Source organism: Sciurus carolinensis, chromosome 4 (genome assembly GCF_902686445.1).
Source record: "Sciurus carolinensis chromosome 4, mSciCar1.2, whole genome shotgun sequence".
NCBI classification, from domain to species: Eukaryota; Metazoa; Chordata; class Mammalia; order Rodentia; family Sciuridae; genus Sciurus; species Sciurus carolinensis.
Genome location: NC_062216.1, coordinates 11,850,393 through 11,922,481, shown reverse-complemented (window position 1 = coordinate 11,922,481; position 72,089 = coordinate 11,850,393). Strand labels below are relative to the sequence as shown.

At 46.5% G+C, this 72,089-nt stretch overlaps 2 long non-coding RNA genes across 3 annotated transcripts; one reads left to right on the top strand and one right to left on the bottom strand.

Moving 5' to 3' along the window:
* Positions 1-16,986: 16,986 nt before the first annotated feature.
* On the bottom strand, positions 16,987-36,622 carry LOC124981940 (uncharacterized). The gene is made up of 3 exons (XR_007108137.1): positions 36,527-36,622; positions 17,343-17,552; positions 16,987-17,234 (listed from the first exon to the last, which is right to left on the bottom strand). It is a non-coding gene; the product is annotated as an uncharacterized LOC124981940 (long non-coding RNA).
* A 2,526-nt stretch (positions 36,623-39,148) lies between these two features.
* LOC124983916 (uncharacterized) lies at positions 39,149-42,800 on the top strand. 2 transcript variants are annotated; one of them, XR_007108509.1, is made up of 3 exons: positions 39,149-39,269; positions 42,284-42,378; positions 42,709-42,800. It is a non-coding gene; the product is annotated as an uncharacterized LOC124983916 (long non-coding RNA). The 2 variants fall into 2 exon arrangements; XR_007108510.1 differs by having other exon boundaries at positions 42,530-42,792.
* Positions 42,801-72,089: the final 29,289 nt, after the last annotated feature.

Below are 72,089 nucleotides of genomic sequence, written 5' to 3'. Positions count from 1 at the left end.
CACCACCCGGGAGTGCTGCTGTCCCTCCCTGAACGCTCCTGGTCCTCAGTGAGGAGTCGTCAGAGCAGCCTAGCAACAGGTGAGGACGTGGCTCTCTGTGCGGTTGCACACAGCTCCTGCATCCTCTGGGCAGCCTCTTCCTACCCAGGCTGCTGGAACCCTGGGTCTTGGGGAACAAAGACTTTCATGCCGGGTTTTATTGGAGATACCTCCCGTGCTTACTCTCTGAGACAGGTCAATGCTATTAACCCCAGTTTACAGAGAGGGAAACAGCCCCAGAGAGGTCAAATGCTTCTCTCTAGGTCACCCAGCATGTGCAGGCAGAGGTAATTAGCTTCAGCTTGTCTTTTGAGCCAAATACAAGGAAGATTTGTGATGCAGGACTCTAGGGAGGCCACTCTAAGGTCCTGGCACTTCGGCTTCAGGAAGGCGAGACGGACACAGGGAGCATCCAGAGTCTGAACACCTACCAGCTCCTTCCTTCTGCTGCAGAGTTTTTAATGCAAAGCTACAGGAGCTCAGTGGAGCTTCGGGGTGGGGATTTTCCAACTGCTCAAATGCAGCCAGGTTGTGGTTTATCAAGAGTTTCCATAGCCTTGGGACCCTCTGGAGCCATCAGCCCCAAGTCCGAGCAGAAAGACTGGATTATATTCTGCCCTTCCCCCAGGATGCACACAATGCCTGCCCCTAGCAGCTGGCTGAATCACTTGGGGTGCCCTGCACTGCTCGCCACAGGGCCCCTGCCTATGCACGCTGGTGCCCACCAGCGGAAAGGAAATGGCAGAAGAGGCCAGGCCGAGACCCGCAAGCTGGGTAAACACAAACACCAAAAGCTACAAACACTCAGCAGGTGGGGCCCCGCCACCATGGCACAAATCTGTACCTGGCTCTCCCGGAGAGGCTGACAACTGGCACTGGGGCCAGCGTGTCCTGGGGACGGAGCACCCTGGGAAGGAGCCCAGACCTTGGTGTGCACCACTGAGCTTGTGAAGCTCGGCTGCCAAAGGCCTGAGCGTTTGCCAAATCAACTTGCCCTTGCCAGTTTCGGAGGTTCCCAAGAACACAGAGATGCCAGATTCACAGGCTTCTTCACGGGGAACGGAAAGGGGCCCAGGAAGGTCACCCACAGGGAGCGTCGCGACACCACCTTCCTCATCCCTCTGAGTGTCTTCCTCATCTCCCGAGCACGGGCCCTGCTCCAGCAAGCCTTGACTCAGCCCTGCGCGGCACCAAAGAGCGGCAGGTAAACTGAGGGTGGGAGATACACAGGTGTATCTGTGTCCCCTTCTGCCTTGGGGTTCTCAATGTCCCAACTCTGAACTCCCCTCTGGATCAGCCTGCTAGGGCCGCCTGCGCAGAGTTCCCTGCACTAGGGGGACTTTGGCAATGGGCATTTACTCTCTCCACTAGAGGGCGGAGTCCAAGTGCAAGGTGCAGGAAGAGCAGGTTTTCCCGGCCTGTCTTGGCCCGCAGATAGCACCTTCTTGCTCACTCCTCAAGGGTCTTCCCTCCGTGTGTGTGAACTTCCTCTTCTCAGAAGGACACCTGTCAGCTTGGGTCAGGGCCCACCCTAACAGCCCCCTGTCCACTTACTCACCTCCTCAAGTACCCCACTCCAACCTCATTGTACTGTGAGGAACCGGAAGTAGGGATGCAACATACAAACGTGGGGGGCACACAATTCAGCCCACCTCGGAGCCTTCTTAGGAATCTCCAAGAGAGAGCGTTTGCTTCCTGCCTCCCTTTCCCAGCCTCCCTTGCAGCTGGGCTGGGCTCTGTCAATGGATGCGCAGGCTCTGTACTTGGATCTAGAGCTCATGAGGCAGGCACCAGAGCAGAGGGGCTCCCTGTCCCTTTAGTGCTAGTGGCAGCCAAGTCAGGAGCAGCCTCAACAAGAGGGGCAAGGCTCGGAGCAGCGGCCTTGACCTTGGGATGGCACACAGTAGCACCTGCGGCTCTGGGGCAGTGATAGGGGTTCCCCGCATGGTTTGGGGCTTGTTCCTCCTGGCTGAGCCTCACACTTGGGTTCTGTAGCCCCCCGCCAGGCTTCTGTGAGCTTCCTGACATTCTTTTAGTAATTCTTTTAAAAAACATTACTGATGCGTTATAATAAACATGAGTGGGATTCATTGCGACATATTCGTGCACACACGTAACTTAATTTGGTCATTTTCATTCCCCAGTAAATTCCCCTTCTGCTCGCAGTAGCTAGAATCGGTCGCTGTTGCTTGCAATTGAGAATCCTGACGCTCACAGCAGGGAAATTTTTCACTTACAGTCAGAGCTCCATCTGATTCTAAGTAAAAAAGAGGAGAGAATAAAATCAACTTTTATTGTAATTCAGGAATAAAAAAGACTTTAGCATAACATTAAGTTAAATTGCATTTAATTTTTTTATTGTTTTTGTTTTTTTAAACAGTTGAAGTGAGCATAGAGGAAACCGGACATTGTTCTTAACTTGAATTGTGCAATAAAACATCCAAGGCCCAGCACCAAGTTGACATTAGGGGCAGCCGGGAATCCAGAGGGTCCCGTTGTGTCTCCCGGCCCTTGTATTCAGGCAGATTTCCAGCAAGACATGAAGTGTAGTAAAAGTTCAGCAAAGTTTACCAGAGGAGAAAAGAAACGCCCTCAAGGAAGAGGGTGGGTCACCTCAAAGAGGAGAGCGACCTGCAGTTCTGAAGCTTGGCCTACAGACCAACCCTCCCCGGGAGCCAGGACGGCGGCGCTTGCCCATGAGTTCAGGGTGAAGCCCCTTGGTCCTGGTTCCAGGAACTTCTACAGCATGACTCACACCACTCCCAACCCATCTCCAGGGTGACGGGCACAGGGAGCGACTGGAGCTGGTATTCACAGAACACCCGCCACCGTGGACGCCAGGCAAGTGCCCCACCACCGCGATTACACTTATGGGCTCAGGACGGTTGTCCGAGGTTCTCGCTTTCGGCATCCTTCTGGTGGCCCCAGCATGGCCATGAAACTAGTACCCCTAGGAACCCTAGAAGACGAGGCTGGTTTACTCCCACTGGGAGCCCCAGACACCTCAGATGGGCGCCCGCACTGCCCAGCGCACCGAAGCGGGGTCCGCCCGCGCTCCGCAGACCAGCCCGCCCGCCCGGCTGCCTGCCACCTTCTGGCCACCACCAGGCCAGCGCCCGTCCCCTGCTGAGGCTGGCACTGGGGTGGGAGCCCCGACGCAGGTGCTCCCGAGGCCGCGCGGTGGACACGCCCTGGCCCTGTGCGGGCGCTTCGGTCGGTCACTCCCTTGGTGACTCCATCCTGTCCCCTGCGACCACCCAGCCCTTCCCTGACCCGCACCCTCTCCTCGCGGCTGCGGCGCCTCCTTTCCCCGCCGCGCTGCCTGCCCTCCGACCGCCTGCGGGACTGTCACTCTCCAGGTCCCGTCGAGGGCTCTCGGAGCGCCGCCACCTCCCCTCCACCCTCCGGTCACTTCCCGGGCGCTCAGGCTCCGCCTCCCGCCGAGACCTACCTCCCGCTGCCTGCGCTGCCAGCTGTCGCCTGTCCCTCCTGGTTCTACCCGCTTCCCCACGGGACGCTGCCACCCGCTACTAAAACCGAACCGCGAACCTTCCCCTCACCTGCTCCTCCTCCGCTTTACCACCCACCTTCCAAAAAACGCACCCATCCTTGTCACCCTCCGTTCCCTCCATGTGGCTCCTCCCCACTGTCACCCTGCCGTGGTTTATCCCCAAAGTGTGGTCCCCAGGGGTGGAGTTGAGGCGGTGAGGTCATTAGGGTGCTGCCCTCAAAGGGATGAACACCGGTCCCCCAGAGTGAGTTTTCCCAACTGCGAGTTGTTCTAAGAAGAGCAAGAGTGACTCCTCCCCTCTCTCTGGCTTCCTGTCTCACCCGGTCACCTCTTCCACACTCTTGCCACTATGATCTGTCCACTAGGATGTCCTCCCAGAGCCAAGTAGAAGCCAGTACCACGTCTGTGAACCTCCAGAACTATGAGCTAAATAAACCTCTTTTCTTTACAAGGGGCCTAGCCTCAAGTATTTTGTTATGGCAACAAAAACCTGACTGAGACAACTCCCGAAACTGCTTTCTCAAAGGTGAACACCTCTGTCACAACTCTTCTGTTCTTGGTGAGCCTGACTCAGATCAGTATTGGATCCAAGTTTCAGCAAGATAAAATCCTAAAGTTTCCTTTCAATTTAAGTTTTCTCAACTCTCTGATCACGTTCTGTTCTGTGGACAAAGAGGGAGGGTAGAGGGATTGATTCATGGATGAGTCTCTGATCCAATCACTTCCCCAAAGTCCCACCTCTGAACACTGTTGCACTAGGGACCAAGTTTTGAACTCAGAGCCCTGGGGGATGTCTCGGATCCAACCATCGCGGATGCCAACCCCTCTACCTGCCTTTTTAGTGTCTGCACATTTGACCTAATATGGAGGGCAGAGCAGGTGCTAGAATTAATTGGCGTTTGTGGAGCTGAATGTGAGAAATAAAATGTTTAGTTGCTGCATTCTGAGAGAGGAAAGGCCCTTGTTGTATGATTAGAGATTATGAAAAGGGGCAAAAAATAAATTAAATGAACCTATCTTTTCATTTAAAAAACTCAAAAACTAGGAAGCATGTCATAAAACCTGCAGGGCATTTGAGCACATCAGAACCCTTTGAGATCGATGTCTCGGGGAAACTCCTGTCTCAACATGGGACGTGAGGGGCACCCACACCTGGCTCCTCTCTGGGGGTCTGGGGCCCCCCTTCCTTAGCAAACAAACGTTTCAGAATGATGTTAAATGGCACACGGGGGTGGGTACTGAGATTGTGTGAGGCACATACGGGAACTCTCTAGTATCTTGACAACTTTCCTTTAAATCTGAAATTAATGTAAGAAATCTTGCTTAAAAGGAAGGGGAGGGAGGGCAAATCAGGGCCCGCCCCTGTGAGGTCAGGGCACCATGCAGGATCAGCTGGGCCAGGATGTGCCGGGAATGGCCACCAGCCCAGCAGCAGAAGCCAGGAAAGAAGGCAGAGCTGAGCCAAAGGCCCTGTGGCCTGGAACCCGCCCAAGGGGCCACTGCCTTAAAGGTAATGTGAGTAGTAAATAGACATATGTCTTTTAGGGACACAATTAAATGTCATATAAATGAGGAAACAACAATTATTTCTCTTTTGCTGCCTGTTTGGGGGCAAGTTAAATATGGATGGCAGAGAGAAGGTGCTTATTCTAGTAGAAATGGAAATGACTAGGTGAAGAATCAAATGGCCTTGTGTTAATTTGCCTCCAGGATATTGTCATTAATGCCAAAATTTCTTTGCCAAGATTGTGGACGATTTGCCTGGAGTGGGGCGCCATCTAGTGGACATTCCCGGGTCCTCTAGTACCAGCCACAGAGCCCAGCTCCAAGCTGAACGCAAGATGGCCTGCTCAGTCTCCGAGCTCCTCTAGGAGGGGCCTGTGGGGCAAAGCCAACTGTCTTGGGAAAGACTGTTCTGTATTTCGAAGATACAGGTGCATCTCACACACCATTAGGATTTGCTCTCTTTAAACCTTGGAGCTATGAGCTCCAAGTCTTGGATTTTGTTTTTGTCTATTTTTTCATAAGTGCCCCTTGTTCCTGGTGTGTGCACACAGATTGCAGCGTGACCAGGAGGACATCACAGCCAGAGGATCCAGTGCAAACTGGAGCCCCCTGAGACACCCACCCAGGATGGCCGCCATCACATGCCCAGCAGGAGCTGAGATGCGGGGGTGGGCTCTATTTCCTGGGTCCAGGCCTAACATGTACCTAGTTTGTTCTTTTCCAGAAGCTCATCTGTCCCCAGCAGGGGCTGGGTCACTGCAGGGACTGTTCTTGCAGAAGAGGGCCTCCCCAGAGGGAGGTTCCTGCAGGATCCTGTTAGGAGCCGAACGGGTGCTCAGGCCACGTGAGAAGAGGTGATGGGGCCAGCTGGTGGCGGGGGGTTGTACCTCAGGACCTGCATCGGGGGAGCTGCAGACACCCTTGACCTCTGAAGCACTGGGGAAGGAGGACTCAAGGAACAGGTGATACTTCCGTTTTAGAAACATACCCGTCATCTTCCTGAAATCCAGGTCTTAAGCTGTAACTAAGTGAACAAAGTAAGGTCTTTTTGTTTGTTTGGGTTTTTATAGAATCTTACAGGAGTCCATGTAAGGACAACAATTAATAATAAGGGGACAGGGAGCTGGTGATGGAATTTTCTGAGAGATGGTAAGAAAAAATATGGATCTTCCCTCTTCAAGAAACTGCAAAATGTTTCCTCGCTGTGTTACTTTTCCTCCACAGACTTCCACTTCCAAATTGTTCATAAAACTGGAATCATTGGTTATTCTCTATTTTTCCATGAACTAACAATGTTACTGCCATGAAGAATCTGTGCTCTGCCTAGGACCTGGAACACAGCAGGTCCTTGATAAATGTCACTCAATTATATTGAATTGAATTGATAAAATCCTAATTAAAATTTAAAAAATAGTTGATGCTTTAGGTTTTATCATGGATTAACATTCTTCCTAAGGGATACTATTGTCTCAGAGGTCTTTTGAAATACTGGAATTAATCTCTGCACACTCTGTTTAACCTGAGGTTACCAGTCTTCAAGAGCCATGGATGAGAAATGCAGAATCTGCTCTCTGGGGGGGGGGGGGGACTCTCCCCTTTTTGAGAATTTTAATTCTTTAATAAAAGTCACTGAGTGTTTGGTTAACAAAATTAAAAACTCACATAAAACTTCTGGATCTCACATCATAAACCAAAATGAATTCTGGAAGAATTGAAGAGTTAAATGAGAAAGAGAAAGCTAGAAAGAAAGAGAGAGGGGGAGGGAAGGAAGGAAGGAAGAGAGAGAGAGAGAGAGAGAAGGAGGGAAGGAGGGAAGGAAAAACCTACACATGTATATTTATTCATAATTTCTTTATTCATAATTGCAAAACTTTGAAACAACCAAATGTCCTTCAGTAGGTGAATGAATAAACACATCGAGAAAATGGAATATTATACAGCACTAAAAAGGAATGAGCTATCAAGCTTGAAAAGACATAGAGGAACCTTAAATTATTACCTACTACTGAGTAAAAGAAGCCAATCTGTACAGACCATATACTCTATGATTCCAGAAATACCACAGTCTGGAAAAGACAAGATGGTGGAGACAGTCATGAGATCAGTGGCTGTCAGGGTTGGGGAAGGGGAGATAAACAGGGGGGCACAGAGGATGTAGGGCAGCAGAACTAGTCTGTATGGTATTGTGACGGTGGACACGTGGCCTATGGATACTGGACGTACACACAAAGGGTGACCCTTAATGTCCCCTGGGAGCCTGTGTTAATGGTGCTTTAACTGACTGCTCACTGATCATAAAAAATGCACCATTCTGCTGGGAGATTTTGAGAGTGGGGAGATAGTGCGTGTGCAGGGGCAGGGAAGTGTAGAAAAAGTTCTGTACCTTCCACTTAACTTTTCTATGAATGCTAAGCACACACACATGCACACAGAGATGTGTATCCTGTTTCTGAGTGGACAGGGACTTTCTAAGCATAACAACGAATTTTTTAAATCCCAGGGAAAATTTCACCATTTGACTTTTCAAAACCTAAAAGGCAAGTAACAAATTAAAGGATCAAAACACTATCATGAATAAAATAGATCACCAGGCAAAGGGGGTGCCCAGGGAGCAGACTGGCCCCACATGGCCTCCACCTCCCAGGGTGCCTCCAGTACCGTGGAGGCTGTCCCAGCTCCCTCACTGGGCAGACTCGGTTATCTGTTGGAAATGTAAAGCATGCAAGCAGGGTAAGTGCTCTCATTAATGGAAGAGTCGAGTGACCTCCAGTGAATCTCCAGAGATGATTACACAGCATAATGCTGAAGAAAGGTTTTTAATAACCTGGGACAAGAGAGGCTCTCAGGAAAACTACCTCCACGGAGACCATGACTCCCCAACCCAGATTCCAAGCCAGAAGAAACTTTCCTTCCCATGAGACTAAAATGACATTAATGCTAAGAAAACTCTGATTGCTGTCTTTTGTCTTCCACTCCTCACCTTGTTAGCCATTCCTTCTTTAGTTTAAGGAGAAGTGTGTGTTCTTTATTTTGTTTTGTTTTGTTTGTGGGTTTGTTTTTTGTTTGTTTGTTTGGTACCAGGGATTGAACTCAGGGTCACTTAACCACTGAGCCACATCCCTAGCCCTTTTTTATATATTACTTAGAGACAGGGTCTTGCTGAGTTGTTTAGGCCCTTACTAAATTCCTGAGGCTGGCTTTGGACTCGCAAACCTCCAGCCTCAGCCTCCCCAGCTGCTGGGATAATAGGTGTGTGTCATCGTGCCTGGCAAAGTGTTTGTTTCCAAGGAACCAACTCACCCTATGACGATGGAGAAGTGGGTTTGTTGTCATTGATGTAAAGTGGAAAAGAATAAGAAAGCCAGACCCAGGTCCTGGGGGCTATGGGGTCAGCAGTAATTGATGTCATTTCCCCTTGTTCTTGAACCAGACAAGCTGAACCTAGAGTCCTTTCAAAGAGAAAGATTTTATAGATAGAGAAATAGGTGGATGTCAAGACAGATAGACAGGGAGGCAAGGAGGGAGGTGGACAGATAATAGGGAGGGAGGTAGAAAAAGATGTATAGAATATTGTTGAATGTACCTACATACTTACATTTGTGTTGTTATAAATATTACAAGAGATTAGAGGAAAAGTGCTTCCATCAGCATTTCAACAAAGTAAAAGATCATGATTAGGTTAATAAACAGGCCCTTAATTTTTACCATAAGTGAAATTTCAAAAATGTGTATTTCAAAGGCATCCCGATACCTGACTTCAAGTTGTACTCCAGAGCTACAATAACAAAACCTGCATGGTGCTGAGAACCTGCAATCCCAGGGCTCAGGAGGCTGAGGCAAGAGGATCGTGAGTTCAGAGCCAGCCTCAGCAACTTAGTGAGGCCCTACGCCACTTAGTGAGACCCTGTCTCAAAATAAAAAATAAAAAAGGGCTAGAAATGTGACCCAGTGGATAAGTGCCTTTGGGTTCAGTCCCGGGTACCAAAAAAAAAAAGACACAAAAACAAAACAACTGCATGGTGCTGGCATGAACAGACACACAGGCCGATGGTACAGAGTAGAAGACACAGACACACCCACCCATCTAGGGGCATCTGATCTGTGACCAGGGAGCCAAAGACATACGTTTTTAACAAGTGGTGCTGGGAAAACTGGTTATCCGTAAGTAGAAGAATGAACTGAAACCCTCATCTCTCACCCTGCACAAAAATCAACTTAAAATGGACCAAAGACCTTGGAATTAGACCAGAAACTGTGCAATTCCTAGAATCCATAGGGTCAACACTTCGGCATAGACACAGGCAACGACTTTCTCAGTAGGACCCTAAGGCTCAGTAAATAATGTCAAGAGTTAAGAGTTAATAAATGGGATGGTATCCAACTAAAAAGCTTCTGCCCAGCAAAGAAAACAATCAGGAATGTGAAGAGAGAACCTGCAGAATGGGAGACAATCTTTGCCAGCTGACAGGATTAGTATCTAGTATATATAAAGAACTCAAAAAACTTAACACCAAAACCCCAAATAACCCAGTTAATAAATGGACAAATGAAATAAACAGACGCTTCTCAAAAGAAGACATAGATAGATGGTCAACAAATATGTGAAAAATATGTTTGACATCATTAGCAATTAGGAAAATGCAAATCAAAGCTACACTGAGGTTTCATCTCACACCAAAGAGAATGGCAGTCATCAAGAATACAAATAGTAATAAATGCTGGAGAGGATGTGGAGAAAAAGGATCATTTTTACACTGTTGGTGGGATCATAAATTAGTACAACCACTATGGAAATTAATATGGGGGCTTCTCAAAAGACTAGGTATGGAACCACCATCTGACCCAGCTACACCACTCTTCTGTGTTTATGCTAAAGAATTGACGTCATCTTGCTACAGTGATGCGTGCATCCCCATGTTTATAGCAACGCAATTCACAACAGCCACACTGTAGAACCAGCCTAGGTGTCCGTCAGTGGATGGATGGATGGAAGAAAATAGGTATATATACACAATGGAGTTTCATTTAACCATAAAGAAAAATGAAATTATGCTTGTTTGCAGGGAAGTGGATGGAAATAGAGATTATTATGTTAAGTGAAATAAGCCAAACTCCAAAGGTCAAGCATCCTGTGTTTTCTCTCATATATGGAAGCTAGGGAGGAAAAAGGTAAAGAAGGGGGCAGTGGTCTCATGAAAACCGAAGGGAGATCACTGGAGAAAAGGGACAGGGGCTGGGAGAAGGGGAGGGAGGGGACGTGCCGGGGAGTGATATTGGTCAAATTGTATATTATACTGTGTGCACGTGCCAATGCCTAACGACAGGTTCCATCGTTACGTATACATGATCATGCACAGTGCTGCAATCGAAATATGGAAAGAGAAGAATACGCGTTTCAAGACATTCATGAACGTCATCTGAGAACTGTCCCCAACCTGGCATACTTACAGAGACTGAGGTTTGGGGTAAATTCCTCATTCTCTCCCTAGACAGAGAATCAGTGTTTCCTGCCTGTTCTGGGGTTTAGAAACTACTTAAATAAGGGTATATTTTCACTCTGCCAAAGGGCCAGAAGAAGTATCCCATCTGGAATGATATAGAACAGGAATAAAGGGTGTCTTGTATCTTCTCATTTTTGCAATCAAAACAATGTTTTAAATGGTTTTGTCTAGAAAAAAAGAGCCTATCTAATCTAGCTAATCTAAATCCCAAAACACCTCATGAAGGTCATGTTCTATATTCCTATTTTAAAATTTAGGATATCAAATTTGTATACATATTGTGATATTAGTTTTCTGAATAAATCAGAATTCACCACGATGAGCCGGTGAATGTAGATATTAAATACAACAATTCACAATATCACCAAGGGAGGAAACTAGCAGGTACAGTGGGTCTTCTGATAGAATAACACCACCATTATGAAATTGAGACCAGGAAAAAAAAAATCAGGCAAATAATGCAGTTCCTTCAACACATAAGTAGCAAGGGAGGGATAAGAAATGAAAGGGAAGCTGGGAGCGGTGGATCACACCTATAATCCCAGCTACTCAGGAGGCTGAGGAAAGAGGATCACAAGTTCAAGGCCAGTCTGTGCAATCTATCAAGACCCTGTCTCAAAATAAAAGGACTGAGGTCGTAGCTCAGTGGTAGAGTGCTTGGTGAGCACACGCTAGAACCCGAGTTCAAGTCCTAGTACAAAAGAAAGATGAAAGGAAGAAAGAAAGAGAGAAAAAGGAAGGAAGAAAGAGAAAGAAAGAAAGAGAAAAAGGAAGAAAGAGAAAGAAAGAGAAAAAGGAAGATGGAAGGGGAGTCAGGGAGACTTTTCATTGAGAGACTCAAAGGGCACGTCAATCAAGGACTTCCACTTTCGATAGAAACGTAGTGACTGGAATGGCCTTCCTGAAATCAACACCAATGAACCAGACAAAATGTCTGAAACAGCTCTTCTCCAGTATGGGACAAGGACAGAGGAGGATGAAATCCTTGAGAAAAAGGGAACAAATAAACTGAATCCCAGAGCTGCCCTGGCCACCTGTCAGGGGAACATTTCTGACCATGGTCCAGGGGATGGAGCCTGAATGGAGTGTGGGAGTCTCACTGAACTGAGGGGCTGAGATCTGAGTTAGGGAGAGTGGAGGGGAGTCTCCAAGCCAAGGGAGCTGCCATGGGTGTGCAGGACAGGAGACATTTGCACTGTGTGTCCTTGGCTGAACTCTACGTGTGCAGAGGGAGATTCCATAACACTTAGCCAGGGCAGTTGCTGTGGGGCCACGAGCAGAATACCAGGATGTGTGCATTTAGGCGACTTTGGAGGTTCAGCTGTGTCTGAGCGGTGAGACCTTGCCGGGCAGTCTGTAATGGAGATCACAGAAAGATCACACATCAAGAGAAAGGCCCGCACCCCAGCTCCCAAACTAAGACCATCCAATGTCTCTCAACAGAGAAGAAGATAAATACAGTCGCATATTGATAAAGTGGACTACTACTCAGGAAAACATAGATACTACTGGCCTTCAATACTATAAACGAATCTCAAACACATTATACAGACTGAAAGCATCAAAAGAAGGTCAGAATGGACAAGCCCTGATGCACGGCACCTGACACGGTGCTGGGAGATACGGTTAAATCCGATTTCAGGCACATCAGCAGCTGAACCTTTGAACTGGGCTGCAGATACCCGCTCCCTGCCCCGTTCAAGCTGACCTATGGACTGGCCCAGACCAGTCTCCTGAACACCGTTAACTGCTGCTGACCAGGGTAGTGGGCCCCTTCCACCAGACTACCACAGACGGAGACTGCACCCACTCCTTTCTTAAGACCAGCTTCACTTTTGCGAGCACCAAGTGCAATTCCTAACAACCCCCACCCCACCCCAGTGATGTAAAGCTGTAAATACAGCCACCATTTTGTAAATCCTGGGAGCACATTTTCAAGACTGCTTGAATCTCTGTTTTCCTGAATTTCAGTCCGAATTATCCCCAAATAAATGTAATTTTCTTTGTTGTAGACTAGGTTGATTCTATTCTTGGTTGAGAAAAGAACCCGATATTTATCTAGGATTGTATATGTAACCAAGAGTATAGACTAAGCACTGGAGCTAGTAGTCATCGGCCTAAAGTTGGAAGACTTGTGTTCTTCTTTTTCTTTCTTTTTTTTTTTTTTAAATTAGAGTACAAAGAATTTCTGACTTACAATGTTCAACTTAAGATTTTCCAACTTTACCATGGTGTAAAACCAACACACATTCAGTAGAAAACATACTTTGTTGAACTTGGATTTGGGGGCCTAGCATTATTGGGTCCAAACCTCTTCTGTGATGCAGCAAACCACGGCTTCCACCCGAGATCACGAGGTGAAGCAAGCAACACTAGAGTACACAGTGGTGCCAAGCTAGGAGAGATGACCGTTGTATTACTACTCTCGCCCAGTTCCGGTGCATTTTGGGCTTACGGTATTTTCAAGTTGTGCTAGGCCTATCCGACACGGAGGAGCATCCACGAGGTCACGATACTCGAGTCTGCCAAGTCTTTGACACAGAAGACTGAGCACTCCGCTGAAGATGAATTCCTGCTGCTGGTCTGCATGCTAGAAACAGAGGTGACTGATGAGAATGGCAGAGAGGACGCTATTCCGCCCTTTGTGATTCAGGGTCCAGAAGGAGAAGCAGGTTGGGTGGGTGGGCTGGCACCACCCGACACAATCCCGCTGGACCTTGCTCCCTACCCGCTGGCTCTGCCTTTTGAGATAAAGTGAGTTCTGCCCTGTGTTTGGGAGGACCTCAGCAGACAGGAGGAGTGTTGAGAAAGGGAGCTTAGGGTCCTTTCTGAATCCCCAGTTCCTGTGTCATGCTGCCACCTAGATGCTGGAGCCTTTGAACAACGTAAAGGACCCTTAGGAACAGGCCTCACTAGGTGATAGAGGCGCCGGATCTCCGAGGATGTCTGCAGGTTGGCACCACTTAACTGAAGGAGGCGAGATCCCTGGGCAGGTCCGCAGGGGTCGGCTCCCTGGGAGCGTGCACTGCAGGAACTGCACAGGACAACGCAAGGACAGATGTCAGCTTAGAAGGTCCACCTCCTGGCAGATGACTTGCCCAGGTAGATGGCCATTCTGCAGTTGGAGGCAGGTCTCTCTCTCAGATCTGGAGACCCTGCTTGCCAATCTGCTACTCACTGCAGGGGAATACAATTATTTTACTTATAAAATTATAGGACTCCTATCAATATAAATAATACAGGAGGCAGGCTCAGTGGCACACGCCTGTAATCCCAGTGGCTCTGGAGGCCAGGGCAGGAGGATTGCAAGTTCAAAGCCAGCCTTGGCAATTTATTGAAGCCCTAAGCTACTCAGCGAGACCGTACCTCTAAATAAAATATTTTAAAAGGGCTGGGGATGCGGCTCGGCGGTTAAGTGCCCCTGGGTTCAATCCCCAGTGCCAACAAAATTATAAATAAGTAAATTGATAATGTAGGAAGGCAAACTGGATGACTGTTTCATTTTACCTGGCCCAACATAAAAAGATAATTATTAATTAATCAGAACAGCAGGGGGAAAAAAAGATAATGTGGCAGGAAGGTCCGAAACACATGGCACGCTCCCATGTGGTTAAGAAAAGCGTTAGTATTCAGAGAGTGAGCAGGAGAACAGAAATCCGGGTCGATGACAGAGGTGCGGCGGTCATTCTGGGACGTTGGTCAAGTAGCTCCAGGTGACCAGGACCTCGAAGAGCAAAGTCAGATCCAGCCTCTTCTTAGCCCTCCTACCCCGGAGAAAGGAACTAACGCGAGCTCGCCAGGGAATCAGCACCATTGCCAAAGGCCTTGTCTTCATAGAAGAACTTAAGTGCTTCAGGAATTTGAAGCAATAGGTAGAGAAACTGGAAAAACTATAGATGAACCAAGACGGGACCCTAGTCTAGTGTAGACAGGGTCAACACGGGGAGAAGCATGTCCTGCAAAATGGAGCCTGGCCAGCACGCGGGCTTGCTCCTCATGGAGCGGCTGGACATTGTGGGTACAGCTTTCAGCATCATTTCTGAGCCAGGCCCAGACCTGAGCGGAAACCACCCAACCATGTCACAGCCAGACACGGCAGACCCCGGGAGAGACACAGCCTGGGACATGAGCTAGAGAAGGACCCCGCTCCTCTCTTGGGTAAATATGCAAATGATGGGCTCAGAATAAGCCTCAAGAGAAGGAAAATGCAATTCTAGAAGGAGATACAAACATAAAGGGACACTGGATACGTCCGGAAGAGGAAGCGCCCCCATGAGCAGCCACTGCCCTGGAGAAGGCAGAATCACAGGACTCCACAAGAGGAAGGGACTAGAGGGGAACCCTGGGAATTTTAATTGGAGGAAAAGAGAGAGAGAGAGAGAGAGAGAGAGAAGGGGAGAGGAGAGAAGACGGGAGAGAAGGCCACAAAGAAAGAGAGGAAGAGACAAGAAGGAAGAAGACAAGAGGGAGAAGAGAAGGGAGAAGAGCGAGAAATGGAGACTCGACAGCCAGAGGGACCCGAGTGCCCCCGTAGGTGCCAGAAGCCACGGCCGCTTAGGGCACAATCCCGTGGGGTGTCGGGAGATGGGGTGAAGCCTTGGTTTGCTGATTCTTTATTCTGAACCACGCATCACACTGCTTGTAGGATCGATCCATCCCCCGAGTGCCAGGCGCCTCCCGGTTTCAGGCCGGGCATTCCGGTCAAGCAAAGCAGGACAGTAGAAGCTGCGTGACGTCGGGCGCCCTGGGATGTGACGTCTGCTGGGCCTGCAGCGGGGCTTTGGCCTCAGCTCCCCTTTCCCATGCCTCCTCCCCCATTTCCCTCAAGGCCTGTGTCCTGCTTGGCTGTGTTCCCAACGCTTTTGTCATTGCTTATCGTTCCCCTGGGTGCCAAAGCTCACTGCCTGTTTCCTGCCCTCACCAGTCTTTGGTAAGAGATGCCGTGAATGTACGTATGCTCCAGAATCGTGGCACAACACCCGCCGATGACACGGTGGCGCCGCCTTCTGGAACCTCCGTCCGCGGGCACCACCCCCCGAATTGGACAGCCCAGGTTTGGGTCTGAGCAGAATCAAGCCTGATCTTGCCATGCATCTGAGCCATGGTGGGATGGCCTCCCTCCCACCCAACCCATAGCCCGTTCCCAAGGATGCGGTGCACCCTCCAGACTAGCTCAACTCCACGCCATTGTCTCTTTTGGGGGGATCAGGGAAGGACTGGGGATTGAACCCAGGGGTGCTTAACCACTGAGTCACATCCCCAGCCCTTTTTATGTTTGAGTTAGAGACAGGGTCTCGCTAAGTTGCTTACAGCCTTGCTAAACTGCCGAGGCTGGCTTTGAATTCTCAATCCTCCTGCTTCAACCTCCCAAGCCACCAGGATTACAGGCCTGTGCCACCGCGCCCGGCTTCACCCCACTGTCTTGCCACACTGTTCCAGCTTTGTGCTAGATCTCCCTCAGATGGTGACAATGTGACCAGGGTCCTATGTAAATAAATACTTTTCTTTAAAACAACCTGAGAAATCTAGATTACTTCTGATTCAGTAGTCGCTTTTGAGGATTAAAAAAGAACATCATAACAGATTTGTGGTTATCTTTTCTGGTGGTAGCTCTCCTCATTCCAGTTCGCTCAGCACATTGGCAAGAGAGTATCAGCCGGCAGAGAACTGCTGCCTATTGTAGGGTGCAGAAAAATGAAATGGAGAGAGAAGGTGGAACGACCTTATTACGGGTGTCAGAGATGTTGAGAATCCCACAAGAACAAACTCTTCTCACAAATGCAGGAAAGAAGGTGAAGGTGCAAAACCACATGGCTAAAACTATTCTGGTCCCTCTTTGGAATAAATACAGGAATACATTTTCAGGTGAATAATGATGTACTTTGTTGAGATACTATAAATAGCTCAACTTTATACCCCCAATTTTTAGGCACATGTGCAAATTACAAGTTAAAAACTTATCATAGTTCCTTACCGAAAGAAATTATGTCCAGCAGCTCAGACAATCAGAGCAATTCAGGCTTGATCTACAATCTGTGGCTTCAAACAGTGATTACCTGGTGACCATGTTGAGAAACAATGGTGCTTCTCAAGTGTGTACATAAGGACCAATGTGTTTTAAAAATCCAAATTCTTGATTTTTAATCCCAGGAATTCAGATTTGCTGGTTGAATTAGGGTCCCAAGGTCAACATTTTGTATAAATATACTAAGTGATTCGAAAACATTAGAATTAGAATAAAATTCTTAAAAAATTTTAATGGGCTTGGAGAGATCAGTTGGGCACACAAAGATGTCACCGTTCCCTCTGCATCATTGAAGAATGAAATTTCTGGCATTCAAATGCAAGTCCGTGTTTGGAAAGCTAGTAGCCCCCACCCCCACCCTGAGAGTCACAGAGTCACAGGTAACAACTCTCAGTAATCAGCATATGGGATAATACCAAACAATTCAACACCTGGGCACCCTTGAGCAGGTTACCCTGAGTGCAAGAAACAGGGTTCCGGAGTCCACATGCCCTCTAGGGAACAGGTACAGGGGACTTGCTGCTTGCCTGATATCCATCTTCCAGCTGACCACCTGAGTTCCAGTGTGTCCTCAACAGCTGAGCCGCTGACTCACTTGCTGTTCAGTTCTGTGCCCTCTCCACAGAAGACGAAGATGAAGCCGGCAGCCACCCTGAAAGGAGTTCCCTGAGAATGGGCCATCAGAGCACTGAGCTCCTGGCTTTAAGTACTTCCCTAAGACCTTAAGAGGCAAACTCGATCCTCTCCAGAGCAAACTGACCTGTTCAGAGAGCGCGGCTCCTGCCCTTCAGCCCAATTCCATCACATCTTCTCCAAACACACCTCTGCCAGCGTCCTGCATTCTTCTCCCTCAGCTGTTTAAAGCAGGGACTCCCATCGTTGGATGCCATCAGAATTGTTACAGAAGTTTTACAGTCTGGAAGCCTGATTCCCAGCATATGCAGAAAATAACTCGGTATGAATCAAAGACCTACAAGTAAGAGCAAAAATTTTAAATGTTAGAAGAAAATAGAGGAAACTCAAGAGAAAAACATATATATATTGAAATTCAATTCATTAAGAACTTCTGTGCATCAGAAGATACAATCGAGAAAATGAAAAGATAATCTACAGAATGGAAGAAAATATTTTATCACATATCTGATCAAGGTCTGAATATATAAAGAACTCTTACCACAGGGAAGGAGAAAGAAAAAAACAGACGAGTCACCAATTAAAAAATGTCAAAGGACTTGAATAGACATTTCCCCAAAGAAGATACACAAATGACCAACAAGCAGATGAAAGGAAACACAACAAAGATGGTCATTAAGGAAGTGCAAATTAAGATCACAATGAGATACAAATTCACCCCACTAGGACGCCGAAATACTAAAAGGAAAATAACAAATGTTGGCAAGGATGTGGAGAAATTGGAACATTGCTCATGGGACTGTAAAATGCTGCAGCCTCTGTAGGAAACAGCTTGGCAGAGCCTCAGAAAGTTAGGGTTGAGGATGCAGCTCAGTGGCAGAGCACTTGCCTAGCATGTGCAGGCCCTGGGTCCCCAGCACTGAAAACACAAAGCTAAATAGAGAGCTACCACATGGCCCAGAAAGCCCACGGCTAGGTATGTGCCGAAAATAATTGAACAGGTATCAAAAAAAAAAAAAAAATACTTGCAGAAGAATGTACAAAACAACATTCCATATACCCGCCAAAAAGAGGAAATAATCATCCACATGTCCATCGGCTGGTGAATGGATAAACAAAATGTGGTCTAGCCAGACAACGGGGCGTTATTCGGCCGCAGGAGAGGATGAAGCACGGGCGCCCGGGCTACAGCATGGATGAGCTTGAAGCGTGATGGCGTGGGTTCAAAGTGACACAAAGACTCTGAACGCTTCCACTTACATGCGTACCCAGAACAGGAGAACCCAGAGACGTTAAGCGGATTGTCCGTGTAAATGGTCCCGAGCCCCTGGGATCACAGGCATGCACCACCACACCCCACTTCAGTAGAGTTTAAAGCTGTCCAGAGATTTCAAAGTGAAGGCCAGATTAAGAGCCACCAGCTTAGACTGGCCCTTCCCAGAGTTCCAGTGGGATTTGGAATCGGTAGCATCTGTCTGGTGTATAGAAGTGTCCAAGCAGTGTCCTTTATCCAGTGCACTGTGGGCCTTTTGTCCCGGCTCCCTTCGTTCTCCGGCGTTTGCCAAGCCCCTTAAAATATCTGGTGTCTGAATGCAGCGTTTGCCTGCATTCCGGGCCAGCCGTTCTGTCGCGCTCCACCAGCATGGGCACACCAAGGGAGAGGGGGGTCCCGAGGCCTCTCCCTGCATTCCGCCCTGAAGGACTCTCACCATGGCCAGGCGTTGCTGCTGCTTCTCGCACTCTCTCCACCATTTGCCGTTTACGCGGCTGCATAGTCTGTCCCTTCGGGAACTTCGGCCTTAGGAGTCCTGAGAAGCTGAAAAGGCCAGACATTTCCTTGCTGCTAGGACACAGGCCTGTCACTCAACCTGGCCAATAAGAGGAGCCCACTGAACAGTTTGAAAAGAGCTGGTGATGCAGAGAAGCAAGGACAGCCGGAGGCTGCCCTGGGGGTATTTACTGGGACCTCGGTGGTGGCATCCAGGGCCCATGGGGTCTACAGTCCAGGCTCTGGGGTCTTGTGCCCCGCAGCCAGACCAGCATCAGCATCCAACCAGGTCAGTGCATGGTTTGGGGCTGGTTTCCGGCTAAGTGGCCTCTGATATTTTAATATGTTCATTTTTTAAAAATTTACTTACTGATTTATTTGCAGTACTAAGGATTGGACCCAGAGACACTACCACAGAGCTACATCCCCAGTCTTTTTTTTTTTTTTTTTTTTTTTAAGAGACAGGGTCTCACTAAATATCCAAGGCTGGCCTCAAACCTGCAATCCTCCTTCCTCAGACTCCAAAGTTGCTGGGATGACAGGTGAGTACCACCACACCTGGCTAATATGTTCGTTTAATTCTTAATTTAATCAGCATTGAATCATTTTCCTTTGCAAGCAGACATTTCTCTGCAAAATAGCTCTCTGTTGACTCTCCCCTTTCCCCAACAGTATAGACCTAACTGTGGCCTACACTAACTGGGCTTGGCCTTGTTGGCAAGGGCACAGAAAAGGCCCTCATTCCCTCTTTCATGCTAGTTCCTGCCGGCTCCATGTCTCATTAGGCCTGGCCTGCTCCTCTCTCTCAGCAGACCACACACCATTAGAGCTGAGGGCTCCCTCCCTCGCTGGGGTGTCTCCTGGGGAGCAGCTGGGGATAGGAATGCTAGTCTGACCACCAGAGCGTTGGGACCTTTGGTAGAAACAGCATTTCCGGTCATAGGTCCCAGTCAGCCCATCCCTCTGCTCTGGAACCATTCATCCTTTTGACACTGTTTGGTCCACTCTGTGCCAGACAGTATTCTAGGCCTGACAAAACAGTGCGTGAGACATGCTGCTTAAACTTCAGCGGTGGGGTGGAGGCAAATAACCGAATGAGTTTCAAAGGGTGATGCGAACCTTGGAGACAAGGTAGGTGACAGACCCGGGAGAGCACCAGGGTGGGGCCAGCGTGGCCTGCTGCATAGGCACAGCGGCGGGATGAGGGCGTCTGAACCGAGGCCTGAGTCACGTGGAAGCTGGACACACGGACGTCCTGGAGAGAGAAGAGCATCTCAGATAGCAGCAAACCAGAGGGTCGCGGCTCCTTGCCTCTCTTCCCGTTGAGACAGGTCTGTGCCCCTCCCCTGAATCCAGCTAGCTCCATAACTGCCTTGACCAACGGGATATGGCAGGTTAATGCTTGGAGACCAGCAGTTCCCACTGCCCATCACGGGGGACCCTCGCTCTGGGATCCCTGAGCTGCCAGATGAAAATCTGACTTCCCTGCTGGAGAGACCACACAGAGAGACCCTGAGAGTACCTGGAGAGGACAAGAGGCTCAGCGGGAACCAGCCTTCCAGAACCTTCCAGAGCCTGCCAGACATCCCTGCTGAGCCACATCATGTGAGTGAAGCCCTTTTAGACCTTCCATATCAGCCACCACTAACGCGGGTGTGTGACCCACATCAATGCCACATGGAATTGAAGAACGGCCCGATCAAGCTCTGCCCTGATGCCAGACCCTTAATAATCATGACACATAATGAAATGGTGGTTACGTGGCTTAATGTGGGGTGATCTGTTATGCAGCAGTGGATAACCTGAACACAGTCCAAGAGAATGACTGGTGCAAAGGTCCTGAGCCCTGGCATCTTCAAGGGACCAAAGTCAGATCAGGTGGTTGGGCTTTGAGGAGATGGAGAAGAGGAAGAGATGGTGGGAGGGCTGAGCCGGGCAGATGCGGTGCTACCCGGTGGGCCCCACAGAAGGACCTGGTAGATGAGTACTGGGGTCACAATTTTGATAGTCCCCACTGCTGTGGGGCAACCCATTCTGGAGGCTGTTGCAACTGGTGATTGTCCCTGGTTGGGAACTTGGCCCAGTGTGAAGACTCACCTTGCTGCGTGCTCATGGACGTCCCGCTCAGGCGATGGGTCCTCCGCTTTGTTTCTGTAAATCAGCCTTCGGTCTGCCTCCAGTTCTCCCCACAGGGCCTCCGTCCCATTCCACAGTGCCCCATGATAATGGGGACAGGAAGAGGGGGACTCCACCCCTCTGCTGCTGCCTGTGTGTAGCTCCACTGGGAACAAGAGTCGGGAAGAAGGTCCTCCGGTGAAACCTCGGGCGGGGGAGGGATGTATTTGGGAGCAATAAGTGTGTCACGGATTCTTGGATCAGCTCCCTGCCCGCAGCGTCCTCTCTAGGACCAGCCTGCCCATAGACAGCACCAGTCCCGTTCTGCCCCCATGCAAGAGGCCCAGTTGCCAGTGCAGTTCTGGCGGAGGGGAGGGCGCGTCCTCCTCATTCTGGGGTTCAGCATTAGGCATATCTTCTTTTTCTTTTTGGTGGTGCTGGGGATTGAACCCAGGGCTTCATACACGCAAGGCAAGCCGTCCACCACTGCCCACTGTGCCCCTGCCCGCCCCGTTCAGTATTGAGAAGCCCCCTCACCCTCAGGCTTGATTCTTCAGCACCAGCATCGTCAATGAGAAAGGTGGTATTTGGCCTCTGTGGCCCGATTCCTGTCTCTCCATTGGATTCAGACTCAGAAAGGGGCACTGTTTATCTACGTAACTGCCTTACGTAGTTCTTTTGGTGACCACCTAGCTACCAGCTGGATTTTCACGTTTCCTGTCCCTAGACTTTTCCACTGTCGTGTGACACCCGCCTCTCCCCCTGCCTCTCACCTCTGGCTGGATTTCCCGACACTGCTGCCTGCTCACCATGGCTAACTCTGAAACCGGGCATCAAACTTCTTCCTCCATGAACATCAGCTGGGCCACCCCCTCGGGCCTGCCCACATATACTCCAGCAGGTGGGTCATGTTTACATGGCTGAGTCCCTCCCACTGGCCAAAGCCACAGCCTACTGTGCCTTACAGCCCAGAAAGAGGGAACAACATCGTACTGTGGGTTCTACCAGGTCTACTGTGTGTCCCTTGGCTAGTTTCTCAATCTCTGTGCCCTAGTTGCTTCAGGTATAAAATGGAGATAGCGACCATGGCATGACCTCATATTTCCGTGATAATTGAAATTAGACCTTCAACACTCAGCTCCATGCTCCTGTGTAATAAGAGCTCAATAGATAACAGCTGATACTAGCCAAGCCCTCGCCTGCACTTCCAGAGTTGATTTGAAAAGCAAGAGAAGAGAGATGGCAGAAGATGGAGGAGATCAAGAGTCACTCAGGAACACAGAACCACCCTGGGACTAGAGAACAGCTCCCAGAGAGCAGGGCCGTGACTTTGCATCTCATGCAACTCTGACATGTAGCTGGGTGCCAGCACTTTGCAGGCGCTCCATAACATGGTTGTTAACTAATTCCACCAGCACACGTCCAAGGATGTGGGCATGACCGGGAGACACAGCAGGAGAGTAGACCTCACGCCTTGCCCTTCTCTTTTCCCTCTCTCGGCCCAGGAGGGCAGACCCAGGACGTTGATTCTCACCTTCAGATCACTGTGGCCCTGCCTTTCCAGAAGCCCGTCCCCCAGGATGTCAGCTGGTGCTGGGCAGCCCCCAGGGGTGCTGCGGGCAGTGCTGCTTTCCTGGAGGGCTGGGCAGGCGCCGTAATGAGGAATCAGACATGCCAGGCCTTCTCCTGTGGGGAGCTGTGTTATTTCCAACGCGCTGTGTGGCAGCGAGAGATAAGGGCAGAAATCTGAATTGCTATTGTACTGCACTCCACAAACAAGAGCGGCTTTCTGTAGAGTCCTTTGTAAGACCCGGTGGCGACGATTATCACGAACTCCGAGTGGGAGAATAATGCAGTTCTTCCTTTCTCACCGGCTGCTGTTGTACTTGAACCTTCCTTCCCTCCAGCAATGCCCACCACCTGGGCAGGCAAAGTGCATGAACAGGGAACAGAGGCCAGCGCCTCGGCTCCGGGCTCTCAGCCCTTCTGCTGGCCTGGGCTCTGTACAAGTCGTTCCCCTGCCTGGGCCTCGGCTTCTTTCTCTTGGAGCCCAGAATTCACAATGTATCCAACACCCGCTTTGTCCCAGTGATACTGTGAGCATCCCTGTGAGCACAGGCAGGGAGCCTCTGCCCTGGGCCAAGCAGCAAGGATGAAGCCATGCCCTTCAGAACACAGCCCCGTGTCCTCCTCTGAATTGTTACCACCCGAGTGCCGTCACCCTCCGCCTCTACCTCCATACTGCCTGAGGACCTGGGACAGTGGCTGCACGCTCCTTGTACATTGGTGGCTCATGAAGTTAAGATCTCCTAACCGAGACCCTTGCACACCAACACGGGACCAGCTTCCCAATCCCCAGCCATTGGCTAATGCCTGCCACAGCTCTGGATCTGAGCATGTTTCTCCTTCACCTTCTTAGCCATTCCCCTGCCCCTTACTCCCACCTGCCAAAGTTACACCTGTCCTCATCACTCGGCAGGAAGAGAGCTCCTAGTCAGGCGGTGAGGAAATCTTTCCCTTCAAATACTGCCAATGGGGGAAGGGGCTGGAGTCACCCACTGCAGGTCACATTTGGGACTTGGGTGCCGCGTCAGGGCTGTCCAGGCACAGAATCCGGGCTTCTGCTTCCCCTGGGGTTATCTTGAGCGTCACAGGAAGCTATGGCCACAATTAGAGGGTCTGTTCTTCTCTGACTGGTCAAGGGCAGAAACCAGTCCCACTGGTGGAAATCTGCAGCGGCTCTAGACCCAAATCTGAGGTAGAGCCCTCTCTTCCCTGGGCCCCCACAGGCGCCCTGACGGGCCTGCCTCAGGCCATGTCAGCTAGGGCGACTCGAAATCCTCACCCATCTTTGCACACCTGCTTCTTCTACAGATAACTAAGCTCTTCCAATGTATTTCTTCAATCTATCTTGCTTCATTATAAACTTCAAAAAGATACCAAAAGTTAGAAGGAAGAAAAAAGCACACAGAACATCACCTCCCAGACACAACACCCTATGGACTCTCGCCTTCCCATCCTTTTGCTGAGTGTGTCTTCCATGCCATTAAGATCATGCCACTTCTAAAGTCTGCATGTGTCCCCAGAAAGCATGTGTGGGCAGGAAGTTCTCAATACAACCATGTCAAGAGGAGGGACTTTAACAGCGGATTAGGCCAGGGCTGTCCTCACAGGCAGGCCCGTGCCCTTAGCAAAAGGGCTTGAGACTGCAAGTTCAGTCTCTTATACACTCTCCAGGGCTCTCTTGCCCTTTTACCTTCTGCCATGGGGCAATGGCAAGAAGACCCCCACCACAGGCTGCCCTCCATCTTGGACCTCCCAGCCTCCAGATCTCTGAGCCAAATAAGTTTCTCTTAATTATAACTTACCCTGTCTGTGGCATTCTGTTATAGCAGCATCAAACAGACTGGCACATGCCATATAAAAATTTATGTCTTAAATTTTAAAAATCATTTTTTCTAATTATAGAAATAATATACATTCACTGTGAAGTTCTAAAAACTATAATCAAAGTATGTTACTTTATAAATATGCCATAATGAAAACCATTATTCTCTATAATTGAAATACACTAATATATATTATATAGATATGTTTATGTATGTATGCATATATATATAAACTTTATAGATATACTTTAAAATTTAAAGAAATAAAACTCATTGGAACTCTTTAGACTTTCTCACTGTTAATATCCTGGTTTATGTACTTAAAATCTATTCAATAATCATCATATTCTTCTTTTTAAGTGGTTGAAATAGGAACAATCTCAAGTTCTAAATGAACAATAATATAAATATGGGTTTAACAGTGGAGGAAAATATATGTGTGAGTCCCTCAACATATGAACAGTGACTGTCCCTTGATAGTGGGATTATGAAGTAGTTTTAATTTTTGCAAAAGTTTCCAAATCTTCCTTAATAAGTATTTATTTAATAATAATAAGGAAAACCCACAAAATCATTTGAGGGACAGATGTTCAAATTCACAAATGTGTTTCAGAGCAGGGTCTTCTCTTAGTTTTCCTCGTCCCTAAAGCCTGTCTTTTCTCTGCCTCTCACACTTTTCTGGAAGCCAGTCTCTGAGGGAGTCTGGCAGGTCTGTGGCTTGCAGGGAGGAGAGGTTAGAACAGGTGGGGAAAGTCCTGTATCCAAGGGCCCAATGTCCCTCCTGCACTCACCAGGACAGAGCCAGGACACGGGGAAGACAGGGGAAGACAGGCAGAGAGAGCAATGAGGCCACCGCATGAGACAACACAGGAAGGGGGAGGAGGGAGACAGAGTGCGTGACACCTGAGAGGAACAGCCAGGCAGGGGATGTGGCTCAGTGAGAGAGCGCCTGCCGAGCACGGGCAGTCCCAGGACCACTACAAACAAATGAAACAAAATCAGATAAAATTACTTGACATAAAAATAGCTCCTATAATGTGGGTTCTTTGTTTATAACTAGACACTATTTTTAGAGAAGTGTTAGGCTGACAGCCAGATGGAGCGGCGGGCACAGAGTTGCCAAACCCCCAGCCCCCCACAGCCACCCCCGCTCTCCACTCTCCCCGCCCTGGTGGACATGGGTTACCACCAACGACCCCACACTGCACATCTTTATCACCCCAAGTCCAGAGCCGACACGAGGGTCCACCCTTGGTGGTGTGTACCTACACTAAATTTGAACCAAAGTATAATGTAGAATGACAAGTCTCCATCTTTACCAAGCCAGAGTCTATTCACTGTCCTAAAAATCCTCTCATTCCACCTGTTCATTAGATGCAGGAAATCATTACTTGAATTGCAAGATTATGAAAGTGTCTATGTCTTGATCTAAGGGCATAGAAAAAAGAAGCCCCTTTTTTCTAAATATCATAGCCCAGAGTTCCAGGCATTTAAAATGAAACCATTTGTAGCTAGAATACGTTGGTATTGGTTATTATTTCGAATGGTGCTAATAATAACACCACCAGAAAGGTCCATCTGTTATAATCAGTGAACTTACGTTGGTACATCATTATCACCCAAAGCCCGTCATTGACGTTAACCACGGAGAGCAGGCAGGAAATAAGAAGCCCCTGTGCTGGCACTGGGAGGAAGAGCTGGGGAGAGCTCTGGGTTGTTGGCTTTCGTCCCCTGCTGCAGAATTCACCTGAAAGCATGCAATCTGTATAGATTTCTAAGTCTGAGTCTAAACACGTACATGCATGCACGTGCGAGCGGGCGCACACACACACACACACACACACACACACTTTCGACCTGCCTCTGAGAGCTGTCCTCACTGCAAGGAAACTGTCCCAACAGGAGGGACTTGAGGACTGAAATGGCAACATGCTGTCACTACCTTCAACAGCACATTAGGGAGAAGTTCCACCTCCTTCCTCCGCTGGTTCAGGACTTGAGTGTCTGATCCGCGGTGAGCACCAGGAGGCGTTCTTCCTTATTTCTGAAGGCAGGAGGCTGAGCATAGGTGGGTCATTTATTTTCCAGGTGATGGCCTTGGCCTTGTCCTTAATAGAAACCTCCAAATCCGGGCATTCCATTGATTGGCAGGGCTGGTTTCTGCTGATTGGCATGTTTTTATCTTGTTCTTTGTCTATACAACACAGGTACCACTATCTGAACTTAACACCATTCAGAACATATGCTATGTTTTTACAAAATAAAAAAAAATTCCAGTCTGAAGGCTACTATTAGGAACCTGCATGTCTGGCCCCATGAATATCTCAAGTGACCCTGAGTCCAGGTTCCAGGACACAGATGTAGCATCTTGCTCCCCTGTCCTAGAGATTGAAGCCTTCCTGGTTTCCATGTGACAGTCCCCTGGGCACCCGGAGGCACTAACAGACTGGATCCAGGATGGATGGCATATTATTTCATTACTGACTTAGATTGCTGATTGTGTTCACTGCATGGTGTCAGCAGAAAATTTAATTCATAACTATTATAGCTCAGTAATACCATCTACTAGCTACAAAACTACCCACTCATGATTTCACTAGCTGCTGTGTAACTGAAGCTTTAAACAGTTTTATTTTCTTAAGTGGGTTTTCATAGAGGTGTGTGCAGAACAGTATTTTAGTGTTTTTAAATTTTCAGAATAAAACTAAGTGAGATTTTGGGTGGCCAGGAAAGCACTGTTATTTTTCCCATTTAAAAGAATAAGTCTCCCGTGCTCTCAAAAATTGGTATTCAGTGCAATTTCAGGGGAAAATTGACGGAACTATAAAGGGGTGGCTATACTCCAGGGACAGACTGGAGCCACATCAAGCTTCCTGGCCGGGTGGCATTTTCCCACCCCTCTTGACTTGTCCTTCCCCTGCCACTTCCTAGCTGCTGTAGGTAGACACTCACTCGATTTTTATCTCTGTGATTTCCTGGGGCTCTGGGGCCATATTACTGTCCACTTCAGTCTCTAATGATTAATCACTGCATCCAATTTTACTTCTGGTAGGGGAGTCCACAGGCTGAGCTGTAGCAATAAATACTTCTGGCCTGCAGACTGCCTGGTGAAAACTGACCCAAGGCCAAGATGGGGTTCCTTCATGGAGAGAGAGAGAGAGTCCTTACACTCCCTCTTGACCACCTTCTCCTTTTTCCCTATCTCCCCCCCAAAATGTGCTTTTCATGCTACAAATAGCAGCATAAGGAGTTAAATAGCATTGAAGAAATCAATCAGTCCTCCAATGTCGCCAGTCCTCCGAGACCTGGCTCCTGGAAAAGCTTGCTAGTTATCACAGGCGTCATGTGTCAATGCTAAATGCAATGATCTCATCATTTCCTCATCAAAATAGAATTTTCTAGCATCACCATTGGCAAAAATAGCCTTCATAAAAAGGAAATCACACTATCCCAACACATCTGATTTACTTTCCTGAATCAAATATTCAGTTTTAGACCATAACTGGCAATGGATATTTTTAATCCTCCTTCTTCCCCCAATTCTATCCTCTATCTAATTTCTAAAAATTTTGGGGTGCAGTAAAGTGCATTAGCTTATGTTTGCATGTTAAATGCTAGCCCAGGGAGTGACACACTACAGCCCAGACCAGTTCACTGACTGTCTTTTTGTCTGCAAGTTTAAAATAGAGTTTATGTTTTTTTTTAAGGGCTGGAGGAAAAAAAAATAAAAAGTTTGTGACATGTGCAAATTATATAAAATTCAAATCTCAATGTCTATAAATACCCTTTATTGGAACACAGCCATGCACATGCCTTTACATATTGTCTGTGGTTGGTTTTACAGTATCTGGTCAGAATGGAGCATTGGCAACATGTGGCTCAGAAAGCCTAAAATTTATCTAGCTGGTCCTTTCCAGGTCAAGTTGCTAATTCCTATGCTAGCCCCTTAAAATAACAACAAAAATCAAAACGTTGCTTGCATATTAAAAGGATACATAAAAACCAAGGAACAGCCCACCATAGAGCAGACACAACCTTAAAGCAAGAAGTAAAGGAATAATCCTCCTGTTTTGATTTAATCGGCCTACAAAGAAGTTCAGAAACATGTGGCAAAGCTTAGTGAGTCAAAGCCTTAGAGAAATGAGAAGTCACATGGGAGGAAAATCCTGTCCAGTTTATTTAGAGGTACTGGAAAAGGTTACTTCTTTGTTTTTTGTACCCATGAATCACTTTTCCTTGAAGTAGAAATGGGAAGGAGTCAGAGGACAAGCTACCATCTTGTCAGTTAAATACATCTCTTTTGGTTCAGCACTGACTGACCTGGGCCTCTTTCTGATAAAAGGATCTTTCAAGATTTCTGCCCCCTCACACCCTCACCCGTCTCTAAGTTAGTCTAGGGAAAAGCTTACCTGAGCTTAGGCACAGGGAAGCAGGTCTCAGGCTGTGGACTGGTCCTTTGTAGGAGCCTCCTCCCAACTCCACCATCTTGCCTCTGACTTAACTGGTATGGTAAATGCTCTGGATTCTAACAATCCTTCATCCCCTGACCCGGCTGTTCACCCTAGGCCACAGGGTCCCAGCTGTGGCTTTGTAGCAAGTGTCCTGGCCCTCAGCTCAGCTACCTTCCACCCGCTCCTCTAGGAGCACTTTGGTGCCACACAGAAGCCCAGGGACAGGACGCGATGACTCTGTTCTCCCTGTCTTCACCTCCATCCCTTTTTAAGTTTCTACCTGACTGGCACACTACTGAATGCCCTACTTCTCAGGGACTTGACATTCCTCCAGTCTGTACCTGAAAAAGCAAGGACCAAAACCACTTCTCTGGGATTCCCCCAACTACCAGCGAGTTTCCCACAGGAGGAGCAGGACACAGGTATCTGACTATTTTACCTCTTCTTTCTCTCCTTCTGAGTCAGCACCTCCCTCATGAAATGACCCTGGTTCTCTTTAGGTAGGGGTCTACGTCCTAATACCAACTCTAACTTACCATGTATAAAAGGAGCTTTAAAGCTTCAGAAAATAAACATTTTCTCTCTCCATACAGCCTGAATTTTAAAACTGCTATTTCAGTATGGAATCAACAAAGCCAGCTTGGAAAATCAAAGTCCATCAATGAGCTTTTTATTCCAGGCCCAACCCGGCCACCCTCCCTGCAGTTTATGACTTAACCTTAATGGTGGAAGCCTGTGGGGGTGCATGATTTATGGACTATGAAAAACCTCTAAGTTTAATATTTCAAAATATTATTCCTGTTGCCCTTGCTAAGTGAAAATCCTTTGTAAACATTTTCATTCTTAAAAAAAGAAACAAAAAAACTTTTTTATACCCCAGCAGAACTCTGGATTCTGCTGTTGTTATTTGTCTGGTAGGGCTGCCTTAACAAAACACCACTGACTGAGGGGTTTAAACACCAGAAAAGTGTTTGCTCTGAGTTCCGGGGCCTAGCAGGCTATGATGAGGTGTCGGCAGGGTAGGCTGCTCCTGAGACGCTCTCCTTGGTTTGCAGATGATCATCTTCTCCCTGTGTCTTCATAAGATCTTCCTTCTGTGTGTGTGCACCCCTGACTGTGTGCCCAAGCTTCCTTTTGAGGATAGTCAGACTGGGGTACACCCCCCACTGCCCCAACTGGCCTCATTTCAGTTTAATCATCTCTTTAGAGACCCAGTCTCCACATTCTGAGATACTGGGAGTTGGGACTGAAGCACATGGGTTGTCCTAAGAGGACACAGGTTGGCCCAACACACAGATGGAACATTCATCTTCATGTTTGCATGTCTGTGCCTGTGTTCAGATCTCCTCTCATAAGACACCCATCATGTTACATTAGGGCTGTAAGGACTTCACTGTCCCTTGATCACTACTGTGAAGACCCTCCAACGTCACATTCTGAGAAGTTGAGCAGTTAGGACACAAGTATATCTTTTCTTAGGGCAGGCGGGGAAAGGACACACTCATCCCGTATCGGAGGAACAGAGGGTCAAAGACATTTGCTGGTGTCTAACATTCAAGGCAAGGCTGTTGGTGTTCTGGGCAAACACGTTTATTTCTTCAGAGTCCAAACAAAATCTAAAAACCAAACCTCTCTTCTATGTACCCCGCCCTATATGTACGTGGCAGGGTTGGGGAGCATTTAGAGGCCTGGCAGCCAGGAGCATCCTGCCCACATCCCTGGGACACTACCAGACGTGAGCAACCACGATCAGGAGAGAAGGGAAGATTCCCGTGCTGCAGCTGGAAGCAGTGCGGACCCCAACTCTTCTCCAAACAGATCATCGCAGAAGCGAGAGAGTGATCATATCCACCTGCAGACAGACGGTCAGTCCCCACCAGACCTACGGAAGAAGAGCCTGGGGAATTGAAGGGTCTCTAACTCCAGTGCTGCATTTGGAACCATGGCCATCCCTGAGGAGTGTGAGTTCCAGTCACCGGTGTTGCTCTGGAATCGTTTGGCACTGATCTTATTTAAATGCCTTTTTCATAGTACCTCCCAAGGTCTAGAACTTCATACAAAGAGTAACAAGAGAGTCAACCTAATTTTCCAAATGGCGGTATCGGATGCTTCTCTAAAATTATGATGAATTATTTGGAAGTTGGAGTTTCAGTTCTTCTGAATCAACATCGGTTTTTCCTCTGATTAAGTGGTTTCTCGTAATCTAAGTGGGCTTTCAATACAACCCTCCCAAGTTTTCTCAACACTTCAGAGACTGAGCAGTACCTAAGATCTGCCTGACATTTTGCTGCATTCACTCATTTTACTTTTTAACTACATGGGCTTGAAAAGAGGTGGATAAGTCAAATAATCTTCCCGCGTCCAGTCCCAAAACACTGGCTCGTGGCTTATATTCACCTGCTTCAGAGCAGCCAGACTCAGTTTTGGGACAGGCCAAACGGACAGTCGAGTTCTGTAGGGTAGCACTAATCTCTTCACCCCACAGGTGTCTTTAAAGTCTGTCTAAAGAGGAAGCCTGGCACGTGGGAGGAACTGTGGGCGTGGCCACAGCACCAGCAAACAGCCTTAGCTCTACCCATGGCATGTGTTTACTACTCTGAGCCAGAAGCAGCCTCAGCAACAGCTGAACTTGCTCTCCCAGCCAGAGCTTTGGCTTGATTACTATAATTACAGCACGAGATAAAAACCCGCGTATGCTACTGTAGGATCCCGTGTGTATACACTCGTTGTAGAGTCAGAAAACAAATGACTGGTTGCCAAAGGAGTAGAGGGAGAGTCTGACTTTGCAAGGGGAGGGGAGGGATGCCCCCTCTCACTGTCCTCTGCTTTGTCTGGGGGTGACACAGCCATGTATCTTGATGGCAAGATGGCACAGAACTATATAACACATTGTAACAATGTGAGTTTCCTGGTTTTCATATTGTACTGCCCTGCAAGATAGAGTACGCTGTTCTGTCTTTGTCAAGTCCTGTGACTCTATAATTATTTTTAAATAAAAGGATAAAAATTAAGGTTTGCAACTGCAATCACCAACATTTAACAAGTACATCACATATCCATCAGCCCATCAGCTCCCTGGGGTTTGAGTTGATTTCTTGTGGACACATCCCAATCCAGTCCCTTCAGTCAAAGAGTCTTCAGGTGTCATCACCAAGCTCCCTTATGGGTTGATAGCTGTTGCACTTACTTTAAGGCTTTTCAGCCAAAAAGTGTGATAAATGTGTGTGTTGGTTTTTCTCAGCATCCTAGGGCAGTGAGTTTATGTTTGAAGCTCCCTAGTCACAAATATACCTCCCAGGGTTTGTTAGTTAACACGCTCAAGAGCTAGAAGCCTGTACTCCCAAGACAGCTACTGCAAATATTTCTTGTTAAATTCACTCAGCACTGGAGTATTTATGAATTAACATAGGATGCTAAAAATTATCTTTTAATCAGCAACGTGTGGTATTGGCTATATACAAGTGGGTTAGACATATTGGATTGGTCTGAACAGGGTGTAAGAATTTGGTCAGTCCAGGACCTAATGCACTTCAGAGTGGTACCCTGGGTTTAGAACTGTCAGGCCTGGGACAGACATTAGCAAAAGATTCTGTCTCCTCATCCTAGAACCCTGGCTGAAACCTGTCACTCAAGTACAATTCCATTTGCCTCATGGAGACACCTATTATAAGGTAGGATTGGACAGAGTTGGAACTTGACCAAATTACAAATTAAATAGATTGCATGACTGTATTTGTGCTCCTTGCTAATAAGCCTTTATGTGCTTTGGGGAATTCAGTCGGTGTATGTTGTCACTAGAGCATGCTAGCAAGGTTCCAGGGAGAGCCAAAAGTCCTAACTTATCTGTAATTTCCAAAGCTAATGATACCTGCCAAAAAGACCTCTCAATTGCAGACAACCAAATTAGCTTAGTTCACAAATGTACTTAGCTCCTGACATTTCTCTGCCTCCAACATCTCTTTTGTGTTCTGTGAGACTGAGATTTTGTGGGTTTACTCTGGGAACTTGCTCAAGAACTTGTGCAGATGGGCAGGATCACTGCCACCTTCAGTTTTGCTTGTGTGAGACTTCAAGGCCCTGGAGGCTGAGGATCTCATTCAACTGTTGACATCAGCTCCAACCACATGGATAGAAAGTATTGAACGAAGGAACACTGGCCTGGGGAGGAAGTCTGAAGACTGCATTATCCAGGTGTGACATTTCATCCTTCTCCCTTCCAGGTATTGACAGGTTCCACCCTGATTATCTTCTGAGATCAGACAAGATCAGGTGCCTCAGGGTGGCGTGGCCAAAGAGGACATTACATCCTCCCAACAGTGCAACAAGTAGACAAATACAAAGTCTCCCCATTACACACACACACACACACACACACACACACACCTTTACTTACTGTGGGTCACGTCCTGATAAACCATTGTAATTTGAACATGTAAGTTAAAAATGCATTTAATATCCCCAATCTATCAAACCTCACAGCTTAGTCTAGTGCACTGACTTTCTATCACCTGAGAAAATCAGCCTTAAAGAAGGAAAAGCTTGTTTGACTCTTGGCAGCAGCAGTTTTTTTCCATGATCACTTGGCCCTTAGCTTTGGGCCTGCAGCAGCACAGTATACCATGGTGGGAGCCCATGGTAGAATTAAACAGATTGCACAACTGTTTTTGTTCTCCTCATGATGGCCAGGAAGCAGAGAGAGAGATGAGAAGGTGCCAGGTCCCAATATCCCCTTCAAGAACATTTACCCAATGACCTAACTTCCTCCCACTAAGCCACACCTCCTGAAACTCCCACCACCTCCCAATAGAACCAGAGCTGGTGACCCTTTGGGGAACATTCACAATCCAAATGATAGCACTTAGCTTAGTTTAAACATGCTCAAAACACTCAGTTAAGCCTATAGTTGGGCAAAATCATCTAATGCAAAGCTTCTTTTATAATAGTGTTGAATATGTAATGCAACTTATTGAATATTTTACTGAAAGTGAATGGTACATACAAAAAACGGTTAAGTCAAACACATCTGCATTTGATTTTAGCAACCAATTTGAGATCATTTAAAATCTTGCAGTATTATACTCTCAAGAAAGACGTTGAGGCTGATCTCAGGAAGTGTGAATAATAAAGAGGCGATCAGTTAGGAAATAATCTCTATAACACTTCCTGCCTATTTATTCTGGAAAAAAAAATCAATATCCAAACATTCCCAACAGATGTATTTCAAACAGAAGCAAGAATGGGAAGTAAATACAGCACGGTCCCAATTCTCATTTTATGAGTTGTCCAGGTTCTGTGCTAGAATCCATCATTTTATTGAATGCTAAAAATACAGCTTCAGTTTTAAGTGCCTAGAAAGCTTTTGATCTCAACTTGGTTATGCTGCTGGTGCCCATCATGAAAACTTGGAAAAAGTCTTAGCAAGACCCAACACTGAGGACACAAGCAGAAATCCCTGACTGGCTGCACTGGCCAGACCATGATAGGCAGTTTGTGACCAAGAGTCACCAGGTCAAGCAGTTGAGTAGTCAAGGGAGGTTGAGCTGGCAGTAACCATGGTGGTCAGGAGCACCTCACCCCCAGGGACCTGCTCCCCCAGGACTGGGGCTTTGTGACCGTAGAAGATAAAGGCTGATCCTCAACCCCACTGGACCCAATGCCCCTCTGGGTAGTAAATATTTTGTTATGCCCCCTTTCCTAAAGTCAAATTAATTGCTCATTTATGCTACCTACACATACTTTTTAAAGTAATGTCTTAACTTTGGAATAAAAATAAATGTAAAACATAAAAAATAATATATATTTCAGTTTGTGAACATCCGGACATAGTCCCATCAGAAAACATTAAGGAGTCAAATGGATGCAGCTGTGTTGTATAAATAGACTGATGCACATATATTTTATGAATGAGTCGTACACTGTGCATGCAGTTCTGTCATTGGGTCTTTCCCAGTAAGGATGAACAACTCTTAGTAAATTTTTAAGGAAATAAAAGACAAACACTGTATGATTCCACTCATGCGAGATACCTAGAGTAGGCAGGTTCACAAAGACCAAAAGTAGATCAGAGGTAACCAGGGCCAGGAGGAGGGGCAGTGACAGTTACTGCTAAAAGGGCACACAGTTTCTGTTGAGGGTAATGAAAATGTTTTGAAAATAAGTAGTGGTGATGGTTGGACAATACTGCAAATATAATTAATGCCACTGAAATTGTTCACTTAAAAATAGTTAAAATGGCATATATTATGTTGTATAGATTTTATATAATAAAAAAGTACCCAAATAATCTTGTGCACACAAAAAAATCCTTTTTGTTTACACATAAGGTGGAGTTGGGTGCTAGCTCTGGGAATTAATAATGCAAGAATGTCCGGCAGGACATCTGAAAGTTACCCAAGACAACTTTTTGTTGTATAGGGCTGTCCTGTGCTGGCAGGATGTCTTGTATCACCCACCAGCCCCTCTAAATGCCCCCACTAAGTTCCAGCCCTCCCCCAGGAGAGCAGAACTGTCTCTCCTGAGAATCAGAAGTGCAGGAATTGAAAGCCAGGGTGCCTCTGGGCTCTGCCAATGGAGTGCCAGGACTCATGGAGGTCCGGAGTGGCCGGCAAAGGAATGAGCAGAAATCCAGATCTTTGATGGACAGACATGGAGGACCGGGAACGAGGGGAAGAAGAATGCATGAACTGTAAAGTGAGAGTCACTTCCTTTTCTGATCCCCAGCACCCGGGCTCCTGGTGTCTTTGGCGGCAAGACTCATTGCAGTCCCCCGCCAGACGGTGGAGCTAGAGAGCCTCACACACGACCAGGTTCTCTAGGCGCCGGATTCCAGCAGGGTGCACAGCCGTGTGGCTGACCCTACTGATGACAGTAACAGCTACTAGTTATTGACTAATTAGAGCGTTTTTTACTGTATGTTTTTCATTTAATTTTAACAACCTATTACAGGTGAGAAAACAAGTTCAGACAGTTGCAAGGAGCCCAGTCTACCAAATATTGCAAGGAGGGGGGCTCTGTCACCGAGATTCCTTACTAAGAAATCCCAGTCTGCTGCCGGCTCTGGACTCTCACTGGGCAGACCTCCAAGTGGGGCTGCACAGAGCTCTCCTCCCCTCCCTGTGGTCCACTGGGGACCTGGGTGCAGTCAGCCATGCCACTTTGAGTCTGGTCACTTCCTGGTGGCCCCTGAACTGACTGTTCCCTCTCCTTGTGTCCCCACTATGGGAACAGATGGGTTGGAGGCGCTTTTAGCCCACCCCGCAGAGGAGATCTGAAGGACTTAAAGGCAAGGCCAGAGACGTCTTCTCAGGAGAGGCCTGGCGATCCTAGCTTCAGGGCTTGTGTTTCGAATTGTGACAGCTAGAGGGATACAGTTGGTTGACAGCGACCCCCCTTCTGCTGCTTATGGAGCTGGCTTCTTTATTTCCTTCCCGGGGCTCTGGGCTGACATCTGTCTTGGGATCTCAGACAGAAAAGCAAGACTGACTGTCCCTATTGTTACCCCTTCTGCCACTTTATGAAGGGCCAAGAGTCCACCCCATGACAGTCCCTCCCCAGGAGAGGCTCAGTGAGGCCACCCCAGGCTTCTTACCCTTCCCCTGCCACCTGTGATGCTCCCAGCCCTTCCTGGGACTCCACTGTCGCTGGGCACTGACTGCGGCCAGCCTCTGCAGACCGTCTTCTGAGTCCTTTCCCCCAGGCCGCTCTGCGCGGTAACTAATGCAGTGACGGGTGCGCGGCTCTTGTAATTAGGGCAATGTATTTTTCGGTTTCCTTCTTTGACAGCATCTCATTGGATCCTCACCACGACCTGGGCAGGGCAGGTGTCATCGTCATCCCCATTCTACAGATGAGGAAATCAGAGGCCCGAGTCACCACCTGGAATGTGGCAAAACCGGGTCTTGACTCCGTCTCCTCTCACCCCAAACCACGGTGACCCTGGAGAGGGTTGAAGCACCTGTCGTGAGTTCTCTGCACGAGTTTCGTGACAAATCATATGATTTGAGAGCACAGTGGCCAAAGTATTTTTAAAATAGCAAGATTTTTGTACTTTCATCCAAAACATTTAAATAACTTCACACCTGTGAACTAACTGAGGACTTGCAAGATTTCAGTAAGACTCTCAGAGCAGGCGCTATGTTTCCTGTGTCACCCGGGGGCAGCAGAAAGGATCATCGTTTTCTAAGGGTCCACATGGGTTCCTGGACAGGGAAGGGAGACAAAGAAGCTAGTTAGGAATGGTCCAGGTGGCTCAGGTCCCTTCACTCCCCAGGGTGGTTTTGGGAGGCAAGGGGCAACTATAGAAGGTGCGAGATACACAGAGGCAGCTGCCAGGTCCAAACAGGCAAGGCGAAGCAGAATCCAAAGGCCAAACGAAGCCTGAGGGAAATCAAAGTAAAACTTCAGGAATTCCTGGAGTCAGAAGCCATGAGTTTGGGATCAGGCTCCTGTGGATGAGAGTCAGTGTTCTCAGGGTCCAGCCCAGCGTGGCTACCTACACCACTGCCAAGTGCTCGGAGGTGGAAGGGCAGGACCACCGTCCGCGTCAGAGGGCGATGTGTAGAGGCGGTTGCAGGTCCACAGGGAACCATGAGTCCGTGTGTCCTGGCAATGCAAAAGGCCCAAACGTGGATCACGGAATGGCGCAAGCAGGTTCCAAGAGAACCAATTCCTAGGACGAGGAGAGGGGAGCGGATAGTTTCAGTAGCCGCCTCCAAGGGGACACTATGCTCGCATAACAAATAGGCGATGGCACTTGTATCAGGGCACTAATGTCATCCGATGGCTTTCTCTTCATGGCCTCCTCAGGCTGCAGCAAGTCAGATGGATCTGAAGGGGTCATCTGTCAGGTTCCTGTGCCCTGATGGTCTCAGCACAGCTGTGTGCTCTGAAAGTCGGCCTCCCCCAGATTCCCACCTTGGAGCCAAACTCCCAGCGTAAAGAGATGAAGAGATGGGGACGCTGGGCGTGATCACGTCATGGGGCTCCACCCTAATGAATGGGATCAGCGCCCTCATAAAGGAGGCCTAAGGGACCGTGGTGGCCCCTTCCTCCATGTGAGGCTGCTCAAGAAGGCCCTCCCTTGGGAGCAGAGAGCGGTCTTCACCGCGCAGTGACGCTGCTGGCACTTGACCTTGGACTTCCCAGCCTCTAGCACTGAGGGCAATGAACTTGCATTGTTCATAAAGTACTCAGTTTGGGGTACTAGCAACCTGAACAGACTGTCAACTCAATGCTGAGGCATTAGCACCCTGCCTCCTGCAGCCTTGGGACTACACGTCACCTTATGGGCCATTTGCACAACTGCTAGAATTTCAGAATGGAAATGCTCTCAGGGAGAAGAGCATGGTTGACCCACATCTCTGGTGGGGTGGGTCCCCCTCCTGGTTCTCAGACATGACCTGAAGTATATGCAAAGGAGATCTCAAACCCCTCTACTACTTTTTTTCCTATTATTTCTTAAACAAAGACTTTACAGATAAATTAATAGAATGCTAAATAAGGAGGAAAGTTGACCCACACTATCAGTACTGCAAGTCAAACTGTTTTCCATTCGTTCTATTTCATTTTCCGTTCTTTTCAAAGGCATATGTCTTTTTTTATCACTTAAAATTAAATCATAAGCACTTTTGATGTCGCACAGTCTTCATGATCGTCAAGGGTTCTATCTGCCTCTCAAGGGGTTCCACAGCACCAGTGCCCAGTCCTTCCCTAGGCGTGCCCTTTCAGATAGCTTCCGGTTTTCCCGATTGGACCTAACACTGGGATGAACATGTTAATGTACTACTGAGATCGCTGCTCAGGACCAGCGACCAGAGCCTAAGGGAAGATCGAGGGTGAGGTACTGGGGATTTTTCAGGCAACCTTTCCCATGAAATGACAGCCCAGTGGGGAGAGAGACAGGGATCGGGAGACAAGAAAAATGGAAGAAGCTGTTCTACAGTGAACCCGAGACAGTGGTTCTCATCTTTTGTAAAGAGAGGTGAACAAGCAACAGGGGAAAGTGTCTTTTTGGGGAAAGGTCTTAGACGACCCAGGCAAAGCAGCGCCACTCCCTGGTCCAGCGTGGGCACCGTGGTGGCTGTGGATCAGGGAGTAGGGAGCATTAGCAGAGTTTGCCACACCCACGGAAATGACCTGCTGCAGCATCTTCCTGCGGGTGGAGCAGCAGGAACAGAAGCAAGGCCACCCTCTACTGAGGGCTTGCTGGAGCAGGCGGGGCAGAAGAGAAGACTCCACACATACGAGGCACAGCAGGGAACTCCGAGACAGGAGCTGAGGTCCTCCGGTTTGCAGACGACCCTGTGAGTCTGTGGCCTGTGTCGTTGGCATTAGTAAGTTCTCCTCTATACCTCTGGGAAGAGTTCCAGGGTTTAGATATTTTTTTTTCTTTGGGGCTATTTTCCTAAAATAACTTTCTAGAAGCAAGATTACTGGGTCAAAGGGCGCCAAGGCTTTTTTCCCTGTGGAATTCCCAGAATCGGTTCTCAGGCCCGGTCGCCATGGTCTTTTCTTCCCTGCCACAGTCCCAGGGGTGCTCTCCCTCCAAGATCTTAGACCCCCCCCCCAGCTTCCTCCTTTCTCACTAGCCCTGGAGACAAACTGACGGGTCACTTTCATTTTAAGTGTCGCTACAGGGACACAATAAGGGACTAACTGAGACATTTAAAACAAAGAAAAAGGTATGAAAAGTTAAAAGTCTTACTAAGTTTTGACAGGCAGAAACCCGCACTTACAACCCCGGACCTTGCTTGAGATGAGTACTAGAAAACCATGTGAGACATCAGATGCTCTTAGCCTGGGGTCCGTGTTGAAGACTCTAGGGTCTTTGCCTTGCTTGGAAAACTCAACCACACCAGTTATCTTAACAAAGAGGATATAATAAAGGAATTTACTGGTCAGGTATCAGAGACCTGAAAGACACCAGGGAGATAATGAGTAACTCGGATAATAACTGCAGGGAGCAGCTTCTAACCCAGGGTGCAGGTTGAACTAGGTAACTAGAAGTTTGGAAAATATTTCCATGGAATTGGGACCCAGACCTCAGGGGAGGAGTGTTATAGATGAATTGTCCACAAAAACAAAGTTTGTCAAAATTCTACCTCCTGGTACTTCTAAAAGTGACCTTATGTGGAAGTGGGATCTTTTTTTACAGAGTAATTGAGCTCAAGTGAGGTCTTCAGGGTGGGCCCTGTACCAACATGATGGTGTCCTTACAGAAAGGGGAAATTTGGACATGGAGACTCACACACACACACACACACACACACACACACACACAAGACAAAGTGAAGACACATAGGGAAAAGGTCATGTGTCCAGAGTGGTTCTTGGCATCCACAAGCCCAGAAAAGCCAAGGACTGGCAATTACCAACAGAACCTAGAAGAGTCCAGGGAGGATCCTCCTCTACAGCTGTCTAGAGCGCACACGTTGGTCTTGGACTTCCAACCTCCAGAGCTATGGGGTGAAATGTTCTGTCTTAAGCCACCCAGCTTTCAGTGCTTTGCTATGGCAGCCCGGAGCCGAGCACCCAGCTTTGTTGGGGGCACCATGAGGCTGGTTTTGGAAGTGTGGAAACAACTGGCGGTTCAGGAACCAGCTCTACCTGGAATCACCTGCCACTGGTAAGATGAAATGTGATTGTGTTTTAGTCAGGTTTTTTTTCATTGCTGAGACTAAAAAACCCAACCAGAACAACTGTAGAGGAGGAAAAGTTTACTTGGGGTTTTACGGTTTCAGAGGTCTCAATCCATAGACAGCCAGTTCCATTCCTCAGGGCTCCAGGTGAGCCAAAACAACATGGCGGAAGAGTGCAGCAGAGGGAAGCTCACATGATGATCAGAAAGAGACTCCACTCACCAGATACAAAATGTATACACCAAAGTCATGCCCCCAATGACCCACCCCTCCAGCCACATTCTACCCACCTGGGGTTACCACTCAGTCAGTCCCTCTCAGGGGATTAATTCACTGATTGGATTAAGGCTCTCACAACCCAATCATTTCTCCTCTGAACTTTCTGGTTTGTCTCACACATGAGATTTGAGAGGACACCTCACATCCAGACCACAGCAGACTGTTTGCACGGTGCTGACAGTCAAAGAGCACAGCAAGTCACTTCTCTCTCTTCCAGCCTTCCAGTCTCCCTCTTGCTTATTCTTTGACCAGTCCTGCATATTAGGGGACCAGCGGTCAGGGGAGAAACATGGTATGCTGAGCCCCAAGGTCACAGAGCCACCATGGCAGGTGGATGAGGAGCTGAGAGACAAGTGGTTAATAACCAACACGGTGTGTGTGACTTTGGGACTGGGAAAAAAATGGCGTCTTCATTTTTATTCACCTTTCTCCAAACCTAGTATTCCCTCCTCTTGTGAATATAGGCCAAAAATTAATTTTAAAAACTGCAGTAGTAGCAGCAGGACCTGTGACTCTGTGACTCATGTTGTGTAGCACTAGAGTCCCTGCTGGCATTTCAAGTTGTCATTTGTGTGATCATCACCACTTACAATTGGAGTGCCTGTTGGACTTGCCGCAGCCTGTGGTCATTTACTGTCTGTTACAGTCATTTACTGTCTGATACAAAGCAAACATATCACTAATGCAATTTTGTGTTTTAATATGTTTTTAAATATGTGGTTTTCCTTTGTACTTCTGCTACTGTTGTTTTTTATGCATTGAAAAATCTTATTTGAGAAAGAGATCAAAGATTTCACCAAACAAAGAGGTTACCACAACAAGACTGTTCTGAACTAAGACACGAAGAGCTCTTAAAACAGGGCCTGCCATATATGCCAACGATGGTTCCAGGATCCCTGAGATACCGAGATATCGAGACTCATGAATGTACAAGTCCTTATATAAAATGGTAGAGTATTTAGATATAACCTATGACATCCATCCACAGTTCAGATCATCTCTGGATGACTAATAATTCCTAATACAATGTAAATTCTGTGTAAACTGTTGTTATGCAGGCTTGCTTAGGGAACAGTAACAACAAAAACATTTGTACCTGTTCACTACAGACACAATGTTATTTTTCAAATATTTTCAATCCACCATTGGTTAAATTTGCAGATGCAGAATCGACAAAAGCAGAGGGCCCACTGTATAGTGATATCTTGAAGAGATGCCTTTAGTTTACTCCATTTCTCTAGGTGCCTGGAAAAAGAGAAGTCACTGTTTCCAGGAACATGGTGTTTAAATTGTGTTTCTTGGGTCCTTGGGAGTCCCAGAGACGTGTGTCCCTGGTGGCTGTGGAAGATGAGGAAGGTGGTGAGCAGGCAGCACCTCACTCCTACTCCTTAAGACAGGAGCTTTTCCTTTTATTTAATATATATATTGAGTTTCCAGGTATGACTGCATTTGAAGAAAACACCCCAAGCGAAGTCATGAAGAGTCCCAGGAAGTGCACACACCAGGCATTCCCTCCCAGCTGAAGGTGACTGGGCTTTGTATTATTTGTCATGGTCACCAAAGCAAACCAGGTGGACCCTACTTGATGGGTTGCTGGAGTGTCACTGAGGTGCTTGGGCAGAGTTCAGGGAACCTGAGTAGGCAGAGTACGTACTTTGGGCTCTTCCCACCCACAGATCTGCGGAAGAAAAGGGAGGCTGTCTGGCATCCAGAGCGGGTGGAGTCATGACAAAGGTTCCTGACAGCAGCTGAAGCCTTTGGAGAGTGATTCGGCCAATCTCTGGGGACCTGTTAGGGAGGAACAAGGAAAAGGACTGCCCTGACCACATTCTCTTCCCACTCTTCATTCCCACAGGTGCTTCCCCGTGGCCAGACCCAAATGAAAGCCAGAGGGCAAGGAATAGATTGATGTAGATTCAGGGGTGGGCTGGTAAATAAATATTTATCAACAAGCTCTAAAGTGTGTGTTTGTGTGTGCGTGAGAGAGCGAGAACTTGATTGTAGTGCTTACCAATTCCTGTGGTGTAAATATTCCTACTATGATCACCAAACAGAGTTAGAAAGAGGTGCACTCAGTCAACCCTTGCAGGCTCCAGCACGCCACTGAGGTAAACCATACGGGTCAGCCTCCCAGGGCACGGAACAGGGCAGAGGATGGAGGGAGGCCCTGAAGGGTGACAAAATGCCCAGTGCCACTCAGCCATGCATGCTGCAGCCACCAACAGCAGGCCAAGCTCTAACGTCTGGACCAAAGGCATCAGTACCTCTGACTTCACCACCAACATAACGGCCACTCCCAACGTTCATTCGGAAGGGTTACGAAGAACAGGGATTCAGCAGATCAGTAACACAGGAGAGGGAGGGAGACGGGGGAGACAGATGTAGACTCCATTCCAGGCCAAGGCTGGGGGAGTCAGATTTCTCCCAGACACTGTGTTGCCAGTAGGAGCCAGCTGGAAGAAAGAGGCTGGGGGTGGGGAGTGTACTCTCCCAACTTTAATTTACTCTCTCTGATAACAGTATCCTCCAGCCAGGTAGGGGTCGGTCCCGTGGAGAGGAAGGCGACGCTCTGGAAGTGCAGTTCCGGGGTGGGGCCGGACCTAATAGACCATCTGGCACTGAACTCCAGGTCTTAGAAGTGACCTCTGCCATCGGAATGGCCACAGAGCTATTAAGCCAACTATGCACAAGCCCCGTGGGCCCATCTTGGCAGAGCCCTTGCTGAGAGCTTGGGATTCGGATTCAATGCTGCTGCGAACATCACCCGGGTGCTGTTTGTGTGCAGAAGGCACAGCCCAATATTCTGTGTAACAATCGGTGTGAAACAGGGACTCAGCAGCCACCACCTGTCTCCCAGACCCACTGCCAACGGTCTCCCTGCCATCTCTGTTCCTCAGGCCAGTACTCTTCCCCGGACTGTAGGGAAACGGGCTTTGTTTATTCTTCTTGTGTTACAGCTCCTCATCCTGAGGGCCGGCACAAGTCTACAGAGGGTGGGGTGTAGACAGTCCAAGTGAGAAGTGCTGCGCTGATCTCCAGATTATCCCCCGACCTGGTCCCATGCCTGGAATCTGTGCGACAATTGAGATAAGTGGCACATGGATAGGGTGGCCGGGCTTGGGCTCCATGTGGCAGCGACAGCATTGTGACCTTGCCAGGTAAAACTGCAGGGACAGAGTTCAACCCAAGCAGAGAGCCAGGTCCAACAGATGTCCCCTGCAGGGGTATGGCCCAAAAGGGAGACTCTCCCCTTTCTCTCCCCTCACCCCGTCCCACTTCAGCTGCCTGCACTTGCCTCTCAGACAGACGCACTGCTTTGCTGGTAATTCAAGTTCTGCTGACACCTCTCTTCCCTTACAAGGCGAGAAAGATTCTAAGAGCATCCACTGCTACTGCCTATGGGAAGACAAGGTAACAGGCAGGCCCCTCGGAGGGCCATTAAAGTGAATAAGAACACCCTGGGGCTTTTGACAATATCCTGGGACACGAAAGTCAGAGTGGGAAGAGACTCATCCTGAGCATTGGTTGGTAGACAAGACAGGAGGAAACGTGAGGATGCAGAGTAAGCTGCAAACAAGATTGGGACCAAAATGAGGAGGGACTGAAATGTCCATGGATCTGGCTAGAAGGCAGAGAAAGATGAAAGGACATGGATGAGGTGAAACAAAATAAACCTAAAAATCCAATTTAAAAAATTAACTCTGCATTATCATCAGAAAAGAGCAGGAACTGAATTGCAGAAAATATCAGCTGACTATAAAGAGTAAGTTTGCCAAGCTCTGGGAGGATATAGGAGAGAAGAACGATACAATGAGAACCAGAGGATACAAAGACCGGACAGGAGAGATCCTGCACGGACAGTTGCCACGTCTCTGAAGGAGGATGGGGAGCCCAAGAAGAGTCCCAGATGGAGACAACCCATGAGGCTCACTGCCTTTGCCTCTGAAAGAACTGCATGGAAAGCGTCCTACAGCTCAGACAGACCCGAGTTCAAATCTCCACCTCCTGTTGAATTCCTATGGTCCCCGAGTCTTCATTTCAACACCTGCGAGTGGGGGTGACCATACTGTCACTTGGTAGGACTGTGAAAGATAATGCAGACTGAGCCCTTGGCACCACTTCTGGCAACAGTATTGACATTTCAGAGGAGCTCACTGAGGACTAGGCAAAGTTAATGACAAGAAACCAAACTATAAATACCAGTAATATGATTTACAAATAGCAAGATTACAGGGGGAAAAGTCTTATAAGTGTTGGGGAGAGAGGGAAAGGTAACCCAAAAAGAAAGAAGCCCATCTGTCTCTGATTTCTTCCATAAAACCATATTAAGTACGTAAAGAATAAGTTTCAGTTACAGGTTTTGAGGAAATGGAGTAGTTAACCAAGACTATGGACTCAGTCTAAGTTACTATTTCTGTATTTCTTATTATAGTAAAACTGATGCAGAAACAGTCTCCATTCCACTCTTCAGCAACTTAGAAAGCATATCTTCTCTGTATCTTTCTTAAGACAAATACTGTGTTAGCTTTCTATCACTGTGACGATATACCTGAGATAAACAACTTAAAGGAAAAAAGGTTTATTTTGGCTCACAGTTTCAAAAATTTGGTCTTTGATGGCTTCTCCCTGTTGCTTTGGGCTGGTGGGAAACTGAACATCATGGTGGAAACATGCTGACTTCACGGCAGCCAGTAGGCAAAGAGAGAGAGGGAAAGAGCCAGGGTCCCAATAGCCCCTTCAAGGGCACACCCCAATAACCAAACTTTCTCCCACTCAGCCCCACCTCCTAAGAACTCTGTCACCTCCCAACAGTGCCATGGGCTTTTAGCATAAGGGCCTTTAGGGGACAGTTCAGACCCAAATCATAACAAATACCAAAAGAATTTTTACAGAAACAAAGATACAGGACAAATAAAGAATTTAACAAAGACTAATTTGTGCTATAAAAGAATGAATAGTCAAAACCCATTTTATGTGGCACCAAACCATATATAATAATTACAATATAGAATGCAAATGTCAAAAAGCCATCAACTATAACCTGGGATGCTACTACAGAACATATCAACAAAAATAGGTAGGCATGGAAGTGGACAGAAGTAAAAGTACGCCAAGATTTTTATCTTGTTTGGGAGAGAACCATTAGACCCTCTCTCAATGACATCACTGATATTAATAGAATCATTTTTAATATGAAAAGTAAGCTCTAGTACAATTTGTAAATATCTTTTTATTAGAGTAGACTGGCTGCTTTAAAAAATAAAAAGGAAGAAGACAGCTCTGTGACTTATTGCAGTAAAATGGATTTCTGGCTTATGGAATAGTCCAGGTGGTAGAGAAGGAATGGGGAAGAGTTTTAGACACCAGGCCCCACAAGGAAGCAAGGAAGCAAGAAGTGCCACTCTCTGTACGCCCGAGAAGAAGGTGGGGTATGGATCTCAACGTGCGCCTGCAGCCGGGCCACCAATACAGGGCTCCCTCTCTCCCACCCCGGGAAGGCGTGCCTCCTTCAGTATCCATATCCTATTAGGTTTCAGTGAGGAAAACAGAAATGGGTCTAATATTTCAAATAGGACCATGGGAGACTAGACTATGTCACCCTAAAATATGAAGGACTGCCTGCCACCACCCTTGGAGACTCAGGTCTTTTTCTTTTGCTTTGTCACTTCTCTAAAAATTTGCTCTCCTTTGTTGGAGATGCTTCATAAGCTGGAATTCACGGCTGCCTCTTCGAGAGCTACTCATTCCAGGAATGTCTCCCATGGATATGTGAAATGTACCTGTTAGTGAACTTCTGTTTTTCTCTTGTTAATCTGCCTTTTGTTGCAGGGGTCTCTTCCAACTAGGAGCCTGTGGGGTTTATTCCTTGACTACAGAATGCAAAACAGGGAATCGGGTGTTTACAGAATCCTTGGAAAGTCAAAGGAAGCAGAGATCAGGGAACACTGTGGTTGGCTTTTGTGAAACAATTGGCAGAAATTTCAGGAAGCTGCTGAGGACCATCTCTGCCTTCCAACACACCAGAGCAGGCACTGTGTGAGCTTTCCCCACAAAGCCTGCAGCCCTGGCCTAGCAGGAAACCAGGAAGCCCTCATCTGCCCAATGTCTGTCAGCTGCCAGAGGAACCTTTGGCTTTTCCTTCTCTTCCAACTTATTAATCTCATGTTGGCAGAATTTAAGCTGGAACACTGATGGCAAGAGATTCCGTGAAGTAAGTGCTCAGGGGGCTGGGGTTGTGACTCAGTAGTATAGCACTCGCTTAGCATGTGTGAGGCACTGGGTTTCATTCTCAGCACCACATAAAAATAAATGAATAAAATAAAGTCCATCAACAACTAAAAAAATTGAAAAAAACGAAAGAAGAAGGGGGCAAAACAGACTTTCTAAATCACTGGAAGAAAAATCAGAAAAGACATGGTCTAGCTGTTCTCATTATCCACTATAGCTGTGTTGTACACAGCTGCTGCAAACACTGAACTAGCAAATACTGAACCAAGGCTCCCAGGGGAAACAAGCTTAGATGCCTGGGAGCCTCAGGTCACATTTTCACCAATAGATCAGAACAAAATGTTTTATGTGTGCTTCAGTCTGCCAACACCTTATGGAGTACACAGTGTTGATTCGTTAGCCTGAACTCATGGCCATCAGTACTATAACTTGTGCCTGAACAAAACTTACCTACCACATCTATCTTCCCTGCAAAGTACATCAAGCCTTATTGCCCTGAGGACCACGAGACGTCTCTTCAAGCTCTATGTGTTGGGAGAAATCCTGGTTCTTGGCTGGCAGCAGTGAACGTCTCAAGTGTGTAAGAAAACTTGCAGGGAGGAGCGTTCCGTTTCTCCTACCTAGGGAAGTAAACAACTGCCCCAAGTTGACTCAGTGTTCCAAAGGAACCCATATAGAAACCTGGTGGTCTGATCCCCCGTGGCACATTGTGATTGGGCAAGAAACCTATAAATTGTATAGCTGTTCACGCAATAAATGAGTTTGCAGGCTGCTCACCGCAAGCCTGCTTCCACCCAACTCCCAGAGTCTGGGTCTTGACTCCGTGCCCTTACCCTGCATACGAGCTAGCCCGGCACAAGAGAAGTTACAACTATGCTTGAGGACCATTTTACTCATGAGCAAAAGGCACAAAAATATGCAAAATACAGAGCCAAATGGGCCTTGAAAAGGACCCATATTTATAGTCTGCAAGTAAATGGAAAGGCCAAGCTTGTGGGCCTCAGCTGGAAGTCAGCACGTGGCACACCAAACCTCTTACTGCTCCGCAGGTGTTTATGTGTGACCAAGAAAGCACAGTTTGTATGAGTTGATCCTGAGGTTGGAATAAATTTCAATAGGTGAATTTGCAAGTGCTGAATCCACACAAAGTAAGGATCAACTCTTCATGTGATCAAAGAAGGGGAGGAAATAAAGAACTAAAATGGAAAACAAAAATAAAATACATATTTAAAACACTTTCTGTCTTCAAAGGTGAATGCAAATTATTGGAGTAGCGGTAACCACCTCTCCAGTCCTCAGAACAGATTAAAATGCTGGTAAGCACGTAAGTAGCTCCCAACTCTCATGAGAAACATTTCATAGTAAATATCCAAAGCCTTAAAAAGGCGGCGGCTTTATACAATATAACTATTGCAGACTCTGCCTAATTTTGCCCATCTAGGAATTTAAGCCTAAGTTAATAAACCAACAAGTGTGCTAAGATTCAATGACAAGAATATTTATCTCAACAAAACTAGCAAAAGAGAAAGTATAAATATAAAAATCCTAAAAACCAAAGGCCGACTGTTTTCCCTGATAAGTGGATGATGATATATAATGGGGGTGAGGGGTGGGGGTGAAAGAAGTATGAAGAAACTTTAGATTACGTAGAGGGAAATGAGAGGGAGTAGGGGTATGAAAAATGGTGAATGAGACAGACATCATTACCCTGTGTACATATATGATTACACAAATGGTGTGAATCTACATTGTGCATAACCATAGCAATGAAAATTGTGTCCCATTTGTGTACAATAAATCAAAATGCAGTCCGTAAAAACAAATTTTAAAAAATTCTATGGTAGAAATTTGGTTAACTAAATTACGGTATCTCTAAAACAAAACACTAACCAACCTTCAATCATAATGGTGTACAACAATATTAAATGCATGGGAAGATGGTCACCATAAAAGGCTTAAAAATAGAAAATAGTATATAGGATTTGATCCCATTTTTATAACTAAAAGGAAGAAAGCATAACTCACATATTTCTTTAAATAACTGAGAAAAAAAGACATGTAACTACTTTAAAGTTAAACTTCTTAACAAAATCTCAGCAATTAGGATGGTATACAAGTATGTTTAAAGAATTAAATATTCTAATGCAAATATCATCTTTTGATATAAAAATTCAAGAAAAAGATAAGGATACCACTATTATTTAAAGTTCTCAATAAACCAAGTGTGTGGTGCATGCCTGTAATCCCAGTGACTTGGGAGGCCAAGGCAGGAAAATCACAAGTTCAAAACCTGTCTCAGAAACATAGTGAGGTCCTCAACAACTTAGTGAGGCCCTGTTTCAAAATAAAAATTAAAAAGGGCTGGGGCTAGAGCTCAGTGGTTAAGCACCCCTGTGTTTAATATCCAGTACCTCAAAAAATAAAGTTCTGAGCAATGATATCAGAAGAAATAAAGGAACCAACATCACTATTCAAAGCAGGGGATAATTATGATTATTTTTACATAATTCATTTGTGTATCTAGAAACTCAAATAAGCCAATATTTTAGATATAATCAGAGTTAATAGGTTTTGGTTAAAATAAATACAATAATTCCATGAAGCGATGTTCAACATCATTGCTTATTAAGGTAATGCAAATGAAAACCATAATAGTGGGCTAGGGATGTAGGTCAGTGGAGGAGAGTTTGCCTGCATGCCTGAGGCCCTGGGTTCCATCCCCAGCATCCAAACAAAACAAAACACAATGACATCCTAATGCCACCAGTGGGACTAAAATTAAAAGTCTGACCACAAAAAATATCCATAAAAGACATGGAAGAATTGGAATTAGCCTAAAATATGCAAACTCATCTGCCAGAAAGCAGGTAAATGGTTGCTGTGGGCCAGGGGCTGGTGCTAGTGGGGTCTGGGTGGCAAAGGAGTCTGGGTAAGAAAGCGTTTGGGAGTGAAGGGTATGCTCATTGTTTTGACTGTGGTGATGTTTTTGTTAATGTATATGTCAAAAGTCGCCCAAGTGTGGACTTCCAATGTGTGCAGTTTATTGCATGTCAATTATACCTCAACACAGATGCAGAAATAAAAGTAAACAAACAAATAAACATAGTAACCTGAACGAATTATTTCTACATGCTGGGAATAACCAGTTAGAAAACATAAAGCGAAAATGTTTCATTCACCATATGAACACAAAATACAGAATAACCTATTACAGATTTAGCAAACAGCACAGTAGGTATTACATGAAAAACCAAAAACGTTGTAATTAATTTTAATCATGCAAATAATGTTGTAAATATTCACCCTAATATTTTAAAGTATTAGATTCATATTAAAGTTGACAGTATGTTCTAATCCGCTCCCCCCCCCAAAAAAATACATCTTTTTAACAACCTGAATCTTTTAAAATATCTGGGAAAAGCAAACTTGAATACATGCGAACACAGAATGCACGCCCAGATGGAAAGACATACATGGGTGTTGTGGGTCCTGGGCTGTGCCATTGGGATGTCCCTCCTGGAGACTGGGGCACCATCCCCTTAGCTGCTCAGTGTCCACTGCAACGGCTCCTAGCTGAGTTATTCTCCAGGAATCTCCGCAACTGGAGAAAGCCCCTGCAAGCCTCCCAAGCTCAACCCCTCCTCCGCTGGGGAGTCCACATCCAAAGACCGGTCAGTGGTAGGGAAGAAGCTTTACAAAGGCCCGGTCCCCCAGCCTCCGTTTCAAACACTGAAGTTCCACCCCAGCACCAGAACTCCATGTCGCCTTCACTACCGTGGCTTCCTCTGCTCAGCTCACTGCTTCTCGCCCGTGGGTGGAAACCCCAAAGGGCTCTCGCTGATAAACCCACTGGTGCAAATCTTCTGAGTCTGCTTCCCAGGAAACTTGACCTACAACAAAGGATAAGTGTGTCAGTGATATCTAAATGAAAGTACCAGCTTAATGCAATTTCTCATCATGATATGAATGGGATAATTTTATTAGGTGAAAACAGCTAAGAAATAAGGCAGGGTTGGGAGGCTGGATAAAAACAAGAAAGTTGAACTTGAAACACAAGAAATTAAATTTTATTAGAAAGCTCTAATAACATAAAACAGTATCCTCACGGGGAATACTCTAAAATAGTCAATGAAACGCTAGGTGCAACCACAAGTAATCTCCAGGATGACCTATCTTTCTGTGAGCACCTTCACGCTTGGTTGGCTCTTCCTCTCCACCTTAGCATTCGCTACCAGCTTACATATATTCAATATGCGCATGGACAGCACGCCCAGCACCCTAGGCGCTTAGTCCCTAACCTCTGTGTCAATCAGGTCCTATCACTCATCCCCTCTGTAACCCATTTCCAGGGTCACTGGGCCCCTGTCCTCATGAGGAAGAGCCTGGCCTCCGAAACTCCAGCTCCAGCACTTCATCCAGGACCACAGTCCTCACTTCCTCTCTTCCAACTCTACTCTCTTATTTCACAGAGATCCCCAAAAAAGTCGCTTGAACCTACAGTTTAGTCTCTCAATCCCACCTGAAATTCCTGCCTTTCCTTCTGAACCTGAGCCCACGTAGGTTCCAAAGGCCTGGCCCCCTTGCCTCCCTCTGGGACAACTATGGGCTTCCATTCTAGCCCCAGAAACCCCCGTTAGACTCATGGGTTCACTTCCAACCCTTTCCAACCCACCCTCTGTGATCCCCATGGAGCCACCTACGGGCCAGATTTCATCAAGTTATTTCCCTGAGAAGGAGTTTCCTTGGCACCCTCACCTTGAAGCACGCAGGCGCACCAGGCCCCAGGCCCTGCCCACTCCTCGCCCTCCAACCAGAGCAACTTGCAGAATGAGTCTCCTGCCGGCCGCCCTCGGTGTGATGCTCCTTCACCTACCAGTCCTCCTCACTCTCCCCTCGTCCCCCAGGGGGCCCCGGTGACTGCTGCCTGAAAATCCTCCTCCCCAAGACTCAGTGCCCGGTTTGCTCCCATGTCAGAGTCCACTACCACCTTGGGAAGGTGTTCAGGGAGATCGGAATGACATCTCCACCCTGACGTCACTGCTCCTGCCACACGGCACCTGGCACAAAGTCGACCCTGGACAAAGCTAGCTTGGCCGAATGAGAGGAGGGATGCAAGGGAAAAGCACTGAACTTGAACTCCCTGCACCTGGACCCCAGCCCCAGCTCCGGTACTTACTCGCTAAGTGAAGGGGCTATTTTTTTAACCTTTCTGATACTTATTTACTTTCACCAGATAAGTACTCTACAGAGTGGCTTGAGGAGGACGCGAGAGAACAGTGTGAGGTGCAGACAACAGCTCCCAACGTGCAATGAGCACTCAGCGAAGTCCTGCTCCCTCCTCTCCTCCTCACCGTCTGTCCTCTCCTGTGCCCATTCCTTTGCTTTTTGCTCTTCATTCTCATCTCCTCCCCTTTTCCTCCTCATGACTTTGGAAACAGCAACAAGAAGATAAAACTAACTTAACACGGACCCAACCGCCACCAACTTCAAAGTGCTCCAGCTCCAGCCCATGACTCAGCCAGGCCTCACCCCATTGTTGCTCCACCTTAATAAATAGTTGGCCTTTTAGCTCATCGGACAAGGAAAGGTTGCTAGAAACAAACAGAATATACTCATCTGGGTGTGTCCAAAGTCTTCCTAATGAGGGACCATGAAGAGTCCACACACTTCCCTGTACAATTCTAGGAGAAAGAAGCTGTGGAATTTCTATAGCCAAACCCAATTCCATCCTCAGCAGGACACTAAACACTGACATGGTCACTGAAATTCAGATGTTACTTCACATCATCTAATTTATACTAATGGAACACATACGGCGTTTCACATTATTATGGTGATTCAGAAAAGACAATAAGCTGGAAACAGAAATCACCAATTTATGAATTTCATTTAGATCTAAACCCCTGTCAGCTTTTCCTTGATTCCCATTTTGTATAATAACCTGATTTTACAGCATAACTCTGTAGACTATATCCTTAGATAGAGACATAGGTGACGTTGAAGGCTTAATGTACGAGACAGAGGGGGCAGAAGTGAACTAGAACAGCAGAGCACAAGAGAAATTTAAGGAAACAGAAGAGAGTCCTCACTCTCCCAGCCAAGTACCCCCTTGTTATGGTTTGGCTGTGAGGTGTCCCCCGAAAGCTCATGTGTGAGACAATGCAGGAAGGTTCAGAGGAGAAATGATTGGGTCTTAACCCAACCAGTGGTTTAATCCCTAATGGGATTAATTGAAGTGGTAGGGTGTGGCTGGAGGAGATTGGAATTGGGGCATGGCTTTGGGGTATAAGTTTTATATCTGGAGAGTGGAGAATCTCTCTCTGCTTCCCTTCACAACCCTCTCCCACCATGATGTTCAGCCTCACCTTGAGCCCTGAGGAATGGAGCCAGCCTTCTTTGGACTAAGACCTCTGAAACTGTGAGCCCTCAAATAAACCTTTCCTCCTCTATAATTGTGCAGGTCAGATCATTTAGTCACAGCAGCAAAAAAAGCTGACTGAAACACCTCTATTCTCTCTATTAGGTATAAAAATAACAGCAGTAATTAGGGTGACTCTATAATGAGTATAATCCAATTCCCATCTTATATGTTATACGGCTGAGGCAGACAGATTAAATAATACGTCCAAAGTCACACAGGTAGTTAGCAGTCATTTGAAGGTTCCAGACCACGTCTGTCCAACCCTAAGGCCCAAGTCATTTCCAGTCTTTCATGAAGTCTCAGATGAAGCACACGAAACATGTATGAAATGAAGCCCCAGATGCAAGGGGGCTTATCCGGCTTCATTGGTCATCATCTGGCAGAGAAATATTTTAGAATATTCAGGCCTGTTAGGAGATTCCAGTTTCTGGTCCAGCGTGGCAAGAGCTTGGAAATCCCCACTGCGTCCTAACACATGAAAAGCTGAGAAACTGAAAATCAACCACCCTTCCTGGATCCGTCAGAGAACTGAGGCTCCATCAGGTCAAACTCCTTGGAGAGACACACAGGGAGAAACAGACTCTTAACTTACCAAGGCAGAAACCTCTAAGGAACCAGTACCAGGCTAGGGAGACCTGATGTCCAAGGGATAAACATCTGGAGCTCAGAGTGAACATGCCTTAGTGCTAGAAACTCCAGGAGAAAGCTCCCTTAGATGGGTGCCCCACACTCCTGTGACCTTTATCTTCTAGCTCTATCAGGAGCTCACTGTGAAGGAAGAGAAAACAATCCCCTCCTGCTTCCATGGGGAAGGGAGGGAAAGAGGAAGTATCTCGAAATATAGTCATCCCTCAATATCAGTGGGAGATTGGGCCCAGGACCCCCAGCGGATACCAAAATCCATTAATACTCAAGTCCCTCGTGCAAAGTGGCACAGTATTTTCATGGATCCTATGCACGTCTTCCCATATACTTCATATCACCTCTAATGTAGTGTAAATGCGATGTACAGTATAATACTGTTATACTATATTATTTAGGGAATAACAATAAGCAAAAAAGTCTGTGTTTGTTTAGTACAGACAATTTTTTTCTGAATATTTTCACCATGGTTGGTTGAATCCAAGGATATGGAACCCACAAGAACAACAGGTAAAACCTGAATGAAAGCTAAGGATTAGATAGCAGTCATGTTTCAGGATTCATTTCCTGGTTTTTTTTGTTGCTGTTTGTGTGTTTGTTTTGGGTACCAGGATTGAATTCAGGCACTCAGGCACTGAGCCATATCCCCAGCCCTTTACTGTATTTTGAAACAGGGTCTCACTGAGTTGCTTAGCTCCTCACTTTCACTGAGGCTGGCTTTGAACTCACGATTCTCCTGCCTCAGCCTCCCAAGCCACTGGGATTACAGACCTGTGCCACCGTGCCCAGCCCCATTTCCTGGCTTTAATGGCTATATTCCTGGATAACAGGGAAATGTCCTTGTTTGTGGGAGATGTCCACTTAAGTATAATATTGGTTAGCTGGGGCTGCTGTGTCACGGACTCAATGGACAGAAATTTATTTGCTCACAGTTTTGGGGGCTCCAGGTCCAAGTTGAAGGTGTCAATGGGGTTGGTTTCTTCTGAGGACCCTCTCCTTGGCTTTTAGATGGCCACCTTCTCCCTGTGTCTTCACATCTTCTTTCTTGTGTGGGTGTCTATATTCTGACCTCCCTTCCTATGTTACTGTTATGGTTTAGATGTGAGGTGTCCCCCAAAAGCTCATGTGTGAGACAATGTAAGAAGGTTCAGAGAAGAAATGATTGGGTTGTGAGAGTCTTAACCCAATCAGTGGATTAATCCCTGATGGAATTAATTGAGTGGTAACTGAAGGTGGGTGGGGTGTGGCTGGAGGAGCTGGGTCATTAGGGCCACGCCTCTAGGGTATATATCTGGGATCTGGGAGTGAAGTCTCTCTGCTTTCTGATCATCCCTCCACCACACTCTTCCGCCATGATGTTCTGCCTCATCTCGAGCCACTAGGAATGAAGCAGGCTGTGTATGGACTGAGACCTCTGAAACTGTGAACCCTCAAATAAACTTTTCCTCCTCTAAAATTGCTCTTGCCAGGCCTTTTACTCACAGCAGTGAAAAACTAACTAAAACAGTGACCACCAGTCATATTGGATAAGGGTACACTAATGTCCTCACTTTAACTTCATTACCTCTTTAAAGACCCAATCAACAAATACAGTCACATTCTCAGGTACTGAGGGTTAGTATTGCAACATATGCACTTGTGGGGGACACAATCCAGCCCAAAGTAAGTACCAAGAGAATGATGGGACATTATGTCAGCAATTTGTTCTCAAATGGTTCAGGAAAACAAATTATTTGTACAGCACTTCCAACTTTTCTCTAATCTCACTTTTGTTTAGAACTAAAAAAAAAAAAAAAAAAAGAAGAAAGAAAGAAAGAAATGTGCTTGAAGGCACTTCTTAACTTCTTATATTCTTTCTATAAAACACTCTGGCACAAAATGAAAGCCAGAAAGTAATCAATGCTTTATAAAGAGAAAAATGGACAAGTGTTAATTATATCCTTGACACGAGAAATGTTAGTTATTTTTTAAATGCACTTTAGTGGAATGCTTCATGCCTTGGAGATACTGGATATACGACGTATGGCGTAATAGATATGCTTTAATGCCAAGTAGCCCCATCACAATGGATCTGTATAGTTCAGGTCTCTGCTGGATTTCCCGTACACAGTTAAACTCTGGCATTTTTCAGGATCAATGTGTTCATTTCTAAATTGGCTTCTTCCATCATTTTATGGCTCCTTCAACAGACTACCAGCCATGTGAGCCTCCCACAGAACCACAAAGTGGACTAACCAGTAACAGAAGGAAGGGCAGGAAGTGGGGTGTAGGGGAGCATTTGATTTCATGTTACTGGCTGTTGCCAAATTATACTACCACGCCGTATTGTGTGTGTGTTGTGGTGTTGGATCTAGAAAAAGCAGGTGGAGATTAAATTAAGAGGAAGAGGGGACAGGTTAAAAGTCAGAGAGTGTCACAGGAAGAAAGGGCCCAAGAGAAATAGAACAGGCTGGGGAGCACCAAGACTGGACGCAGAACCATCAGTCCCCCCCAGGCCCTCGTCAATAACCTCCCTCCTACGGCCCAACATCTCGGAGACACTGTCCTCGATGCTCACTTGACCACTGCAACTTCATGGGCTCCGGCAGTTCTCTATAGGCTCCTTGCTCAAGGCATGACATTCCACTGTGAGAGACATAAGTAGGTCATGGCGTTGCTCTTCCTGTTCATTAATTTGGGGAGGACAGTTTGTCTGTTTGCCCCCCTGGGGATCGAACCCAGGGCCTCACACATGCCAGGCTACTCTGAGCCTCAACCCCAGCCCCAGTCACTGTGGGTTTAGTTTTTCCTTTTAAGATGCCCACAGGAAAAGCTGTGAGCTAAGACTTCTGCTGTCAGGTCACCCTGGTAAGAATGAGTCTGTGAGAACCACGTCCGCAGGAGAGTGATTGGAGGGAAATGACATTCAGTTAAGGGCTGAGACTGGTTCAAGCGTCCACCCTCTCCTACTCTCTACCTCTCAGGGGATCCCTCTTCTCTCCTCCACACACACAAACACTCCCGTGGTCAGGGAGACTGGGCGACATTTCACCACGACCCTCTGCACTTTCCAGGTCTTAATTTATTCTTTCTTCCTTCTGGATGAACCATTCCACTCCAATCCCTAACTCAATTAAGATGTTATGAGTTCTTGAAGATTTTACAAAATGTCACTTATTCCATGACGTCTTCCTCATGGCGCCTCCTGCTGCCCCATTTCTTTTACCTAAAGCACCTTGGCCCAGCATTCGTTTGCATACTTGTCAATTCAATTATCAGACAGTAATTGCCCTAGGACTCAGTTGAGGTCTTATTCCTCTTTCCACACCCAGCTCCTTCTACACTGCATGGAGCACATGAAACATAAATGTTTGCTGAATTAAGAGATCAGGATTATTTAGACCTTTGATTTTTCCAGGGCTTGCTTTCTACATCCTTTTCACACTAGAGTGTAGGAAGGTGCTAAACCAAAAATGCACAGGAACAAGCCTCTTCCTGCAGTCAAATAAGTTTCAAAAACATTAATTAAAAAGCATTTTTCCATTAAAAGGAAAGAACAGATCCAAGGGTAGTAACTCCATCCTTACATGCCTAGTTAGTCCAAATGCATGTGCTTTTGTGCCATGGATGTGAAAGTCATGAACTTGAGCATCAGTTCCCGCAGCTTTGTGAGCTCTGAATTGCATTTCCTTTCCCATTTGCTCAACATCAATGACATGCAGAACAATGCCAGGAAAGGACTCTAGAGGTGCCCATGAGGTTATCAGTGGCTGCAGGAGAACCAACCTGGGAGCCTGAGCAGGGACGCCACCAGAAACAAGTCCTTGTCAAAAGACTGAGTTTACCACTCTCGTTTGTTATTGGAACCAGACTTTGAAGGTTTGATTGCATATGAAGGAAAATCTTCCAATCAATACATTAGCATTTGCAAATCTAAACAAATGTTCTCCCAGCCAAAGTCCATTGATGTTGAAGTTGCTCATGATGCATTTGGAGGGTCCCTTGGGATTGCCTCTGACTTGAGTTATCTAAGAATTTTTTTTTTCTCAAGGCAAAAATGGTATCCTCCAGTTGGTTAATTCACTTCCTTTCACCAGACTTCACTGATTTCAAAAATGAAATCAGCTCTAAAATAACAGCTACAACCCCTGAGGATATGTGAGAGAATGTGCCCCTGACATCTCCAACAATAGTCACCTCTGGAACAGATGTCCGTCCAGGGCACAAAGTTGATGCTGTAAGAACAACCACAGTCAGATAAACCACAGTCTGGCATGTTTATTTAAAAGTCAGACTCACTCCTTCCTCTATAAAATGCAAATGATGGTCCCATCTGTGAAAACAGAACAATGATCTACGGGGATTAAATAAGAAGAAGAACGTGACAGGTTGTGTCACAGACAAGCAGAACATCATTGTTCACTCATTCATTCATTCATTCATTCATTCATTCACTGATACCCATTTGCTAAGCTCTGACTCTAAGAGTGTTTCTGCAGAGGCTGAGGATGCACAGAAGCACGAGACTGGGTTCACAGACTGACTGGGGAGAAAAGCAAACAGATAATTTCCACATTAGCTCTTTAAGCGCTTTCAGGGAAGCATGAACAGAGGGGCTTTACAGAAGAGGAGCTGACCCTGAATGGAGTCTGTTGTGTGGGGGAGGCAGCAACCAAGCAGCCTAGTTCCCAGCCTCTGCCCAGCTCCTCCTCCTCCTAAAGCAGCCTTCACTGTCCCAGATTCTTGTCAATCCCACAAATCATCCAGGCCCTAATCTGTGAGATGGCGGTCATTTCATGGTTAGTCTGGTGCCATCTTGTTCTTGTTCTCATATCTGGACTTCTGACTTATTCTCTATGCCTAACCACCAACTCCTAATGCATTTAACATATCACAAACCCAAAATTTAGTTACTATGTGGCCCATTTTACAAATAACACCAAGATTCACAAAAATATTAAAATCTTGTCCAAGATCCCGTGGCCAGAAAAACCATACCCAAGTATTTGAATCCAGGTCGGTCTTATCCCAAAGGCCCTGCTTTCTCCTCTGCTTCATTTTGCCTCCCAACATTCTCTGTGACTCCTGAATAATTTAGTTCTCATTCCTGGGTCCTGTTGTCTTCGTCTGTAAAAGGAAAGGACCATATCAGTATCTCAAAAATGTTTCGCAGGTGTGGCGGTGCACACCTATAATCCCTGAGGCTCAGGAGACTGAGACAGGAGGATCAGGAGTTCGAAAGCCAGCCACAGCAACTTAGCGAGGTCCTAAGTAATTTAGCAAGACCCTGTCTCTAAATAAAATACAAATAAAGGGGGTGCTGTGGATGTGCTCAGTGGGCAAGCACCCCTGGGTTCACACCCCAGTGCCAAAAACAAAGACTGTTCCTTGAATGTTCATGTACACGATAGGCATGAAGCCAAAACGTAGGGGGTGTTACAGTTAAGCACATCTGAGAAAATGTATTTCAATAAACATCAGCATATGTATTTCATTAAAGATTTCTCGGAGCATTTAACAAAATATGTACACTTTAGGGATCTTTGAGCAGGGATATAGTCTAACTTTCTTAATTTAATCATGGGACACCATTATCCCTGGAACACTAGAGGTCCTTGGAACAATTTGGGAAACATTATCCTGGCTGATCTACGGTGGCTTCTGGTTCTTGCCTTCAGTGCCTGGACCCCAGAGCCTCTGATTCTTGTTCTATTAGTGCACAATTTTAGAGATCTCTGGGGAAGCTGAATCTATAATGTTTCTTCATAAGCTAATTAATAATTGATAGCTCGTTAATTCTTCAGTTAGCACAAATGTAGGCCACCTTTCAATTTCCTTTCTGGTGACCACAGCAAAATCAAAGGCATAGCTATGATGTGGTGTGTGTGTGTGTGTGTGTGTGTGTGTGTGTGTCCTTTTTCTAATCCAGACAACAGCTGTCGGGTTCATATAACTCTTTTTATGTCCATAATTCTTTCTAAGCTCTCGGACTTGGACTCATTTTCATAAACTTAAAACCGCTGTTTGGAGATTTGCTTTCATATCTTTAAATTGACTGAGTTCGCTGCAGACTACACTGCATGTTTGTAAAAGCAGAGTCACCCATTTATCTGGATTCTGCGTTAAGTGCTGTCATTATGGCAAAGGCTCTGAGCCACCCTGAATTGTGGGATGCGGGTGTTGGCCTGAGAGGTTTGTGGAAGACTCTTTTAAGCCAGAGTTTTGCAGGTCTCTAATTTTTCATCCTCTACTTCTTATCTTTCCAGTTCCTTCAGAAAGCCACAGAGAAGTTTAAGAAAGACAAAAGGAGAAAAAGGAAGGAAAAGGAAAATGGAAGGAAGGAAAAGAAAACAAAAGAAGTAAAAAACACTAATATTCTTTCCTTCCCTTGTTTGAAGCTTCCTATCCACTCTTTGATCTCAAAACCCAATTTTTTTTTTTCTAAAGATGTTCAGTCCAGGGTACCCTAGCAGCAAGATGAGGACCTGTTTTCATTGGAAGGAGACTGGAGTCTCTGAAAACTTGCCACTAGCTTTCTACAAAACAATATACAAACCACAATTTTATCTGTTTTCGTAGTGTAAAATGGGATAATAGCCAGGAGGAGGGACACATGCCTACAATCCCAGCTACTTGGGAAGCTGGGGCAGAGGGATCACAAATTTGAGACTGGCCTGGGCAACTTAGTGAGACCCTGTCTCAAAATTTTAAAAATAAAAATAAAAAGAATGTGGCTTATTGTCAGAGCACCACCAAAAATGTGTGTGTGTGTGTGTGTGTGTGTGTGTGTGTGTGTGTGAACTTTCTTTTTCTTCTACCCTTGGATTTCTCCCAAAGATGAATTTGACTCTATAAAATGTTTCAGTGAAAAGAATTGTACAAACAAAAGATATAATTACAGAACCGCTTAGTAAAATAGCAATTGCATTCTGACTACATGAACCCACACTAAAAATCATATGGTATTTTGCTCCCCTGTTTAACCACCATTTACTATACCAAGTGCCCTGTTCAAACCGAAAGAACCCAAGTCTCCTTGGAGAAAAAGCTGATGTCAGGTGCAGAGCTCCCTGTCACGAGAAGACAGCAAGGAAATTATCAAAGACTGTAAGAGTCATTTCAAAAGGACCCTGGCACAATTTGAATAAGCTTCCATTGTTCAAAAATGGGACAATTTCAGCTTCAGATAGAAAACTTAGATAATTGAAAATATCAACATGTTCAAATTGATCATTTATAATAGTTTTTGTTGAGTAATGTGTTCATTTTCATGTTGCAGTGATGTGTCCACAAGTGAGAACATTTGTCAAAACTTTCCTGCTATCCACTTTAAATATATGAAGTGTATGTCAGTTGGGACTCAATAAAGCTATCTTAAATCTAGTTTAGTTAATGTTGGATGGTGCTAATAAACCAACTCATTATTTTGAAAATTAGTAAGTAAAGGGAGAGAAATAAGTATTTTTTTTCTTTCCACTCCACAGTGTTTTTCAGGATAACTAAATCATAGATGAATAAAAGCTTTTCTTTATAGATGTATTCCCACTAGTAGGTGATGACGAACCTGTAATACATTAATGACTCCAGGCGTGGACTACCAACAGATGCTAACATCACAGAAAGAAAGGCAATGGATATTATCTGTTTCCTGAGGGAAGAAGGTATCTCTTAAGTGACCTTGCCCACCTCCCCCCAAATCAAAGTCTATTCTGATTAAGCCTCCAACTACTAATTTATACAAAATACAGAGGCAAAAGGAACATGCTAAATGATACAAGAGACTATACCAGAAAACCCCAGAAAGTGAGAACTCTCCAAAAGACCCACGTCAGCAAACAAATTGCAAGAGAGAGTCTGTAAGATTAAAAGAAACATAAAGGCATATCAACTAGCCAGAGTAGGTAGCCACATTTAGATCTTGATTCAAAAACACAAAGTTTTTTTTTTTTTTTTGGTGGTGCTGGGGATTGAACCCAGGGCCCTGTGCTTGTAAGGCAAGCACTTTACTAACTGAGCTTTACCAACCATCTCCCCAGCCCCAAACACAAAATTTTTAATGCATCATTTTTGTAAAACAATTGGAAATTTTTAAAGAGTTGGATATTTGATATAAGGAGGTTGTTTATTATTTATGGTGTGAGCCTACTATATGATTATTTTTTAAAGAGTTCTTATATCTGGGAGATATTGAAATATTTATGAATGACAGTGAATGATACTTCAGATTTTCATCAAAGTAATGGGAGAGGATAGAAGTGGGCAAAACAAGATGCCTAGAAGCTGATAGGCTGGTGTTAGGCACGCTGATGTTCATTGTGCTCTTCTTCCCACTTCCGTGTGTGTTTACAATGCTCCATCATGGCAAATGTCTTTTTTAAAAATAATATTAATGTATCATCTTGGCAAGTGAGCTAACTCTCTGTCCTGCCTTAATCCAGCAGAGAAATAGAGTCAGAAGCAGCAAACCCCTAGGGTTGTTCACATCTATTACTGGTTAGAAAATGCTTTGAGGATTGAGATGAAAGATACAATATAATTGTAAGGTATTATTACTATATTAGAATTAAATAAATTACACAGTCAATTTAGAAAGCCAGATATGATCCCCACCTAACTCAAGATTTAGGTCATGTGGAGAACAAGTTTCCAGAGAAGTATCCATATGGGGCCAATGATCAAAGGTTGATTCAATGAAACTCTTTCCCATGGAAGACACCTCCTTAGGCAGGGAAAATCCAAGGCAAAGTTACGGGGTAAATTAAATCCATGTTGGAGCCCCCTCCCATCTTCCAATTCAAGCAAGATACTCTTGCTCATCCTCCAGGAGCCTCCTAAACCCATGCTAGACCTGGACCTTCAAAATGACTCCTCCATTTAAGACTTCATTCATTCATCCATCCATGTTTCTGGTTGGTTGGTTGAGTGTCAACTCGGGACTGGGAAGACAGAGGCTGAATGGAGCACCTGCTGGAGAAGCTTCAGGCCATCATGGCGGTGAGACAGTGAAATAAATAATGGCTCCAGAACAACCACATGCAGGAGAGGCCGTGCAGTGGGTGAAAGGCAGAGGGAGTCGCTGGCTGCATGGATGGACCTGGGAAAGTCTTAGGAGGGCAGTGACCTCTAACCTGCCTCTGGAAAGACGACTAGGTGGAGTCAGAGGTAAGAAGAAGCTCTACTGAAGCCACACAAGAGCCTAGAGACCCCTCACTGTGGGAGGAGGAGGTGAGTCTGGAGCCCTGGGCATTGCACTGGGGACCTTGAACTTCATCCTGGGAACCACGTACAACTGTACACTCTTTGTATGGGGCTTGTTCTATCTTGTAACCCCAGTTCCCAGCACAGGGTCAGGCTTAGAGTCAGTAATTTCCATTTCATTCAGACAGAACTATAGACAATGCTTTGGAAAGGAGACTGAGGAAGAAAATAAAAGAGGACTTTCCCTTGTGGTAATTCTGACCGGGCAACATGATTAGTTTCGCCCCCTGTTCCCACCCAGAGCTCTGGACGTCCCTCTTCAGAGGAATCCCTTGAGAAAACCTGAGAAGGGAGCTAGAGGTCAAGGTCAGATCCTCGACACAGGTGTTAAGACTCCTGAACAAAGGGGAGGAGAAAAGTGTGGGCTCCGAGTCCCCTGAAGGGAGGCGAAGGGAGCTCACCGCCACAGAGGAAGGGTCCATGTCCTCACTCTGGGATTGGCTCTGCAGGAGGCCACTGGCGCAGCACAGAAGAGCTGGTCTCCAAGGAGCCTTCTTCCCAGTTCAGGGGAACTTGGACCAAGTCGCTGATAAGTGGTACTGTCTGTCATAAATATCAAGACCACCACCAGGAGTTTGCAAAGAGCTATAGACCCTAAGAGAGTTCAGAGAGTAGTCAGCCCACATCAGGCAGGAAAGAAATCCCATAGGCCAGGAGTATCCTTCCCTTGAGTGGAGAGAGCTCACATCCTCAGGGAGTGGGTGTTTAGGGGCTAAAAAGCAATAGGGTCATGATGGGCACGGTGGCACACGTCTGTAATTCCAGCCACCCAGGAGGCTAAGGCATGAGGATAGAAAGTTCAAAGCCAGTCTTAGAAACTTGGTGAGACTCTGTCTCAAAATAAAACATAAAAAGAGCTGGGGATGTGGCTCAGTGGTTAAGCACCCCTGGGTTCAATCCCTGGTACAAAAACAAACAACAACAACAACAACAACAACAAGAGGGACTTCTATAGGAGAGCCTGGAGACACCCTGCCTTCTGGTTGGAGCCTGGTGAGTCTCCCCTGGACTGGGAGAACACAGCCTGTGGAAAAATTGCTGTTTCTAGAGGCAAGAGGTGAATACAGAGCTGGTGAAGTCTCAGAAAAATTGGCTGAGAACTCCTCCTGGAGACTGGATTTCCTGCCTCTGAACCAGCTTCCTGGTGCAGGGCCTTGTGGATGACCCTGGCTGGAGCTGACACCACTCTGACACCAGCTCAGGCCCAGCTGGGTTATTGACAGTTCCTTGTCCTCTGATGATATGAACTTGCCTTGCCCACTCCCTCCAGCAGGCTGCTGTGCCCCTGCCTTCAACCCATGTCCAGCTGTGGCATCCAAACCTGTTCTAAAGAGAGAAATCTTGGGTAAAAGCCATACATAGGGCAATTTTTACTTCTCCAGAATATTCTGCATAGGTCTTTTGACATAATTTAATTCTGATTTTCTGCCTTTATTATTTTCCTTCAATTCATAGACATTTTAAGAATGTGTGTGATCTTATTTTTTATCAGCGATTACTAGTCAGGGGCGACTCAATTTTCCCTATCATTCCTTCCTTGACAACCTGTCATCTACTGCTACTTTAACTTACCAATTGTTACCATTTGTTTGAATAAAATGCCATTGTGTGTATGACCAGCTTGGACATTTTCACTGGTTGAATCCACTCGTCCAATAGGTCAAAACATCCATCAGTGATGTATCCACAATCAACAGGATAGTCACTCCTAAGTTAAAATCCGATGCCCAAAGCTTACATTTCACATTTCACTTAATGTAAAGAATTTCAGAATTCTGTTTTTAGGACTGGGATGTAGCTCAATGGGAGAGTGTTTGCCTAGCATGCTCAAGAGCCCAGATGCCATTCCAAGCACCACCAAAAGGAATTTGGTTTTAAGAAAGCCTGAGTATCATAATTTCCAGTGTTTATTTTTGGAATTTTTAATAAAATAAAGCTAAACATTTTTTTAAAAATTGGATGGCAATTGAACAAACCCCTTATGTTTGTCTGCTTTTCCTGTGAGTCCCTATGTTAGAAATATGTAATAAGGATTGAAATCCAGTGTTTAGGTTGCTTCAGTGCAATCTTTAAACAGTGTCCTGAAGTAGCACCTTGAAGAGTGGGGGGAAACTGTGTACAACACACTTCATTATATGTAGGGGTAGGGAAGAGCAGAGCGTTGAGACCATCATCCAAAATAAAAGTTTTGACTAGGGGAACAATGTATTTGCTAACTATAAATTGGTAAAAATATACACTCAAACTTATAAAATAACAGTAAACACTGCTATACTGGGTCTTGTCTCTTATTGTCACAGCTGATCAAAGCTCCAGTCCTGGCTCATGAGATTGCAGTTAAGATGTCAGCCAGTACTGCAGTCACTGAAGGCACTGGAGCCGAGTAGCTATGTCATGTCTCATCTGAAACTCTCCTGCAGATGAGACCGCAGGCTGCTGGCAGACCTCCACTCCTTGCAACACGGCCTTCTCCTGAAGGTTGCTTGGGCTTCCTCACAAAATGGCTGCTGGTTTCCCAGAGGGAATGACCCAAGAACAAGGTGGAAGTTACCAAGTCTTGTTAACCTGCTCTCAGGAGTCACACCCCTGTATCTGTAGTTTCCTATTCAGGGTACAAGAGAACTGCACAGAGTCTGAATGTCTGCTGGTGACAAGAATCACTGGGGACCTTCTTAGAGGCTACCACAGATATCAGCCCTTCAATATTCCCAAGGCCTTGCTAGAGTTTGCTTGCCCCTCACAATGTAACTGAAAATCAGCAGAAGCACTGGTCCCACATGTGGGTAACCCTGAATGACCATGCTTACATCTGCGGGGGTCCTTGGTGGGGCATGGGTAATAGGGAGACCTGAAGTTTCTCCCAGTGGCTTAGAAGACTTAGAAGCAGGAGCTCCCCTCTGGGTTTTCCCTCCCACATTTTGTCCTCCTCTCTACCACCTCGTCCATGGAACACCACCCTGATGCTGTCAGTCCTCCAAGTACCCCTGATTCTCGGCTGCATGGGGGCTGGGGGGTAGGGTGAGAAGCAAGGCAGGCTTCACACTGCAGACTGTCTAAAATCAAATACTAACCTCTTCAGGTCTTTGTGGCCCCTTCGTCATTCCTGTCACCTGGGAGATGTCCCTTGCTACTCTTCCCAAAGTCAGAAGGCCACGTGCTGGACACACAGATGCACAGCCCAGATCCCCTCCAAGGAAGGGCCCGTTTTGCCAGCTGCTCAGAATGCTGGGAGTGGATGTTGTACTACGGTCATCCTCTGGGTCAGCTGCCCCACCACCTCACCCAAGGCCACAGCTTCCTGCAGTGGCCCCATCCTGTGACTGGTGGAGGAGGCGATCGAAAGGACCGCCATTGCAGGACAACTCTGACGGGCCATCACAGCCCACAGTCCCACGGGGACCCTGAGGTTTGGGGGCCTGCAGTTCAGCTCAGCTCCGGCCCTGTCATCCTCCTTCTCCTGCTGTCTTCATCTAGGGCCTCTGGGAGGTGACAGGGACACGAGGAAGTCTTCATCCTGAGATCAATGCCCTTACAACGACCTCAGAGTGTGAGCCAGCCCCTTCTGCCATGTGAGGATGCCAGAGAAAGGTAGCATCTATGAACCAGGACATGGGCTCCCGCTGGACACCAGTCGTGGACTTTCCAACCTCCAAAAGAGTGAGAAATAAATCTTGGTTATTTGTAAGTCATTCATTTGGTGGAATTTTGTTATAAATAACCTGAACAGACTAAAATAACCTTTTCTTCAGAGTTCTTCAGCATTCTCTCTCCTTCAACCAAAATTTCCTGCTGGGTCCTTTGGCAGAGCCAGAAGGAGCCTCTGCCTCCCACTTGGTCCTCGGGCCTCCCCGATGGCGTCCCTCCTGCGGGCTGGCCCCTCTGGACAGTCCTTGAACAGACCTCTCCCTCCCCCAGGAACTGTAAGCCCGAATGCTAATGCGGTGAATATTGTCCTCCCCACCTGAGGTGGAGGAAAGGGAAACGGAGGATGACTTCGCTTGACTCTCAGGTCCCGCATCTTTCACATGGCTGTGCCCCGTCCCACCTTCTCCGTCCTCCAGCTCACTCTCCGCACCTTGATCCCCACACACCTGTTGCTCCGTTTCCCGCCCATCCTGTGGTCAGCTCCTCTGCCTCTGCCTCTTTCCCCACCTCCCCGCGGCTGGGCTGGTCGTCCTCCCTCCTGGTAGACTCAGGGTGGTCCCTGCTGTAGAGTCCCTCTCCACTGAGCCAAAACAAGCAACGGTGACTGTCCTGGCTGTACACCAAGTCCACGGGGAAGTCTTCTATTCGTGGGTCTGTGGGGCCGGATCACACCATGGGAGACGACTCTCATCTTACATCTGACTTCTGCAGGAGAGCTGTGCTCCGGGCCCACCCAACACACCCCTTCCCGGTCCTGCCTCTGCCCTGTGCTCTCTTAGACCCGTCAGCCCCTCTGCCCAAGGTGTGTACTCCTGCCGTGCCCACCCCCGGAGACTTGCTGGATTCCACCGCCTGCCCACCTGCTGAATTTTCAAGCAGGGGCTGGTTCCTGGATCCGTGATGACCAGGGCTGCTGGAACCTGAGCTTCCTGGGCAGGTTTCTTTGGACCTCACATGCCCGCTCCCCAGACAGGGCCCATGGCTTCAGACTCCCTTAGCCCTGGGCCTGGCTCTCCCAAGCAGGCCCCAGGTGAAGACTGTCTCCTCTCCTTGCACACTGTTGTGGGAACATAAATTAGGACAGCCCTCATGGACAGTAGGGGGTTCCTCAAAAAATTCTAAAATAGAAATTCTGTATGATTCAGTAATCCCATTTCTGAGTATACACAGTAGTCAGGATACAGAAACACCCTAGATGTCCATCAGAAGACGAATGGGTAATGAAATTGTACACGATGAGATACTATTCAACCTTACAAAGAAGAAAATCCTGCCATTTGCAAACACATGGACCAACCTGAAGGGGACTACGCTAACTGAAATAAGCCAGGCAAACACCGCCCGATCTCACTCACAGGTGGCATAGATGTAGAAGCAGAGAGTAGGATGGAGGTTCCTGGTGGGAGGGGCAAATGAGGAGATGCTGGTCAAAGGGTGCAAGGTTTCAGTCACTCAGGATGAGTCACTTCTGGGCACCGCGTACAGATGGCAGCTGTGGTTTAAAAAACTGGATTGAATACTTGAAATTTGCTGAGGGAGTAAATCTTAAGTTTTCTCAGCACAAGAAGGAATGAATGAATGAGAGGAAGGAAGGAAAGGAGCGAGGGAGGGAGGAAGGGAGGGAAGAAGAGCGGGAGGGGTAACAATGATGTGGGATGATGGACGTGTTAATCAGCTTGATTGTGGTGATTATTTCACAATGTGCACGTGTATCAAGACATCATGGGGACACCCAAGTACTTGCAATTTGCATTTGTCAATTACACCTCAGTAAAACTGGGTGGGGGGGAGACATTTTCCTCCACCTAAATAGCCTTCTTCCCTCTGATTTCAAACTTATTATCTTTCTTCTTTTTTTCCCAAACCGACCATGTTTCCTTGACTATTCCCACCCACAAAAATCTCTGCTCCCAACTCCTCTTATGCTTAAAAACAGAACCACAGTTTAGTACATAATTATAGCTTTCCTTTATTTATTTACTCCCAGGCTTGTGTAGGTCACATCTCACCAACTAATTCGTATTTATTTCGTGCAGAGACTGTCTATACAATGCTGTGCACACGTTAGGCTGACTCACTCGTTAATTCATCAGATAGTTCAGTGACAGTTGTATCCTCAGTGTTGTTCTAGATGCTGAGATACAGAAGCGGAAGCAGCTAAAGCAAACAGGGTCCCTGCTTTCACAGTAAGACAGACAATCAAATAGCCACATAAATCAGTGTGCGATTACACCAGAGAGCCACTGTGAAAACAGTAAGATGGTTCTTAAAAAGGTAAGCATAGAATTATCATATCATCCAGCAATCCCACTACCAGGCACATATCCAAGGAAGTGAAACCACAGTGTCAAAGAGACACCTGCACAGCCCTGTTTGCTGCAGCATTATTCACAAAAGTCAACGTGTGGAAGCGACTCGTGTCCCTTGAGAGATGAATGGGTAAACAAAACGTGGTATATATCTACAATGACATATGATTCAACCTTGAAAAGGAAGGAAACCTTGACACATGCTGCAACGTGGATGAAGCTTGAGGACATCATGCTAAGTGAAATAAGCCAGTGACAAGAAGACAAGTACTGGAAGTTTCCATTTGTGTGAGGATCCCAGAGTCATCAAATTCATGGAGACAGAAAGTTAGGTACTGAGGGAAAGCTAGAATGGGGGGCAATATATTGCTCAATGTGTGCAGTTTCAGTTGTGCAAGATGAAAGAGTTCTCGGACATTGATTGTGGCACCGGATGCCAGCAAAAATGGCTACGATGGTAAGAGTTATAAGTGTATTTACCACAATTTTAAATGTTGGTAAAATAACGAACAAAAATAAAGTTACGCTGGTGATAAGAGCAACAAAGGCAAGAAAAGGCTGTCAGGAAGACGTGGTGACAGCCGGGTCTGAAGGCTGATAAGGGCTGGCAAGGGAGAGGGGCACCTGCCTCCCTGCTCTGAGGGGGTCAGCCTGCACAGAGAGAGCAGCTGGCGGAAGTCAAGCCTGAGCCTCATGACTCTGTCCCACACTTTCAGGCAGATGTTCCTCCCCAGGGAGAAGCTCGTCAGTAGCCCTCTACTAGGGCAAGGACTCGCATTGCTGTGTCCTGTCACGTAATGCCCTACGTACAACATACGGATGACACTTCGGGCTTTGTGTTAGTTGGTTTTCCAAGGATTAAACCAATGGCTCCAAGACTTTAGCACGCCAAAGATTCACTGTCGAGTTTTGGGCTCATCAAAGGCAGATTCCTAGGCCTAGTCCCCACATTCTGATTCATAGGTCTGACTTAGGACCTTGACCTAAGCGTTTTAAATAACAACGTACATCCTCCAAGTGGTTCCACAGCGTGGGGTCCATACTGAGATTCTGACCCTGCATGTTTGCTAATTCTGTAAACTTCAAATTCTGGGCCTCGTCTCCACTATTATTAATTTGCTATTCACTTGTAAGTTTAGGAACTGAAGTAATTTATTTCAGAATGGCCTCATCAATCCAGAGAAAATAAATGACACAGGTAGAGACACATATTCACATGATGCTTATATTTTAAACTACTTTGTAGAAAAAAAGTTGACCCTCTAGTAACCTTCTGGGAAGCAAGGAAATAGACTCTAAGCTCCATTATAAACAGGTAAATGAACCAGGCATGGGGTGCACACCTACAATCCCAGGCGACTCAGGAGGCTGAGGCAGTAGGATTACAAGTTCGAGGCCAGCTTGGACAACATATTGAGACCCTGTCTCAAAACAAAAAACAGAAAGGTCTGGGGATGTAGCCTAGAGGTAGAGTGACCCTGGGTCCCAATATCAAAAATAAATAAATGAATGAATGAATAGAAGCACAACGCCGCAGGGCAATGAAATCAATTATTTAAAGGAGAGGAGGTTGGCATGAACAATGGCTCTCGACCCACCTGTCTAGGCCACCAGCTCTACAGAGCTTTACTTCCCTGGAGTGTGGCTGTCAAAACCGCTTGCTTGGGGGCATGCGCGAGTCATGTTTACAGGCAGATTAGCCCGGGCTATTAAAATGTGTTCCCAGAGACCATTCTTATGTCAAAGCTGGCGTTTTTCACACTCCATCAACCTGAAATCATTTTTTCCCCAAACCACCCTGCAATGGGGATCACTATTGACCCATGACCTTGCACACTTTTAAGGGGAACTCCTGGTCATTCAGCAAAGGAAGAGCGTATGCCTGGTGGACATACCATGACGTAACCTAGACTGAATCTTGCCTTTTTGAAAAGTGGTATCACGTGTGTATCGATAATGTATGTATTAAGTAGCATGTTCATTTTACGAACTTGAGGATGCTGTTCCTCAGTCACAGTAGGCAGTGATCCATGTGTCCACGTGACCCTCTATGCTGCTGTGACACTACTCATTTCAGTGGGGTTCCTGGGGGGCTGGAAACAAATTAGAACCACACTTTTGCAGTTTGGAACTGAGAGAATCCTGATAATAAATATGGGCCGTGTCCTTGTTTTATCTGAATTTTTTTACCTTTGCAGAATATCCATTAGCCACGCTTGTTTAATTCCTAAGACACTGACTGATTTGACAATTCGACATTAGTATTTGGTCCTTACAATTTCATTCATGTCTTATCTTTCTGATAAGTCAGTAAGCAACCCAGGAAGAACCCGGATGGAATTTGAAGGCTCCTGATTCTTTCTACCATGGTGTTCCATATCTAAAAGTCTCCCTACCCCTGAGGAACTTGCAACTTTAATAATTTTATGGTACAAAGCAGGCCTGGAAAATACATCCAGTAGCTCCTGGGGTCTGATCAGCCTGTGTTTGAATCCCAACTTGTATCCACAAATAATGGATACAGTGAGTCGAATTCTTGAAAATTTCAAGTACTGTATATAGGTTGAGCATCCCTAACACGAAAATCCAAAATATGAAAGCCTCCAAAATTCAAAATTAACATGATGTCACGAGTGTAAAATTCCACACCTGACCTCATGTGCTGGGTCATAGTCAAACCACGGGCACACCAACAGTTTTGCGTAAAATTACCTTCAGGCTATATGGATAAGGCCATAGGAAACACAAATGAAT